The sequence below is a fragment of the Pteropus alecto genome, unplaced genomic scaffold (genome assembly GCF_000325575.1).
Source record: "Pteropus alecto unplaced genomic scaffold, ASM32557v1 scaffold185, whole genome shotgun sequence".
In the NCBI taxonomy this organism is placed as follows: Eukaryota; Metazoa; Chordata; class Mammalia; order Chiroptera; family Pteropodidae; genus Pteropus; species Pteropus alecto.
The window spans coordinates 6,868,666-6,940,754 of NW_006438088.1; positions in this window are offsets into that span (position 1 = coordinate 6,868,666).

Genomic DNA, 72,089 nt, shown 5'->3' on the forward strand with positions numbered 1-72,089 from the left:
TTTTGTTTTTACTTCAATAGTCCATCTTCCTATACTCCTCTGGGGGCATGTCATCCTCTGAGGGACACAATATTCCATCTCAACTGCCCCTTTCTTTTCTTATATGTTTCTTCAAGGACCCTTGATTTTAAGTACCTTCTTTGTGGCAGTAACTCTCAAAGCTGGATCTCCAGTATCAAATTCTCTGATTTCAGATGCATATTGAAATATCTTTGGCTGAATACTGGCATCTCAATCTTAACATAGTCAAAAAATATTGATTTTATATCCAAACTTGCCCCTTTTCTAGTCTTCCCCACCCCATTAAGTGGTGACTATTTCCAATAAGCTAAAATCTAAAAGTAATCTCTGAATCCTCCCTCTCCCTCACAATATTTCATTCAAGCCTTAAGTCTTGCCAATTTGCTCTCAAGAAATATGAATTTATCACATTTTGCCTCCATGTGAATGAAACAATTTCAACATACCCTCATATTATACTATTATACTATTGTATTATACTATCAGAATATTCTTCTAGCAGACCTTCCTGCTTCCTCAACAAATTTCTCTAAAAAGCAGCTAAAGTGACACTTTTAATAAAAAAGTAACTCAGGTATGATACTCTTTTGCTTAAAAAGTTTCTAATTGCTTCCTAGCAAAAAGAATAAAACCCAAGTTTTTACATTTAATGCTTTTTAGCTAGTCTGGATTTCTCAAGAAACAGATCCTGAGACTTCTAAATGATGGCATGAAACATGCTTCAGAGTACAAACTACTATGACCTGTATATTTGTATCCCATCAAAATTCATATGTTGCAGTCTTAATCCTAACATGATGGGATTTGGAGGGCAGACCTTTGGAAGGTAAATATGTCATGAGGGTGGAGCTGTCAAGATGAGTTAAGTAATCTTATAAGAAGAAACACACTGACACAAAAAATGATTTCTCTCTTCAATATGGGAGGATACAGCAAGAAGGGCAGCCTTCTGCAAACCAGGAAGAGGGTTCTCACCAGACACCAGATCTGCCAGCACCCTGATCTTGGACTGCCCGCCTCCAGATCTGTGAGAAATGTTTGTTCTTTAAGTACCTAGTCTATGCTATTTTCTTATAGCAGCCCTAACTGATTAAGACACTCCTATCATTCCTTATAATATATATAATTCATATATAATTCATATAACATATATCAGTGATATATATTATATATCATTCCTTAGAATATATATATGTATATATATATTCTGACTCCCATGATTCATTGGAATATATATATTCCTTAGAATATATATATATTCTGACTCCCATGATTCATTGGTCAAAGGCTGCACTCAGGTGTTTCTGGATTGCCCAGCTCTCAGACAGGAAAATCTCTCAGCAAGGAAAAATCTTAAGTGTAGGACAATGTGTACCTCTAGGGGGACTATGAGTGCGAAGGAGACATGACATTTGTTATTGTCTGCTACACCTGGTTTACAAAGAACAGCATGCCCTGCCTCTGACTCTATAACCTCAAATTTCTTACATGTCCCCTTTTTTCCTGTTATCCTGATTTTTTTCTGTTAATAAACAAATGAGCTGGTTTCTGCATCTAGCCTAAGCATTAGCTTGTCTCTCTGAGACTTTATCTTTTCTTCCTATAGATTTCTGATTAAGTGTCTGGTTCTGAGGGAACCCTTCTCACAATAGCTAATTAGTTACTCCCTGTTAATTCTTCCCTTAATATCCTGGGTCCTTTGTTTATTTATCTTTATTTCTTTACTGAAATAAAAATTCCCTGATAGTAAGGGCTTGGGTCACTATTATTTCAGAGCAAATGTTAAATTTAGAGATGAATGTTTGTAGAATGAATAAAAATTCTTATCTTACAATGTAAAAAAATTAAGAGATGTTATTGATTAAGAGATGATGGCAATAAGAGAAGGCTCTATTAATCAACATCCCTGGCCCCACAATCTGCTGGCTGTTGATATTCAGCAGATCATTAACCTCTCTATACTTCAGTCACTTTGATGGGATAATAATAGTGCCCACCTAATGGGGCTGTTTGTTATGTGTAATTGATATGTATACAGTGCTTAGAATAACCTTATTCATAACACACACTTTAAAAAGAGATAAAAGCACCTATATTTGGTAATTGGGTTGAATGCAGAGAATGTTATATTCTCAAGTATCAAAATAAAAAATTAGATAATTTCAAAAATTGAAATATTGAGATATAAACATTATTTTAGAAATATAGAACTAACTAGCAAAAGAAAAAGATTGGATAAAATTCTCCAAGGAAGAAAATTAGAAATGGGAAGCCATGATGCAGAAATTAGATGATTTATTTAACATTATTCAGGTATTATTTAATTATGTACTTTTGTAAAAGTGTAAATATTTTAAAATAAACTAAATACTATGAATAAAAGCCATAGACTGGGAGGAAACATTTGCAAAAACTCATTTGATAACGGTCTGTTTTCCAAAGTACACAAAGAACTCTTAAGACTCAATGATAACAACCTAATTTTTAAAAAATTGGCCAAAGGCCTCAACAGACACCTCGCCAAAGAAAATATACAGATGTCAAACAAGCATGTGAAAAGATGCTCCACATCATATGTCATCGGAGAAATGCCAACTAAAACGAGATACCACTACACATTTTTTAGAATAGCCAATATCCAGAATGCTGACAACAGCAAATGCTGACTAGGATGGGGAGCAACAGGAACCCCTTAATTGCTGGTGGGAATGCAAAATGGTACAGCTATTTTGGAAGACAGTTTGGCAGTTTCCTACAAAGATAAACATACTCTTACCATATGATCCTGCAAACATATTCCTTTGTATTTACCCAAAGAGTCGAATACTTATGTTCATACAAAAACATGTACATGGATGTTTATAGCAGCTCATTTATAATTACCAAATATTAGAAGCAATCACGATGTCCTTCGGTAGGTGAATGAATAAATAAACTATGGCATATCCAGACCATGAAATATTATTTAATACTAAAAAGAAATTATCTCTCAAAATATGAAAAGACATGGAGGAAACTTAAATACATATTACTAAATGAATAAATCAATCTGAAAAAGCTACATACTGTATGATTTAACTATGTAACATTCTGAAAAAGGCAAAACTATGGAGATAATGAAAAGATCATGTTTGCCAGGGGTTAGGGAAAAGGGAGGAATAAATAGGCAGGACACAGAGGATTTTTTAAAGCAGTGAAAATACTCTGTGTGATAGCATAATGAGGAATATATGTAATGATGTATCGATGTTAAGTTCATTAAATGGAACAAATGTACTCATTCTGAGTGGAGATAGTAATAATGGGAGATGCTATGCATGTGTGGGCAGAAAGTACATGAGAACTTGTACTTTCTGCTAAGTTTTGCTGTAAACTTAAAACTGCTCTGAAAATAAATTCTATAGATAGGTAGGTAAGTAGGTAGATAGATAGATGGTAGGTAGATGATAGGGGATAGATTAGATAGATGATGATAGATAGATGATGATGATGGATGGATGGATGGATAGATAGATAGATAGATAGATGATAGATGATAGATAGATAGATAGATAGATAGATAGATAGATAGATAGATGATAGATAGAATTACAAATATTACCCAAAGAGAGAGCAGAAAAAGTATTAGACAAAAACCTAGAAGTTTTTAGAAATTTCCTAAATAATAGACTCATTTCTTGATTTTGAATTTTTAAGTCCTCATTTGCCTGAATAACATCTATGAATAAAGTATCAGCTCAACTCTTAGATTTATTTTAACTCTACTATTTAAAGATGAACATTCTAGAAATTTACTAGATAAAAATTCTTAAACTGATTTTATTCTCCTCTGACATTATTATTATTTGCTCTTACAAATTTCTCATAAATATTCTTGGTTTGAACAAAATGAAACTTCAGTCATAAGATATTTTTTTCATCATGGATTAACAATGCATAAGTCAGGGTAAACATTTATGATTAATAAACTAGCTTACTGCAAAACAAATGCATACATGTTGAAATTTTACAATAATGAAATGCACACTATAGAAAATGATTCCCTAGTATAATCAATGTTTTATATGAATTGTTAATATGTATCATTTATATGTTTTCTATGCCTATACTTCATTCATTTAGCAAATATTGAGTTTTCTCTACCTCAGACACTATGCTATACACTTGACATAAAACAATTAGACAGTAGTTATTTCTCCTACTCACATGGAACATCCTGTATAAGAAATATGTTAACCTAATAATAATATTTACAATTGTGATACAAAATTTGATACTTATCGGTAAAGAAAGGTACATCTCACTATAAGGCGAATAATTACAGATATTTTCCATAATTTAGTAGGATTCAAGAAAGCTATTATTATAACTACTCGAAATTGTGTTTAGATACTATTCAACAAATAAACATTTTTCACTTATTAAAATAATTTAGATATATGTGCTGCAAGTACATGTAAATCTACCTCATTCTGTTTTGTCCGTGACTTCTGTTTTTCATATCCTTTGTAGGTGCGTATTTTGCATATTAACAAACTTTCACGATGTGATCCTTCATTACTCCATAATTACAAGAATCTACCTCATTTGACATTTAGTACCTGTACTTCCTGACTCCTACCTATTTCTTGATTTTGGTAATGTGCTTAATTATTCTTGATTCCTAGTTATGCTTAACCATTGTCTAACCGGATTTTTCCATGAGACACTACTATTGCTAGCACATGTTTTTGGCTTTTTGTTTTGTTTTCATTTTTTAACAATCTTGTTTTATCTTTTAAGGTCCTGTCTGTTTTTCAGTTGACCACTAATCAAGGTTCAAGGTCCATGCAAATGAAAAAAGCTAAAAGCAGAGGAATTTAAGGAAAAAACAATTTCTCCTTTACTATGAAAAAGCTCTCCCCCTTTTATAAGATAAACAATAGTTCCGCAACTCCATTGGCCTTCAATCAAGGATTGACCACCTTTCTTTGTAACTGTCCAATGAGTTTGATTCCTCTTCTGTGTGGCTAGCCCTTCCACACAGCAACTTGTGAAAAATGCTTGCAATTAATTTTAATTGTCCTTTTAAAAAGTTAATACTTATTTAAACCCCTGTCCCTATAGCTGCTGAGTTCAAAAAGTCCAGTGAAAATATTTTATAGACATAGCACAATGTCAGCTGAAGTACCAGGATACACCACCTTCTGACATATAAAATCATATCAAGATTTTTTTCTAAAAACTTTCAGAGATCTGAGATCCTCAAATTGATTAAGAAAGTGCTGAATTATTTCTCAACAGTTCAATAGTTTAACAAAACATTTAAGTGCCCACTATGAGTCATACACTGTGCTTGGTTCTAGTTTTGCAAAGACAAACATAAAATAAATCCAACCCGGAAGGTACAGTTTTACTAGATAAAGAAATAAATACATCGTATGACACCTTTAATGATACAAAGAAAGGGACAATTAACTTTATCAGACCTAGATCAGGAAAGGCTCAATATAATACCAACCCTCACATTTTACATTTTCACAAAACTCAGCTGTACACACCATGCCACTTCGTATAGTGAAATCACTATATTCCACTCATGTTGTAGCTTCTGCTTGGAATGCTTATTCTTGCTTGGCCTTTCTGGAAAATGATTATTTAATTTCCGAAACCACAAATGGATTTGAAATATTCTGTGTGGAGATGTAAGAGGGAAAGAAATAGAATGAAGCAAGGAAGACTATTGACAACACAGGAGCCAGAACACAAAAGGTTTTATATGCCATATTGGATAGAGGTCTTAAAGGTCTTTTTTGAGACTATTAGAGAGCTATTGAATATTTGTAGCCAGATGTGATAGTTACCAATGATAAGTCTGACATCAGTTTGGACAATATAGGAGGTTAAAATAAGAATAGAGGAAGTCTCATTGTAGTCTTTTAGCAGTGGAAAAACGATGACCAATTTAGTAGAATTAAAGGAATGATAAGTGAAGGATTGAAGGGAATATTCAAGAGACATTCTACACTGATATTTTCATATCTTGGATGTGTTTCATGTGATTGAGGAAGGCTTCAAATAAGTGTGACATGGGAAATTATAATTAACAAATAATATGGCATTTGAGTGTCAAATATATTATGTTTACTATGTTCCTATTAGGTAGATATAAACACAAAATAACTCAAATTCAAAATGGAATTCTGAGAGACAGTTCTGCAAAAGAAATTAAAATATTATGACAAAAAGGAAAAATAGTTAGAAGGCATTTCCACTTAGGGATATTAAATGTCATTTTCTTAACAACAACAACAACAACAAAATGACTTTTATTGGGCTTTCAAGGGTAAGTGAGCTTTCAGGATCAAGGGAATATGGTCAGAAGTACACCGAGACCAAGAACTCGGACATGTGTCTGAGTAACAGGGAATCATTCTCATCACAATTAATGAAATAATATTGACGGGGCATACCATTAAATTTATGGGGCATAGATTTTGGAGTAACATAGATTGAGGTACAAATTATAATTCTCACTTCCTATTAAAAATTTTGAACAATATTCTTAAAGTCTTAAAATTTCAACTTCGTAATATACTCACAAGATAATAATGCATGTCTTATACATGATAAATGGTAAGCACTGAATAAATACTATAATTATATAAAAGCACTATAAACTGTAAAGATCTAACAGCATTATTGTTATGAACACATTAAAAGTATTTGGTTCTCATAAAGGACTATAGATTTTTTTAAAAATCTCGTTGCTCTTTAATTTCAAGAAATACCAGAATTGACATTTCTAAGTGACTATAATGGCCTATACAGTTAATGGAAATGCTTTCCCCACTTTTTCTTTATTATTATACAGGTGCTACAAAACAGGTAAATAAAAGACTGTTAAACTGTTGTTGAAACATAAATGCAAATATTTCAATCCTCCATTCAGTCTATTTCAAGATATATTTAAAATATTTCAAGTCACTAAAAATATAACTCATCTAAAAGTATGCAAAACTATCTCTTTACCGTTTTTGAAAATATATTTTGGTTAAAATAAATGAATGTTTATTTATGAACTAATATAGGTGGACTATGTAACATGTTTTTCCTTGCTACAAATTTAACCCGAGCTTGACAGCTGCAGAGTTATTGATTAGATATCATCAGTGCTGACATATACAGAGAGAACATAATTTCATTTTATGGGCTGCTATGCTGTTAGACAGAATTCACTTTATGAAATGGCTATTGCTAGGTTTTTTATTATAACTACTTTGAAGAATTTTGTTTTACATTAGAATAATATTTTCTTATACTGCATTGATTTTCTAATGGCTTATTATTTGTAAATAATTTAATAATGACCTGTTTTATGTACTGTAGCACGGGACACTTGGCAGAATTTATCAGGTCCATCCAGGTATGTATTTAATTTCTATACTTGAAAGATAGTTCATCTTATCTGTGTGTGTGTGTGTATAAACGATACATAGATGACAGATAGATAGATAGATAGATAGATAGATAGATAGATAGATAGACAGACAGATAGATGATAGATAGATAGATAATATATAGATGTATATGAATACTCTTAAAACCAGGAGTCACTACTTTGGGACTTTATATTTGGCATTATTTTTAATTGATCCCAACATGTAGTGTTGCTGCCTGTTCCCACTGAGGTTTTGAAGTAGAATAGTATGTCCCAGGCAATTTCACATTCATTATATTTTATATATATATAAAGATAAAAAAGACCTGGTCTCAAAGCTCCAGAAACTCATAAACCACCTACAGACCAGCAAAAATCATGGTGCTATTTGAAACAAGAAATTAAATTTTGATGTTTTAACAGAAAGAAAATACTCCAGTCATCTTGGGAAGAATATCAACACTGTCCTAGAAACTAAATGAACAACTCTGCCCAACAGTCCTCTTCAGTTGAGTCTTGACAATACAAAAACATAGTGATGATGCCCTTCGCCTTTTATAAAACTATTTTGAATTTTTCACTCAATAAAGGAAGTGATTGAGTAATACTCAACATGCCAATGACTGAACTGACTTCTTCTACCATGTAAATCTTAATTTATTTTGGAGCAATCTACATCCCAAATCCATAACACTCTCAGCTGAATGGCTTGACAAGTGAAGGCTGACACTTTCTCCAATTTATCCTGCTTTTTGTATGGGAGAAAATATTCCACTGATTTTTATTGAAGTATAATTATTATATAGAAAATTGTACATTTTTAATGTTTACATTTTGATGAGTTTGGATGTATTTATGTACCTGTGATACCATCATCACAACCAAGGCACTAAACATATCCATCACTTCCAAATTTTTTCTTGTGTTCTTTTGTGTTTTGGGAGGGGATGTGTGTGATTGTTTTTGGTTTTGGTTTTGGTAAGAACATTTGAGATTTATCCTCTTAACATGTTTAAAACTGTATGTCTTTAATCCAAAACATTCACCTTTTCTCTTCTCCTCTTCTACACTTTCTTCTTCCTTTTCCATTCTCTTGATAAGAACACACACACACACACCCACGTTTTCTTGCTTATTGTTGAGACTAACATGATGATTACTAATGTAGCCACCAATTAATTATCTGAATGTAAATGCTCTAAAATGTATGTTTGCACACATTAAAAAGAGCAAGATGTAAAAAAACAAAAAAGTGGGTGATTTTGCTGATTAAAAAAGGTATTAATTTTACATGTAGCAATAAACTTGATGATATCTAATGGTATACATATATATTTTTAAAGTATTATTTCTTTCTAATGTCTATATGACTCCAATCTTATAGTACTAGAAATAAAACACACATTCTAGAATTTCTTTCTTCTGTTTATGTTGAGTTCTTTACAGAAAAACTAAGCCAAGAACATAATGTTCTCTTTTTTTTGATGAATAGTTCATTCCATTTTAAAAGGAAAATCCTTCCTTTCAAAAAGCAGTAAAATAGAATTATTTAAAAAATAACTCCATCTGGCTCATTGGGGAACATCATTTAAAGCTGTATGCTCAGTCTAAAGTATTTTACTTGCTCATGAAATAAATATATGTACATATACTACATATTTCAATTTCAGTTTCGGTGTCTGATATTGAGCTTGAGATTTGATGGTTACATATTGATAATGATATGATGGTTACACAATGATATTGAGAGTGCTCCCAGGAGCATCAATATTGAATCTACCTTATCTGTTTAGAGCCAGAAAATAATGACCAGCTAAAGGTGGTCTTGTTCTTGATGTTACAGATTAAGTCTTGATTATGTATAATTAACATTTCACATTAATTTTTTTCTTTTTTTGGCATCGATTTAGCCCTGTTTGCTACAGCCTTGCAACCTTGTCTTTTTATTTTAAGCCATTGTCTAGGGGAAATAAACTTGAACAATATTAGAGCCTTCTGGTGATGTTCCACTGCCTCTCACTCACTGCTACTTGTGTATATGGTAACATCACCAGGAATTCCCAATCCAGTAGCATGCACAATACATGCTTAACCTTGGAGCTCTTGTCATTGATGAAGGTCTGGGATCAAGTGGTACATTCTTTGACATGGTTATCTGTTGGAGATAATAAATCAATAAAAATATACTGTAATTCCTCTGTCTGGAATCCTTCTTGGTCTGAGCATAGGCTATTAAGAACTCAGTTTTCTGTCTCTTTATTTCTCATTACTTGACATAATAAAGAAAATGAAATATATTGAAGGGATCCCTGTCTGTCTCTCCCGCTCCCTTTATTTTTCATTTTCTTCTGTGAAAGGGGGAAAACTGAGAGCCCAATAAATATAGCTGAGGGAATGAAGCCTGTGTTGTTGCTGTACTGCACATATTCTTATAGCCTTCTAAATCGTAAAATGTTAACAGCAAAACTAAATCTTGACATGTTGATAGCTAAAACCATACTGCAATATGGCACATCAATTGCCTGTTACATTTTTGAGAATGAAAAAATATTCTCTTCTGTACCATTAACATAAATCATACTGGTTAAAACACTTTAATACTCCAGGTGTTTTTCTTTTGTTGTTGTGGTTGTTATTGTTTTAGTCTGTTTTCAGATGGCACATTTGCTGATGTCAGTTTGCGAGGGGAAAGGAAGATCAGATAAACTATAGATTTGCTATGGGGTTATGCACACAAATCAAACTCAATAAGCTTGTCAGATGAACAGTTCACATTAACCAAAATAATAACCTGTCATATGACTTTAAACAGTTTCTCTTTTTCCCATGATGCAGAAGAACAATGTAGTGTTGTAAGTAGTACAGATGCACGTTTGGATTTTTTTTTTTAAAAAACAAGTAATTTCTGAAGACTTCCACTATCCTATAGCTCTCCAGATGAGTTCTTGCATTGTTGTGAGCAAGGAAAAGTACTAGGTTTAACAGACTTTAAGAAATAATCCATTGGAGATGATTTTTTGAAATATTGAATAACTGGAAAAATACTGGAAGTAATATTTAATCCCAGGAGGCAAATATTAATTAATTTTTTAAATACACATAAAATTGGCAATTATCCTGTTTTTAATATTTGGAAGGTTAAATGAACATGGTACCTGAGGCAAACAGGGTCAAGACCTCAGCATCCTCTCTGCTAACCACAAGTGGTTGATTTTGTTCAAAGCTGCTCTATCCTCTCACTGGCATGAATATTTTAATCCCTAAAGGTGGCAGCAGCCTATGTTTAAAACTCTTTCATTTTGAAAATGAACAGCGCTCTAAAAACACCTCATGAGTTCAAATAGGGTAATCTGCTTCTCATGTGATCACTTTCATATGTTGTATCAGTTCACTGGTGACATGTTTATTTTCTTAGTGCCCATTTTCCCCACACCTGCACCCCCGGGTACTCTTGTGTTCCTACAGTTGTCTCCTTCTACGTGCTCTGTTTTCTCTTGTATCAAAACATTTTATTGCAGAATATTGATATAGCTCAAGGTGTTAATGCATAGTTAAATTCAAGAGTTATATGTAATCTCTCTCGATGGTAGTTCACTGAGACTCTTGATTTAATATCTTGAATCCCTTCTTTATGCAACTTTAGGTTTTAGAGATATAAATAAAGATACAGTTAATTAAATTAAAGGGCTTGTGATCTTTAGTTATATAGAAAAAGCTACCTGAATATGCAGAACCCAAGGCCAACTAACATCAGTGCCAAATGAAAATGCAAATAAAACAAGATTCAAAGGCGGAATGTTGGCTGGTTAAGAAAACACAATATGACAGAAATATAATCAATAGTGCATCTCGAAGGATTAGTTGATTATGATATGGAAAGTGAGAGACAGAGGTAATTCCAGGTAGAGAGAACATGAATAAAAGACGTAGGAGTTTATCAGAGTCCTGTTTGAAGCAGCAAAAGTAACATAATTTTGAAACATGGCGAGACAACATCAAGCAACAGGAGATGTTTGGGAAGGAATGTTAGAACAATAGTACAGTAGAAAAATGGCAGGTCACAGAATTTATTACTATTCACAATTATTTAGATAACTAATAAAATTTGAATGAAGGTTTTAAGGAAGGGGTGAATATAATTCCATGTGGACTTTAAGGAGTATAATATGACATAAAAGATTAGCAGATACAGATACGGGACATATGACTCTTACTGTTTTAGCCTCATAGAATGGAATTTTAAGAATCACCCTAACCTAAAAAGTAAGATTTTCCAGTCTTAGACTGTGTCACTAAGAAGTTGCATGATAGTGTTGACCAAGTATCATGTCGATATTTATCCGCTCAGTACAACTAGTCATACTCACTGACAAATTTCTAGAACTTTATCGAGACATACTTTTCACACTGTATTCTTATGTGAATGAAACTTGAAAACTATTATTATGTATATATTATATATATGTATATATTATATATACTTATATGTTACATTAATCCACACTGATAGTGTAGTGGTATCATGCAAAATTCCCACATATATTGTAATATATATGTACATTATAATATTTACATTATATAACATAGGTATTATATATATTATATAATATTTTTATATAACAAAATTATACATATTTCATATATTTTTATGGCACCTAATGAATAGTCAAAGATACATATGCATGGATTGTTCATTGATTATTTAAAAATGTGTTTGTGCATATTTGTAAATTTCCCAAATTTATTTCTGTTGATGCCTAATTTCATATTATTGTGGCCAGAGAGCATACTTATATGATTTCAATCTTTTTTATATTTATTGAGGTTTATTTTATGATTTAGAATATGATCCATCTGGAAAAAACATTTCATGTGTACTTCAGAAAAGTATGTATTGTATTTCTGTTGTTTGGTTGAGTGTTCTACTGATGGCTGTTAGATGTTTAAGTTTTTTAATTTTATCATTTTGTTCAAATGTTCTATACTAATGTTCATCTTCTGCCTACTTCTTCATTATTAAAAGTGAAGTATCAAGGTCTCCAACAATTATTGTTAAATTATTAATTTTCCCTTCAAATGTTTCAGTTTTACTTCTTATAATGTAGGGCTCTGTCGTTAGCCGCATAGATCTTTAGAACTTATATACCTTTTTGATGAAATAAACACTTTTATCATCATAATTCCTCATTGTCTCTAGCTGTATATTTTTGTTTTAAAGTATAGTTTGTCTATTAGTATAGCCATTCTAGCTTTCTTATGAGTGTAATTTGCATGATATATCTTTTCTCATGCTTTTACTTTCAAACTGTTTGTATATTTGAATCTAAAGTGTGTATCCTCTATATTGCATATAATGAGATCATGGTTTTCTTGGTTTGTTTAGATTCAGTCTGAATTCTACTTTTTATTAAATTAATTCGTTTTTCTTTAACATTATTATTGGTAGAGCTAGATTTATGTTTTCCATTTTACTTTTGTTTTCTATGTCTATTGTCCCATGTTCCTCTATACCTCTTTTATTATTTCCTTTTGCATTAAAGTATATTTCTACTATAACATTTTAATTATTTAAAAAATTTTACTCACTGTATTTTTGAGATTTTTTTTTAGTTTTTCTTGAAATTATTATGTTTCCTAACTTTTCAAAATCTGTTTCAGATTTATACTGTGCTAATTCTTGTAAGATTTAAAAAATTATTTTTATAGAGCTCTATCCTTTCATCTTTTTTTATGATATTATTGTTATGCTTATCTATGTATATGTTAAAAAGCCATTAATGCATTAATTAATATAATTTTACATCCTCTAAAGAAGGTGAAAGAAGAAAGGAGAGCAAGTATTTATTTATAGAGCTTGTTATATTAACCTTCTTATCTGCCACACCTGGTTATCTTTATTTGTTCTGTGGATTTGAGTTACCAGCTGGTATCATTTCTTTAATCCAATATAGCTTTACTCATCTTCTTTATCACCTATTTTTTTTATTCTTTTGTTGTCAAATATACATTTCTATACTGCTATAGGCCCAGCAGTACAGTTACATGAATATTGTTTTATAGAATTTCTTAATGGACCAGTAGGAAGGAAACAAGGAGAACAAATATGCATTTATATTTCTTTTATAATTATAATATAATTGTATTTGATAATTATAATTATTTTTTATGTGAATTTAAAATACTGTTTGGGACTATTTCATTTAAGTCTGAAGACGTTACTTTAGTACTTTTCCTTAAGGCAAGAAGGCAGGTCTGCTAATAACAAATCTCCTATATTTCTCTATTTTGTTTATCTAGCAAAGTCTTTTTCAGTTTAATTTTTGAAATGTAATTTTCCTGGACATAAAATATTTGGTTGACATTTTTTTCTTTAACACAAATATGCCATCCTAATGTTTTCTTTAACACTTAAATATGTCATCCTACTTCTTCTTGCCTTCATTGGTTTTGATCAGAAGTCAGTTGTTAATACTACTCTACTGGAGGTCCTTGTACTTATTGAATTACTTGCACTGTGCTGCTTTGAAGATATTTTCTTTGTTTTTTTCTTTGAACCTTTTTACTATAGTGTCTGGGTATGGAACTTTTGCATTTATTCTGTTTAAAGTTTGTTGAGATTCTTGTGTAGATGAAAATTTTTATCAAATTTGAAAAGATTTCATCCATTATTTCTTCAATATTTTTTCTGCTGCTTTCTCTGTCTCCTCTCCTCCTGATGTTCCATTATTATTTAACGGTGTCCCACACTTTACTGAGGTTCTTTTATTTCTCTTCAATTTGTTTTCTGTCTGATCTTTATATTGCTTAATTGTTGTCAATCTATCTTCAAGTTTATTGACTCCTTTTTTAGCTCAAATATACTCCTGGTATCTTCTAATACATTTTTTATTTACATTACTGTACTTTTCAACTCTTGAATTTACTTTTGGTTATTTTTTATAATTTCCACATTTTTATTCAAATTCTTTATTTGATGACACATTGTCATCATACTTTTCCTTATTTCTTTAAACATGTTTTCTTTTATTTTTCTAAATATATTTTTAATGTTTGCTTTGAAGTCTTATCTTGTGACACCATCTTCTAGGCCTTCTCATAGGTGGCCTCTTCTACCTGCTCTTGTTCCAGTACACGATTCACACTTTTTGCTTTCTCTAGGACTTGTTATTGTCTGCTTGTTATTTATTCAGTGATTCAGCTGGACTATTTTAATAAAGTCCATTTTTTCCTAAGTGTAGAATTTCTAATGTCACCCTGGAATGACAATAGTTTTAGCAGGGCTTTCTTTGACTGTCTCATTCCCCTTTCTCTATTTCAATCTATCGTAAACCTTTATTTTGTTATCATACCTAACTGTTAGCCTCTACTAACTGCCAATTGTTGCTTTATAGTTTTTGACAATGCCCTGGAACATAAATTGTAGGGTATATTTCAATGCCAGTATTTGAGGTTTGTTATACCTCCAGGGTGACTCTTAGCTGTTTTTTCCCTTGTTCTCTCAGTTAAACTAGCTGGCCTAAAGTTTGGACCATTGCTCATAGAAATGCTGGCCCTTTCTTAATTGTTTACCCCCAGAATCTCCCTTTTGGAGGAGCAACCTTAGACTTGAAGTTCCCCACACTCTGTCCAAATAAAATCATTTACTTGGGGAGAGCTTTGTGGGTCTCTGTGTAACCTGCCTTTCTCTTTATGTAAATGTAAACTGGTCCATAGGTATTGTGACCCCACTGTTCTCAGTCCATCATCCCTGGGGTAGAGTCTGAGGGTTGAATAGAAAAGAGACCCCATGTATTTGCCTACAATTTAGCTTCTGTAACACAGCACTGGGAAGAATGAGAAATGCTCACAGCCTGCCTCTGTTGGAGAGATACTGTAGTGCATGACTGGAGCTGGGTGGAGAGGGTGCCCCATCTTCCTGATCACATGCTCCCAAAGTAGAGCTTCTATTATGAAGAACTGGGTATTGGCAACTGAGGAATCTTACTGTGGCCCAAGTGCCACAGACTCTTACTCTTCTTACAGATGTATTTGATTCTCTTGAATAAATAATTTAAAAAATATATTTGCAGCATCCCCTTCAAAAACTTCCAGATACATTTAATGGCTAAGGCTTTTTAAAGAAATAATTATCATGTTTAGGTTGTTTTGCCTGAAAATGCATCTGCTGAACTTCTCATGACACTGTTTCAGAAATTGTCCTTTTTCTGGGGAGTTTTTAAAAATATGTTGATTCTGATTTTATTATTGTCTTCCCATCCTTCTTCATTTTATTTAGAATGTGAGTGTAGAATAGATATGAAGCAGCCATCTTGTAACCAGTGGGCAACCAGAATGAGGGAGGAAAAAAGAACAAGATAATGAAAGAAATGTGGGTTCTGACATTATTTGGCAGCAGAGTAATACCGGCCACTTCTCATCTTTGGATTTACTGTTATATGAGCAAATAAACCAGTGTGGTTGAGCCACAGGTTGTGGGTTTTCTGTTAAATGATGACAAATAGTATATTAACTTATACAGATCCATATTTCTTATTTTCTTCAGAATATCAATTATATATCTTAAAGGCATTCCAAACTTAGCATAAATAAACCCAAACTCTTCTTCCTTCATTTTTTTTTTCTTTTTACTATTGCTTCTCTATAAGCCTCAACAACCACAGGGTCTCCCTAATCCAAAATGAAGATATCATCTAATACTCCTCTACCTCCTTCATCTAATGGGTCACTAAATCTTAGTTTTACCTCTTAAAAAATCCTTTAAGTCTTTCTATTCTTTGCTTTCCTATCAGCACTATCTCAATGTGAACCTTCATCAAACTTCACCTGAAACATTGTAGGAATTCCTTGTCATTTCTTTAGTTTTCATACCATGCTACAGATAAAGTAATTGTTTTTAAAGGTTCCTATTAATATGTTTGCAATGACTTCCTTTTCCTGTAAACTGTATCAAGCTCTAATCTTTCTCAGTATAGCAACAAAGGTCACTATAAACTCACCTATGATAAACTTTTTTGCCTCATGAGCTACCCCATCCCCACATAAGCTCTGTACTTTATAATAGTTTCCATATTGCAATTCTTTTCCCTTTCTTAGACTATAAACCCCCAGAGTCCAGTTCCTGTGTGTGTGTATGTGTGTATGTATAATTATCAATTTCCTGATACAGTGAGTGGCTGAGATGATGCTTAATAAAAATTTTAAGTGAAAAAAAAATTCATGAAGATAGTATGAGCTTATGATCATAAGGAAAAACATGTGAGAAATAAATTTTGTTGCAAAATACAATAGGTCCTTGTAAGTACATGGTAGTAGCCAAAGAGACTTTAGCTCTCTTATTATATTAGCATCTAATAAAGGAATTTTTAAAGTTTTCACATGAAAAACAGCCCTTTTCCTAACCTGAGCTAGGACAACTCTAAATTTATCCCAAGTTTTACAATGCCAGATCATTGAAATAAATAATGTAGAAACACTAATTCTTCAAACAATTGGATACACATCTTCATGTATTTTTTAGTGCTTTTTTCATATTCTGATATTAAAATCACATATTATTTTCTCTCTATATACAAAAAATGCAGTCAAGAAAATATTTAAAAAACATGGTGTCTTTAAAAGCTGTCAATAAATTAGAGAGTAGTTTACCTTTACAAAGGATAATCTCATGAATTTTATATCCAGTGTCAAACATATCAGTTCTAAGCCTCAAAGAGTTGAGAATAAAAATAAAATTGGGACAAATGCATTTATAATAATTATATACAGCCATAAAATAAGTGCTATGACATGAGCATAAAGCAGTGGGCACAACAGAATAATCAATTCTACTTTTAAGAGGTAATGTGGAATAAGGAAAAGAGCAAGGATGCCCCTTGAGTTGAATAATGCTCAAGATAACTCTGAAAGGAAAGAGTTCATTAGAATAACCCAGAGAGTGAAAGTAGCTTGAACAAAGATGTCAAGATTTACTCTTCAGAAAAGTGCCTTCAGAAAAGTGTAAAGCAATGTATTCAGAACAAAAACAAGGTCAAGGTGATTGAGTACAGGTCTAATATTGTGATGAGAACTGAGGCTAGAAAGAGTCAGAGGGAAGATTAAAAATGAAGAGCCTTGAATAGCATGTTAAGCATTCAGGTGGAACTACTCAACTATTTTAAATAGGATAGTGTCATCATTAGCTTTCTGTTTTAGAAAGTTTTCTCGAGCGGCATGGCAAAGAGATACTGGCGATCAGCAACACTAAGTAAGCAGAGGAAAGGCAGGTAAAAGACTGTTCAAGTAGTGTAGGCAGTTGGTGAAGGTCTATATCAATTAACAGGGAACCGAGAGATGATTACATGTAGAAAATTGCTAAAGGGAGCAGCATTGATAGTTCCTAGTCATATATTGGATTTGGCACTTAGAATGAATCCCAGTTTCCTAAATTTGATGTCTGAGAATCTGTCCTAGGTGATAAAGAATGACTTGATTTTAGATCTAGACTAGCATGTATCATTTTGTTCAGCCTCTCTATTTTTGAAGTGTTAAAGGTATATAGATGTTAAGTGATTTGTCCAAGTTTTTGCAGCTGTTTGTCTAGCCCTGGAAAGACGAGAACATGACTCTCCTAATTAGTATTTTAGCAGTCTTTCCAACATAGAGTACTATATTCAGATATTCAGTGCTCTTTCAATTTCTATGCCAAGCAAGATGACATAATGGAAAATAAAATAGATGATGTTCCAGCTTTCTAATTGTCCCATAATAGGATTTGAGGGCTATGTATCAGACAATGACAGATTTGCCATTTGAGGATGTTATCTAAAATTTATGAGACAATTATTATAATCTAATCATTTTATTTTTAGGAATAAAAATTCAAATTTCATCCTATTTTGTAATGATAAAAAAATTCATGACACTTTCTCTCAGTGATATATCATTTATCATCTGATGTAAAGAAATAGTGAAGTTTTATGTTTAATAATAAGGCAGCTCTCCTCATGTAATGTCAGATAAGAAAATTTAAAAATCAAATTGGTTTCAGTTAATTGCCTTGGCAACTTTGCATATATCAAAATGAGTGTGGGTCAAATTTTAAAATAGGAAGAAGTGTTCAGTGTAGGTCTTTGGGAGAATATCCAGATAGATTTGTGTGTGAATGCACGCGTGTGCTTTTTTCTGCCCCTAGAGAATTTTACAGACCACAAAACTAAGGAAAATTGACATATGTCACCAATGTATCCGAACCAGTAACAAATACGACACTACGCATCAAAATAACACAATCTGGGTTAAGTCTTGATTACTCTCTGCAGTTACCCAACTTGATAGAGTTTGGAGGTAAGCACCAACTTCCTGACTAGTAAACCGCCTCAACAGGTTTGCTGATGGAGTAGAATGGAACTGGAAGAAGGAGACATTTTCTATATTTTCATATTTAAAAGTTAAACCCATCTTTGTAATAAAAAATTTATTAAAAGTGCTCACTGTATTTCATAAACCTTCCACAAATCCTTTTCCTACTTCTCAGACAAAACTGCTTAGTCTTCCTATGCTTACTCTTCCTATGACTGCAAAAGTGATGTGTTCATTCAGCTGAACTTAACCACAGGCCTTGCACTTGGACAATATTTGTCTTTAGAGCTCCTTTTCCATGCTCCAAACAAGTAGCTCCTTTTAAGTCAGTCTCTTTCCAAAAGCTTCTGTCAGCAAACATATCTTCCCGGCTTGAAGTTAGTCCTATTTCTTTTTTAAATTAACCACCACACGGACACCAGCTGACTAGAAAATACTCAAGGTCTGCAGCTACCCTATGTATCTTGATTCCTCTATCTTGTGACTCCTTAACCTATTAAACATTGAATAATCAGATATTAATTTCAGATGAGACAAAAATTACTTCTAAAGGTAATGAATTCTCTTCATTTTGCTCTTCCATCCCACTTTAATTCCTTTTAGGACCATGCCCCATCTAACTCTGGCATTTCTTAGTGTAAGATTTAGTAGAAAAGCACGATGCATCACAGGCTTCTTGTTAGACCCTATTGGCCCTAAATATCACAGAAACGGGTTAGTTTTGTCCTTTGCAGATGGAGTCATTTGGCTGAAAATATGTTCTTAACTTGGATAGAGACTATGAGAGAAATAATTAACAAGCCTCAATCCTGTAGGAATACAGATAAATAAGTACCATAACGTGACTTGTAACGAAATTTCAAACCTCACAGGAGCCCCTCCGGAGGTAACCTGGCATGCATAGAAATAGATGTTTCTAAAATGCCCTCTTTCCTGCACTGTCGAGATTAACTGGCCTAGAATTACTTCTAAACAATCTTTAGCTCTATCACCATATGACTTCTACAAAGCACATTTTATATTTAAATTTAACCCAGTTATACTCACTACCATACTCATACTAATAAATAGCATTGAAATTCCTTTTGCGTGTAGAACCATTAATGAATTAATTATTCTATCAATTCCCTCCACAAATATGTGCCATATGTCTAATACATGGCAGATATGTGCACAATAATTTCCATGAGATTTTACAGATTAAACAAAAACAAAGCTCAAAAAATTAAATAACTTGCCCAAGGTCACATAGCCAGTAGTTAAACACATGATGAAATCATACCAAAGTCCATGTGTTTTTCATTCCATTCCACTGACCTCAAGGAGCTCCTGGTTTAGGGAGGAAATATACAACCAAATAAATAATTTAAAATACAGCACATGAAGGCGTTTTGGTATAAAGTCCCTTAGAATATCCTCTTTCTCTGAGATCCTTATAAATCTAAAAATATCACTTAAATGTCTTCTAAAGTAGATGAAGTTTGAGTAGCTCATAAAACTCACTTGTAATATAGATTGGATGTAGATTTCTTTGCTGATGATTTAAAATATAAAGATGCTTTGGCTTTAATTTTGACCTTTAAAAAAATTGGTATTTTTACTTGGTGAGTCACAATATGTAAATTTCTGGACACCCCATTGGCCACACTTGAAGCACTTTCAATTAAGAGTCAGACTCCATGAGGGGAAAGAAGGTTAGTTAAAGATTTTTTTCCAGGGCAGCCTAAAAAACCAGGACTGATCCGTGGCCATGTTGCTGCTATTGTGCATTGTGAGCTCTATGGATAGACATTCCCACACTTGATTTGCTTGATGAAAAGATTCCCTCTTTCTCCAGAAAGGTTGTTATCAGGACAACTTATTCTGCCCTTGCTCAGATGTTCTTGTTCCCCTACTGTGCATGTAGTGGTTCGAAATTGAAATCTTAACTCTCTTCTTTGGCTTGAAAGCTTCTCATTTTCATCCCACTGGTTTGCAGAGGAAAAACAAAAAGGTATTAAGATTTATCTATTTTTATTTTGTTCTATATGTGTTTTTGCATCTGTATAAAGTTTACTCACTGAGAAGAAAAAAAATAGCCTGCACGAGTTTTACTTCTAAAAGTAAAAAAGCAAAGATCATTCACCAGACTACGTGAAGGCTATAACTTAGCTAAATATAAAAGGCAAAAAAGCATGAAAAAGAGAGAAATGAGTCATGGTTAAGAGTAGGGGAGTTTTAAAGATGTCATAGAGAAGCCGACATGGCATGAGGGATCAAAAAAAGAAAAGAAAAGAAAAGAAATTTTCAATCTAAGAAGGACAGGAAAGAGAATTCCTGGTCCATTAAAAGATATAGGTCTAGGTTATAGGGGTTTTGAGTCCCTGTTGAAAAATGGGAACTCCAGGAAGGAGGAAGTGAGGTAGCTGAAGATTGAGTAGGTTGAGCCTAATTATAAGTACCATTCTAAGGAGACTAAAACTTTACAACGAGGGTAATTTTCATAGATTTCTTTTTCTGATTTTGATCATTCAGGAAGAAAACATGAATGAAGTGTAGTCTCAGCAGTAACAAAAGAGTGTTGCTGGTTTTATGACTAAAAGCATTGATCTTTATTTATTCATTCACACAAGCCTTTGCTTGCCTCCTTAAATATTCGCTTCCTGAAAAAAAAATCTTTTCAATTATTTACAAGTTAGATAGTTTATCCCAAAGGTATTTTGGTACATAGCTTCATACTGTCACATTTTTTTCCCATGCAACTTACTCATAAAATTAGAGGCATACTGCAAAAACAGCAAAGCACCCAAAACAGAAAACAGGAAATTCTTCTTAAGCCAATGTGTCATTAACTCATGAAATTCACCACCGCCAGAGAACACTGAAGTGGCTTAGAATATTTTTAAATGAGGTCATAAATTCATATAAAGTAAATTAGATTTTAAACTTATAACTTTATAACAACTCAAACAAAACATAAATCCTTAGGCAGCAATATTCAAGTTGATCAGCAAATATATCAGGAACTAAATTGCCTTCTGAAATTATACTATAATTTAATAGCTTTTGCATAAAAATTGGAAAAAAACATCTTTGAAAGTTGCTTATTTATGATTTCTGATTATCTTCCTATTACTTTATTAAAATAACTGGCATTTATGCAGTAGTGTTTATAGTCTTTCATGTGATTTGTTTACATATATTATAAGATGTAACCTTAATAATAAAACTGATTTTTACAATAGCACTGATAAATTATCATCATTTCTATTTTACAAATGATGAAACTAAGACTAAATATGTTAATGATTTACTAGATGTATATGCTAGTATAAGTGAAATTTGGGAAACAACCTTAAAATCTAACTTTTTGTTAAAAGAAATTGCAAGTCATTTTATGAAAAGAATGTACAACCTAGATAGAGGTCACATATTGTTAGCTAATTCCGTAAATCCAGAAGATTATGTATGGGAAACAAATTTTTAAAATTATTTACAAAATGTTACCTTAACTAATATCAATAGATAAAATTTGAACTTGAAAAACAGATTGGGAATACAGATGACAGTTAAGGATTTATATCTATAATAGAAATGAGAACTAAAAAGAAAAAGTTTAACACCTACATTAATTACACCCATTAAAGTAGCAACATTAAAAACAAGAGCAATAACACCTATTGCTGGCTGGGATGTGAAGATGTTTTGAGATGTGATATGTTTAAGCCTCTATCAGAGTTCATTAAAATAATTAATATGTATGCTTTTAACCCTGCACTTGTGCCCCTTTTTTTTAAGGATTCCAAAATTATTATGGGTTCATTCCATAATAATAAAACCACAGTATGTAAAACTGTGTATACAAAGATGCCTATTGTAATATTGTTTCTGAGGGGAAGGAGAAAGGGGCAAAATGAGTGTCAATGAGTGGGGAATCATTGACTAAATAATGGAACATGCATAAAATAGAATATTATGCAGCCATTAAAATATACTAGCTAGATCTATATACATCAGATGACTCAATGTTTCTACATAGTCTTGTTGAGTAAGAAATCCAAGATGCAGAAAAGTATGACTAAATGTTCTATTTTAAAAAAATAAGGAAGAAAACCGTATTTGTATATATAAAAGTATGTTTATATATATCTGTATATATATCAAAATAGGGGAACATATGAACACATACTGATAAGGATTACAACGTGGGTTGTGAGGAGGAAGGGAGTGATTTGAGTAGAAAGAGCAAATGTTCAAGGAAGTGTTCAAGTAAGACAGGAAAATGTAAAATGATCTACTAAAAAAGAGTATTTATATGTAAAATTACAAACAAAAATTAATTTTGATAATCATTGCTACTTTTGCTATTGTTTTTAACAATAATTTAGCATTTAATATTCAATATTTAACATAATGAACAAATTTAATTTAACTCATAATGATTCTTTAATGCCAATATATGGCTGGACTTCATAATAGGAACAATATAAGTATGGGAAAAAGAGGTGAAAATACAGTTTAAAATTTTTATAATACTTCAGTCATTTGACATCAGTTTTGTCATTTTGTTATTTTAAGCAAATATTAGAACATCATATAATTTTATTCATCACAAAATTAATATCCCTTCCTATGTATCTATATATGTTCTACAAGTAATTATTTCCTTTGTTTTGTTTCTTATGCAACTTTGCTGTCTTCACATTTGCTTTAAGGAAATATTCTAGTTTGCATATTACAAGTTAAGATTTAAATTTTTTTACAATTCTCTCCAGCCAAATGGATCTTTTTCTTATTTTTGCTTCATGGGTTTGAAAAGAACATTTCTTCTTCAAATCTTTAGCACATACTTTAATTTTACCCTTATATTTCCTTATGGCGGGACCTTTTGGACAGATCCCTAGGTTTTAAATTATTTTTTTCATCTATTTTACTAATTTTCATCCCCACTTCCTGACTCCTACATACATATCATAAAGATGTCTTCCATCTTTTAATCTTCAATAAAATTTGCCTATTTACAATATTAAAATAGGGTAGCTTATCTGATTTAGTCAGTGTTTTCTGTTTTATTTTGTGTTTTGTTGTTTTTATTTGTTTTGTTTTGTTTTTTAATTTCATGCAATCTGATATATTTCCTCAAGGGACTTTAAGACTTTGAGGGTTGAAAATGTTTGGCGTGGTTTGGTTTTGGGAGGGAGAAGGTGTGTTAAGCTTTTGCCATATGTTCTGACTTGAAAGGCTACAGTAGTATTACTTTTATGTCTTTAAACTTTAGTGAAATAATAAAAATGATCCATAAGAATTTAGAAGAAGTATATACAAAAAGCCCTTACTAAAGAAATGGGTAATGACTAAGGAATCTATATATGACTAAGAATAACTATATATCCTCTGAAATAAATTAAAATGGATTAGAATGTATCTCCAGAATAATAAATAATATCACTCTTACTCACATATGTTTACTTGGGTTAAAGAAAACTGAGATGGAATTATAACAACAGAAATAAATTTCCTTCATCCACTGTATTAGCAACTCAGATTATCAATGATTAAGATGTTATGAGTTTTAATTTTGTTCTTACTTTCATTTTAGAGAATGGCTACTACGGATAATATGTAAATAAGAAAAGAAGAAAATGATAGCTATGTTCCCCAAATTTATATGTTGAAACCTATTCTCCAGTGTGATAGTATTAGGAAGTGGGGGTCTTTTGGTCATGATTGGATCATGAGGGTAGAGCCTTATAAAAGAGACTTCTCTCACCCCTTCTGTCATGTGCGGACACCCAGAGAAGACAGCTATCTACGAACCTGGAACAGACTTTCACCAGACAGTAAATCTGCCAGCACCTTGATCTTGGATTTATCAGCCTGCCGAACTGTGAGAAATGAATTTCTGTTGTTTATAAGCTATCCAGTCTATGCTGGCCAAACTGACTAAGTCTACGGCAGCTCAGATGAACTAAGATACCACCCCTTTTACTTCTTGGAATTAATAAAGGCAATGCTATGTCAAATCGGGCCATGTTTTCTTCTCTATTATTCAATCTGCATATTTACTCACTTATTCTACACAACTCAGTTATAAAGCAGACTTCTTACAAATGAAATCTGCAAAGTTTACCCAGAATATACACTAAAGACTTTGTTGCTATATTTTCACAATGTAGAAAACAATTTTGACCGGAAGAGTGAAGGTATAATGAAAGGAGCAAATGTTCTAGCAATGGAAATAAGATTCTCATTTGATTCTCAAATTCAAAAATATATGTTCTACTGCATCTCAAATATATTGATTAAATTGCAGTTGTGAATTAAAAGAAAAATATTATTTTGATTAAAAGGAATGAAGTCACTACACTGAAGAACTTCTAGTTATAAAATAAATTAGTAGAGGTCTCCAGGTGAAAGAACTTTGAAGTCTCTAGATATATGGTTAAAGTGAACAGCACTCAGTTAATTTGTTTATTACACTAATATGTTTGCATGAGTCTTAATATAGGGAAACAAAAGTGACCAAGAGGTCCATTACACTTTTCAAGTCAATGATTAATGTTTAGAATGGAAAGAATAATTTACATCATAATAATTGCTTTCTATTTCTGTTTCTTCTCCTTACAAAATATTTAGATATATTTTGTCTTGTTTTATGCCATACAGTGAATCTATGAAAACCATGGAAGAATAGAAAAAACTATCACTTTAATTTCTACAGAATAGTGACATATAACAGACACTTTAGATCCATGAATCTTAAAATATCTGGGCAGAAAACCTATTAAATGGTTTTCTTATAAAATAGTAAAATAATTGTTTCTGCAAATGTGTGTAAGTGTAGGGGGATGAATATAGATGGGAGATGCATGGTAATTTTGAGATTCAACTGCTTCCTAGTGTGCTGGTTGGACCAGTGGATGCAGATGTTAAAAACTGAACTCATCATGTGCACTTTTATAGGTATTAAGTGGGTGACAGACGCTCTGGCGCTTTTACCACGTGAGATTTTGGGCTGTTATCAAGTTATCACCGAGTTTGTAGTGATTGTTATCATTCATATGAGAAATATGTAAGTCCATGTCACAGACAGAAAATTAGGAACAAAGACTAAGGAACGCTAGTGCGTCTGAATGATGTCATCCTATTTCTCAATCGTCTCTTTCATCTCTAGCCAGACACTCTTCTCAGTGAAGTCATTAGCATTTTACCTACAACCAACAAATGATGCTTGGTTTAAAAACTCATATCACATGGTTAAAGCTAATTTCTCCAAATATATGATTTGTTAGAAATAATTATGTTTCCTTTCATAGGAACAACCAACTTTTAAGAAGAAAATTCATGATAGAGTATCATTTAATCTATCTTAAAAGCCATAGTCATTGTAGCTTTTGAAAAAATGAATAATCTTCCTGATTCATTTGCTAAAATGTCTTTTTTCTTCCTATACTTTCCTTAACCTATTCCTATATTTTCTGTAATATACTTTAGAAAATACAGAATTGTTATGATAACACAGACATACTTTTAAACAACATTAAAAGGAATTTTAGAAAAATCCCATGATTTCACAACAGACATTAATTGTATGAAAGAAAAACCACCCCACATAATGTCAAATGATTTACTTAGCTCAGATCATTTTACTGCAAAACAAAAAAACTTTCCTAAAGCATAGTAAAATCCCAAAGATGTGACTAAACTATTTCCTAAAAACAGAAGTGGCTCCAATTAAATTATCAGTGAGGTAATAAGTCAGAACATTCTTAGAGTTCACGAACATCATATGATATATGTGTACAAAGATTTTAAAAATAGAAATTCGGTTCAGGAGAGACAAGCTGTTTCCAGAGCTTTTGTTTGTGAGCATAGTGTTGAGGGAGAATAATCTCCTTACTCTTCTCCACTACAAATTTTGTGCCTTGAGTATGTGTGCATGTGCGTACATGCATGCACACATGCAAGTGTGTGTGTGTGCTTATCTTGTAGGTTTTGCTTCAGTTTGCACAGATCAGAGATGAAGAGTTACTGAGAAATTTAACAGAGATATTTTCTTTTACGAGAGCCACAAAATTACATTAAGGAGTAATGACCATCTTCTTTATACAGTTGACTGCAACAGAACCCTTTGCAAATGACTGAAATAGCTATCACTCTTATGATAAAACATCTGAAAGCATTTCTATCTTTGAGACTTGCATCTTACTGTAACATCTGCAACATTGCAGCATATTAACTATTAGGCAAGTTACCATGAACTTATTTTCATATCTATTGGTGGAATACATTTTATGTGTAGAAATAGAATGAGATTAATTCATTTTAAAAGTGATAAAATATAATCCAGGTAGGATTTTGGTCATTAGCTATTATATTTCCATTAAAAATGGGAAATAAGATTCTTCTGAATAATGGTAGTAAATATTACATAATTCATAGACAAATCCATTAAATTAAAAAAATCAGTTGATGATTTTTCACTGTTGTTCAGTTTTCCTTGTGTGTTTATTTTTATAATTAATTTGATTTACTCAAATGCATGTTCAGTGTAACTTGAGAATTAGAGCCACACATTTTTGTTTCTGACAGTGTTAAGTCCTGGAAATTACATTAGTGTAACTATATCAAACATTACTTATGAAGGAACATCTTGGGAAGATTTTGTTTTCTGGGAGGAGTAGAATGTTAAGAATACTGCAACTTTTCCTGTGAATTTAGAGAAAAAATGAAAATATGTTGCAGACTTACAACAAAACCATTAATATAGCATTTTGAAAACTAAACATATGCTCAACAAACTTTGCATGTCACATACTAGAGAGGACTATCTTAGAGATTCTCTCTGAGATGAGTCTAAGAGTCAGTACTATTAAAGTTACATTTATTTACAACACTTTCCATGAGCATTTATCAGCAAAGAAACATATTAAGCTATCATTATTTATTTGTAAAACTCCTATAATACAATTTGCAGAGACTAAATTTCTAAATGAGAAATAGTTCTGAAAAACTGGATTTCGATTTAACTATATTAGAAAATATCTCCTCAGTTTTTACTCTTCTTGATTATAATATATGCTACTTCCAAAGAAAGGCGTTTATAATACTTTCTCTAGAAAATTGTATAAAGTTCTAAAAAGCCATATGTAGCTTCAACACATTGACATTAACATCTTAAATAGGAAGCAGACCAAAGATTTGCCTTTATTTGTTTTTATACATTAGAAACTAGTTAAGGTGCTCAAGGTCTCTGCATATTCTCCTTTAAAATATGAGGATACCTCTATGGAATTATTATTAAGCCAAGGGTATTTTTACTTTTTATACCTTGACTTATTCATCTCTTTGAAGCATCCTTCCTAGTACCTTTGGACTATATTTTGCTGGGATTAATAGAACTACTAAATTAAATCTATTTCTTTGGTATTATGCAAATTCCATCATTTGAGATTTAAGATATTTTGAAAGTTTAAAAAAGACAACAAATATTTTATTGCTTTATACCTCAATGTATTTAAAAAATCTCACTGAAAATTATTTAGAAACTGATTTTGTTAACTCATAAGTTAAACATTGAAATAGAATAAGCTCTTTATAAATGCTGGCAGTAAGATATTATTACATAATAAAGAATTTGACTGGCCTTTGTCTCTGGTTCTTAGGAGAGTGACTTCTAAAACTCATGGCATTTACTAAGTGATAGGAGTATTTTTTTTAATTCATGAGTCCTTTAGATCACATCTGAGTTTATGTTAATGAGATGACAGAAGGTGGACCTCTGGATAGCTTCTAGATGGGGGCTGGTCACCAGAAAGACCAACCATATGACTGGTTGGGATTTTGAGCTAGCTCAACCTACAGGTAGGGGAGATAATTTGGAAATTTAGTTCTATCACAAAATTAATGATTTAATCAATCATGCCTACATAATGAAATGCCAGTTACAACTTTGAACATTGACACTCAGAGGAGCTTCCTGGTTGATGAGAACATCTATGTCCCAGGAGGGTGTTATGCCCTGACTCTACAGCGAAGGATATGGAAGCTCTGTGTTCAGGACCTTCCTGTATCTTGCTTTACCTGTCTTTTTATTCAGTCGTTCCTAATTTGTATCCTTTGTAGAAATGTAATCATGAGTGTAATGCCTTCCAGAGATCTGAGCAAATTTTCAAACATGAGGGATCTTGGGAATTCTCAGCATTTATAGCCAGTTGGTCAGAAGTATGGGTGGGTTCCTCATTTGCATCTGGCATCTAAAGTGAGGACGGTCTTGTTGGATACCATGTTCATTAACTTGTGGTGCCTGTACTACCTCTCAATGGTTAGTGCCAGAATTGGATTGTATGTGGTACACTAGCTGGTGTTGAAATAGGTATAATATACAGGGACAAACAAATAAACTATAAACTTCTGGTGAGGCAAAGTTTATTTTATTTTATAGAAACATTTTAATTACACTGAAAGAAGAAATTTTAGTGGAAGATAAGAAAGAATAACTGAAGAAGTGTTTTAAAGTGCTAAGGAGGCATTTTCCAGGCAGTACTCAAATGAGAACCATGAAAAAAAATTTTACCTTTTTCTTCTAGTGATGCAAAAGACATTCAGAGACAGTCTTTTCATCAAATGATGATGGTACAATTGGAAACTCATGTGCAAATAAATGGATCATCACCATTCCTCATTCTACATGCAAAAATTAACACAAAATTAATCTTGGACCTAAATGTAGAATTTTAAACTATAGAACTTAGAAAAGAAAACAAAGGAAAAAATTTGTAACCATGATTTAGGCAATACTGAGATATAACCCCAAAATATGGTGTATATAAAAACAACAACAACAACAAAAAAACTAAGAACTCCTACCCTGGAATATACTGGTAAGAGAATTAGCAGACAAGCCACAGTCTGGGAGAATATTAGCAAATTAGACTGGTAACAGTTCAATATTTAGAATATATATAAAAACACTCTCAAAACTCAATAATAGGAAACAAACAGTTCCATTTAAAAATGAGTAAAATTAAACTTCACCAAAGAAGATAGGTACATAAAATGGCAAATATACACATGGAAAAGTATGTAACATCTTCATTTCCTTAGACTAATTCAAATTAAAATCATAATAAGATACCATCACACAATTGTTAGAATGGCTAAAATCAAAGAAACTGTCAATAATAAGGATAAAGAATGACCAAAACCTCAGACTTTGCTGATGGAAATGCAAAATGATAGTCATTTAGGAAAATATTTCAGCTATTTCTTATGAAATTAAATATATGCTTACCATATAATTCAACAATCTGACTCTTAGGCATTATCCAAGTGAAATGAAACCTCATATGCACTAAAAAACCTATACGCAAATGTTTCTAATGACTTTATTTTTAACCGCAAAAGGTGAACACAATCTAATTATTCTTCAGCTGGCAAATGAATAAATTGTGGTATATCCAAACAATGGACTACTACTTGGCAATTATAAAGAATAAACAAGTAATTCATACACCACCACCTAGGATAAATCTCAAATGCATCATTCTAAGTAAAAGAAGCCAGTCTCAGAAAGATACATATCCTATGACTTCTTTTATTATATTATTTTCTTTAAAATTCAGACTATTTTTAGAGCAATTTAAATTCATAACAATATAGAGAGGAAGCTACAGTAATTTTCCCTATCTCCCTGCCCACATACGTATGTGGCCTCCCTCACTATCACATTCCTACTAGGATGATACATTTGTTGCAAATAATGAACCGCCTTGACACATCATAATCACTCAAAGTCCATAGTTTAGATAAATGTTCACAGGTGGTGTTGTACATTCTTTGGGTTTTGAAAATTGTATAATTACATATATCCATCATTATGGTATCATACAGAGTATTTTCGCTGCCCTAAAAATCCTCTGTTCTCCGCCTATTCATCTCTCCCTCGCCTACGATTTCTTTTATATGACATTCTGGAAAAGGCAAAAGAAAACTTACACATATTAACTGTATTTCAGAGACATGATTTAATAAGGTGAAACCAAAATAATAATGAAAGCAAATAATAATAATGATAATAATGCTACTTTATGTTCGTGTAATGTATGACTTTAAAAGTCATTTATTTTTATCTCATTTTCTCCTCAAATATATGGGAATTTGTGTGTATAGCTAAATCATTTGTGCTTTATCAAAATTCTGCTATCATTCAACAGGTTGCCCCTATTGCTTCATTTCCATTGTATATCTCTGCAATCAATCAGCCAGTAGAATCTCACATAATCTACAATAATTTACGGTAATAACAATAAGGATGAAAGTAATTGATAATATCAATATGTCTTATTTTCTTACTGCGCAACAACTAAGGGAAAAGTGCCCAAACTTTAAGAACAAAGCTATCTTTGCACTTGACTAAAATATAGAGTCACACACACAAACACCCAACTTAGTAATGCTGTCCTAAGAAAGTATTAAAACTTGGGAAATAATGCCATGACAAAAGCTAGGTGGAAAATAAAGAACCATATGTTTTTTAAAGTCTGTACATATGAGCTAACCTCTGACTAACCTATTCCCTGAAGCCATATGCATTGTAATATATTTTCACAATGTCAGCTTTTCAATATCATATGGATTATTAGAATTTATGTCTGCAGCAACCCAAACATTTGAGAACATACTAAAGGAAATAATTTAAGGAGAGAGTGAAGAAAAGAAAGGTCTTTATCATTTATAGTCCTGTTTTCAGCTATGCTCAGCTACTTTGGTTGCAAGATGTTAACCTTGCCACTGATTTTTTTTTGTCTATATTTTTGGAATATAGTTGTCACCAAAAAAAAATTAAGATTAATATATATGCATATGTCTTTCATTTCTTCAAATAAATTTCATGAATGATCTCTAGCAAAAGCTAGAAAATTGCATGAATACATACATATACATAAATGACACTGGTATACTGGTACATTTATGTTGCATAGCTTTACATCTATTTTTTTCCATGGACATCTATAGGATTTCCAGAATGATGTTAAGGATAATAGGAAGCAAACACTTTCTAACAATGCAATTAAATCACTAAGCATGATGACACCTAAACATACCATTTGACAACACAGCATTGCTATGAGGTAACTATTCCAACATCTGCAGCTCTGAAGATAATAGTGACTTCGGCAAGAACATCCTCCTAATATGCTGCACGAGAGAGGCACTAATTAATCATTAAGTGGCCTTACATCAGACAGGCTGCCGCTTCTGTTTCAAATCAACTGGAGTGGTGCAGAGCGGCACTAGCAGCAGCAACAGCTGCAAACATTGAACATGACAGAGAAGGTATGGATTACTGAAATTCCAAGAGGACTGCAGTTTGGAGCTGATACTTGAACTGTTTAATAAATAAGCACCCAAACTCACTCTGCTGATTGATGGGCTGTAATGGCCACTTGCCAAAAAGTAGCTTCCAATTTGCACTAATGGGAGCTAAATTTTCCTTGGTTGTGGAGGTGTGTTTTTGAAACTCTTGCTTGCAACATTATGGAATCTGATAGGCTAAGATTAGTACTTTCCAACAACCTCACCTTTACAATGAAGGACATGATCCAGTATTAGAGAGGTTACCACTAATCATGCCACAAAACATTTGACCTCAGAAGTATTTAACTAGGTCAAACAGACTATCATGATGATGATGTACTCCCTTAAATATATTGACACTGACTCATTTTATGTGCCCATCATAAGAGATTTGAAAAACGTAGAAGAGATCACAGATGAAAATAAGAATTTTCAATAGCCACAAACTAAAGAAATCAGAGTTAAATCTTTACATATATATACATGATGGTTTTTTTATTTTTTCATCTTATAGGAATATTTAAATTTTACTAGGGCTATAGTATGCCAGACGCTTTCTATGCACTTCACATGTGTTATCTTACTTAGTTCTTACAACGACCCTATAAGACCAGTATTGTTGTTAAACTAGGGCATAGAGATGTTTGATAATTTTCCCACGGTCGTATGATTATCACACAGCAGAACTTATATTTAAAACCCCATAGGAATATCTTGCTATAGAACCTCGCATATATCCATGTGTAGCTGATATAACTACCTTGAGTAAGGCCAAGGCCAACATGGCATGAAACCTAGCATTTCCCAGAATTATTCTATCCAAGAATTCCCAGGACTGTTGTAACTGCTTAAAATGGCTCATTTAATCAGTCTTCCTAGATGAGCGCTGCTTCTACTTGCTGGGTAAGAGCAAGAACTCGGCTCTGTTTATTTGTCACTGCTAACTGCTGGACTGATAGCTCTATACTTCTGGTTTCTTTCAGCAATACCTTTGGTTACCCTGTAAGTAGATCCACAGTCTTGCTGTTGGAAATTCTGAGATCAGCCATAACACTTTGGCTGCTACAAGAATTGCTGTGGAGCCTGAGGAAATCAGAGTTACCTTCCAGTTCTTTATAAGACCCTTTCCATGATGCTGCACGTGATGCAGTTGTCTCTTGGGAAATGAGAGAAGATAATCATTTCTTCAGGTGATGGCCACTCACTTGTGTTCCTCACAAACTTTGTATGGTCCCCAATATTGCATTTCTTGGTGGTATGTTAGTTAAGATTTGACAGAAACAGTTGAAAGCAGAATTGGTAAATGACAGCCTGTTTGCCAAATAGCCTCAGGCTTACTTTTATATGGTTCACTATCTAAAAATAGTTTTTACATTTCTAAAAGGTTAAAAAATAAAAAAAGCAAACAAGGAAAAATATGTGACAGAGACACCATACAACATTAAACCCTCGACAGATCCTTTTACAGAAAATATTTGCCAACGCCTGGTCTACAGGACTTGCAGTATGGAAGGGATTTATCATCAGTCACAAATTGTGCCACAGCCAGGTCTCCTCCACAGTTGTTTCACTTCTAGTGTTGCTGCTCTGTCGCCAGTCCCATCTTCCCTTCATTTAAGATGAGATTGCACTTGGAAAAAGCATCACTGTCTTTTTCAGAAGTTCTTCAGTCTGGGTTGACTGAGTCCATCAGACATATAGTAACAGCTTTGAACATCAAAAAGGAAGAGTTCAAGACCCCCTGGAAAGGATCTTTGGGCCTTAAGAAAATAGTGATATAAATGAATACATGGAGGCACTAATGTTATTAAACAGTTTTACTCATCTGATAGGACCTCAGTCCGGTATGATTTTGTCTATAAAGTCTTCCAGGGTAGCTTTCAAGAACACTGTGAGCATTCCTTAGCAGTGTTCTATGTGGCCTCCATATCATCCAAACAACTCATTTTTTTTCCATGTTTGTTTATATTCTTCTTATAGCATATAAGACTATAGGTGATCTTTTTCTGAGGACATTACAGATATCACTGTATAGGTAGTAGGCTTCATGAGAGCAAAAACATTTAGGAATTAAATCTGATAAAGATCCTATATTCAGAATATAGAAAAAACTCACAAAACTCAACAATAAAAAAAATAAAAATAAGCTGAAAATTTGAACAGATATTTCACCAGAAACACATATGGATATCAAGTAAGTACATCAAAAGGAGTTTAATATTGTTTGTTATTAAGAAAATGAAAAATGAAACCACAATATAATACCACTAAACCCAATTAGAATAGCTAAAATTAAAAAGACTGAGAATATAAAGTGACAGTATGAATTTGGACCATCTAGAACTCACATACACTATTTCTGGGAATGTAGAAGTATACAGTCACTTTGAAAAACAGTTTGAAAGTTTCTTAAAAGGTTAAACATACATCAACAATGGGTCTTAGCCATTCCATTTCTAAGTATTTACATAAGAGAAATGAAAGCCATTCCTGTATCCTCAGCTGCCCCTTCTCAATACACTCATGAAGCAAGAAGGAAGACCCTATCCCCTTCCCAGTGTAGCTGAAACTGACTGTTTTAGTTATTCTAATTTGAATTATTAGTCTTGATTAGCTAGTCTATCAACAGAGGACTATTAAATCATTTTAGTATATTTTATAAAGTAATTTTTTATTGAAGCATAACATGTATAGATATAAGTGCATAAATTATATGCAGCCTGGGCAATTCTCACAAAGTGAATAGAACCATGTAACCAAATCAAGAAATAAAATGTTTGCTGCACCCAAGAAATTCTCCTCATGTTCTCTGTGTCCCTACCCACCATGGTAACAACCGTCCTAAAATTAAATTATTATAGATTAGTTTTTGAAATTTTTAGCTCAGGACAAAATATGATTAAGAGAAAGCCTGACACATTCAAGGTAACGCTATATCAAGAGAGGCACAAAGGCAGAAAGGCAAAAGAATAGAACTGATCTGAGAATTACGGCTAGGAAAATACTGTAGTGTTGTTATTAGCACTTGGAATGGACTGAGATCATAAAAATAAGAAACCTATTATATATTTGAAAGGATTGACCTGCCAAACAAAACACAAGTCTGGACTAAAAAGTCCTGTAACTGTTCAAACTTAACCTTCATACAAAAAGTAGAGAGTTGAAAAAGCTGCTTAGCTCCCAGGTAGCTCATTTTCTCCATTGCTCACTTTAGAGGAGGCAAGGAAACAAAACACTATCCCTGTCACAGAAACAGAGATCATTAAGAAAAGTGGATAAATTAGCAAGATTATGTCCTCTTTAAGGAATATTTCCTACCCGAAGAGTAAGAAGTCTTCATAATATCTATCCAATGGGATTTTGGAAGTATTATGCACCAGTGACTACTTTGTGGTACTCATTCTGAGTTTACCTATGTTTATTTTGTACCTTATCCTTGTATTATCATTCTGTAGTATCCACTATACTATATTGGGAAGATAACTTGTCTTCAATGTTCATTAGTCTCCAGGCCTAGAGACACCACTTCCAAAGGTGATATAGAACAATACACAACTCACAGTGATCCTGGACTTTGAGCTCAGAATGTTGACTGGATTGACTTTGGGTTGACCAGATTCCTTTGGAGAAGGATGGTTGTGTTATAAGTGTAGAAGGAAACAAAGCAAAGGAATAATGCATGACCAGAAGAGTGTACTGTGGCAAAGACAATGGTTCTCACCAAATTTGCCATCTGATATCCCAGTTTCTTTACCTTTTTTGAAAGTTTGGCCAATGGCATCTGGGTGGGAGTGGCATGTTAATTCTAAGATGAAAATATAAAAGAGTTTGATTTCTTCTTCCTTGCTGAATGAACCAGTAAATTCTGTGCCATATGGTGCAGTTACATAATGGTGAGGCCACAAGCAGCCTGGGTCCCTGAAGAAATATATAAAGCACAACTTTTTATTTTGTTAAGACACCAGGATTTGGGCGTTAGGTGTGATCACAGTACTACTTAGCCTATTATTTAAAATACAAATGGAGTACAAAATGTGTTTCTCATGGTACCTAGAATTTTATTTGAGTTTTTTAGATATTTCCAAGAAAGCATTTTTCCAAGATGTTTGTAACCCAATCCTCATACAGGTCGTAGGGTGCCTGAGATGAGATGAAGGCAAAGTAGATTTACCATAGATTTTTTTTATAGAAAAACCCTTATTCATAAAGTTTACATATCCTGAGAAATCGGTCAATGTAATATGATATAAAACAGAGAGAGATAAAATATACTCATCTCCAGTCAGCCAGAACTTCCTCTTTTAAGGGTCTGCAGGGTCATCAAATTATAGGAAACATTCTGAGATCATCTGGTTTTTCTTCTGTACTTAAAGTTTGGGGGGTTTCTCCCCCAAAAAATGATCATTGCTTTTGCTAGTTCTAATGATTTACAATGTTAAAAATATTGTAAAGGATCAGAATTAGGAGCTTTTCTTTCAAACATCTATTTTTCTTCTTCACTTATATTCTCATTTATTGTCATTACTGTACTAGAATGTAAGCTCCATCATGCTCACACTGAGAGATAACATGGTATAATAAAGAGCATAGACTACCAGCTCTATTAGGGTTTAAATCTAGCCTTCATACTTCTATAGCTCTGGGAGAAAATATGTAACCACTTGCTGCCTTTGTTCCATCATCTGTAAAATAAGTAATTTTAATACCTACTTCATAGGATTGTGTTGAGAATGGCATAAGGTAACACATTTAATGCATTTAGGTTAATGTCGGGCATGTGTTAAATGCTCTACAAATGTAGCTGACTCCATCTGAGCTTGGATCTTAACTATACTGTTCACTAAAGTATCCCCAGTGACTTACATATGGTCTTGTGTGTGGCTCCAGAAAACAGTCTAGGGACAAAAAGAATACATGTACTTATAACTATAAGAGTAACTGTCTTTGTCTACAAACCTGAAAATGACTTCAAATATATGTGGAGTCCTGAAAAACAAATTTATTCATAGAGATTTTACAGTAACTGCCTCAGTAGCCTTTAATAACATACTATAAATCAGCTATTTCAGGATAATTTTCCTGGCTCATCTTTGCAAATGTTCTGCTATTAAGACAGAAAAACCAATGCAATATACCACCTATTGCCTTATGATGTAAATAGTACAGTATAAATATTTGTTTGGAAGGCTATGAATGAGGCATTAAAACAACTCATCATCCTGATGAGTAATAACTGATATGATTCTTTCCATCTATAATGGAATTGAAATGTCATTGCATTGTTTGGATCAGACTCTTGAAGCTAAGTACACAATGTTCACTAGCCACTTTGTGTTCTACCCTCTTTTTCTCTGACCAGACAAAATGCTGAAAGCAAAGCATGTGTACCCATACACACACACGCACACACGCAAGCATGCACATACACACGAGTATTACTGATCAGTGGACTAAACAATATAAAAGATTTAAAAACTGTTTTTTGTTGACATAAGTTAAATAAAGAAATCTCCATTATGCAGTACTGAATTACCCGCTGCATGAAACAAGTGTACCTTGGATCACCTACTTCTTTCTACCACTTTGTTATGACTCTCAACTCAACATGAGGATGAGGAAAACAAGGAAGACAGAGAGGGCCAATTGAGCTGAATTCTGCTGCTCATTTTAAACTGTTGCGATCTAGCCAGAGGAAAGGAAAAAAAAAGATGAGAAAATTAGAGTTAAAATCAAATGCTAAGTGAAGCTTCAGGTTTTCCCTGGCTTCAATTTATCTGGGCTATGTGAACCTCCATTAGTACAGACGATTAAGAATTTCTAAATGAGGATTCTGTTTATTTGGTGTAGCATTTAAGATTTCTTAGGCTTTAAATTCTTAGATCTAAATGTGCTACTCATAGAGGGAAGAGAACGCAGTGTATTCTGTGGTAACAATTTAGGACTTTGCTGGAAGACAAATTTCAAATGAAGGAATCATTTTTTCAATACTGCTAATGGCTTCAAGGAACAGTGCAATTACAAGAATGGGGTTGAATGTAAATATTGTATAAAGCTTCTGGGCTGCAAATAAGAGCAATCTGCAGAAAACATCATATTCTAATGGACACTTATCCTTATTGGAGGAAGAGGTTAATGTTAATGTAAAACAACTTCTAAACTCCAGTGTGAATTATAATTATTGGCATCTGCTACAGTGACATCTACAAGCTTCGGAAAGACTACGTGTCTGTCTTGCTCTTATTTACTGAGCTTTTATAAGAGCTACGTTAAAGTTGGCCTTAGGCTACACTTTGTCACAAAAAGAAAGTCATCTTGTGATCATACCTGGAGGAATCTCGTGATCATACCTGGAGGAATGAGACAGCACTTTCTTTCCATCTAGGGAGCTTCCACTCATGTGCCTCTAGTGTTCTAACAGCTCCCCTCTTGGACAGACCTGATTACTCCAAGTAATTGAAAACAGTAATTAATGCCTTTCCCTGCCCTACTCTACACCAGCACCTATTATGTTGCATTTTAAAACAAAAGGACAAATCTAACAAAAGTAACCAGATGTCAGGTTTTAAAGAGAAAAATTGTACTAACCTCTAGGTTATAACCCAGGATGTGTTCAGGCAAGACTCAATCGTATACAGGGATTATATGTGCAAACGTTTGATAACTAATGTTCGAATGATAAACAAATTTTCACCCCAAGGAAAAACAATCAGAGTCATGAAAAAAATATATTTAACAAAAACAAATTTATAAAATAAAAAAGTGCTATTGTAAGCCCTTTAGTTAAAGAGAGTATTAAGTTTAGTGGATCATTTCTTTTTCATTGACTTGTTGGTTAAAATGTTTTGCTGTAATACCACTCAATCCTATTTTTGATTAATAAAATGTTATCTTGAGTTTCAGAAGTATCTTTCTGTTGCTTATTTGACTTTAATTCAGTAACTCATTCATTCATTCACACATGCATTCGATAAATAATAATCACCCAGATGCAGGAAATACTCTATAGGGAACTAATCTAGTCTACATTCTTACTTAGTTTTTATTATTATAATAAAAGTTTTTATGCATTCTGAGTAGCATAATGAGTAGCATAATGAAAAAATATATAACCATAAGTGAATTTCCATAGCAGCTAATATTTTGCCATATTTTCTGTATCAAAAATTATTTTGCAGAAGTAATCCAAAGTAAATAATAAATGTGCATTTTTGACTCTAAATATTTTCAAATATATTACCATAAAAAAATTTAAAAATTTTTTGATTCACAATACCATTTTTTGATTCACATAACAAAATTAATAGTCATTTCTTAGTATCATTGAATATAAAACTCTGTATTCAAATTCCTCCTATAGTAATCAAAATGCTTTTGTAGCTCCTTTTTTTCAAAACAGGGCTAAATCAATACACATAACATCAATGTGTAATGTCTCAATTTAATTTTTTTTATTTTAAATATAACATATATGCAGGATAGCATACAAATTTTAAGTGTAGAGCCAATGAATTGCCACTCATTAAACTTATAAAAATTATGTAACCACCTTTCTTGTCAAGAAATAGATTGGCATTTCAGAAGTGCCAGTATCCCTGCCTGTTTCTCAATCAATATCTCAACCCTCCAACTCTCCTCCCAAGATGTAACTACTATCCTTTCTTCTAACACCATGTTAAGAGTTTCATCCTTTGTCTTCAAAATATCTTGGCTTTCCTTAGTCCTTTGAATAACCATGTACATTTCAGAAACAGCTCTTTCTTTGTCTTTCACACACACACACACACACACACACACACACACACGCAAAGTTTGTGGAAATATCTACAGATACTGTATTGTACAAATCGATCAACCTGAGGAAAACAAACTTTTTAAAAAATTTTATAACATTCCCCTTTCAACGAACATACTGTATCCTTCCATTTACTTGGGCCTTTCTAACAACTTATTTAAATAAGGTTTTGAAGTTTTAGTGTAAAAGTCATAGATATATTTTGTTAGACTTATCCCTATATATTTGATTATTTTTGTTATTTAAAATGTTAGCATAGTTTCATTTTCTAATTGCGTTTGGTGTATAAAAAAATACAGATTATTTTTGTATAATTACCTGAAATTTAGACGCCCTGCTCTATTAACTTCTTGACCCAAATAATGTATTTATAGATAGTTTATTTATTTATATATTGTAAAAAATTCAAAAAAATTATTTTTCACAATTTTTCACAATATAGAAATAACTTACCATTAAGTGAGTGTTTTACATCTCCCTTTTTAAACCTTAGATTTTTCATTTCATTCCTTGTCTTTTTGCACTGGCTATGGCCATCTTACAATGTTAAAGGAATGTAGTCATCTTTTTTCCTTCCTGATCTCAGATAAAATATTTCAAATTCATCATTAATTGCAATATTAGCTGTAATGTTTCATAGTTATCTATTATACTAAAGTTTTATTCCTGGTTTGTTAAAAGATTTTATAGATGTGGAATTTTAGCAAATACTTTTTCTGCAACTATTGTGATGATCATACTATTTTGTCTTTTTTATTCCATTAATACAGTGAATTGCTATTTTTAAGTATTTTCAAATATTAAAATTACTTCCAATTCTGGAATAGACTTGCTTTTCTTGATATATGTTATCCTTAATCTACATTTCTGGGTTCAATGTGCTAATATTCTATTTAGTATTTTTATTGATGCTCATGGATAAATACTAAAGAATGAGGTTATTCTTCCTTTTTTCTTTCTTGTGGATTTCATGCCATATTTTGTTATTAAGGTGGCATCAGACTCACAGTAAGGTGGGAATTCTTTTTTTCATTCTCTAAAAGCGTTCATGGAAGATTGAAATTATTTTTTTCTTAGCCAATAAACATCTGGACCAAGAGAAGGCATCTGGATCTGAAGATTTCCTTGTAGGAAGATTTGTAATTGCAGATTAAGTTTAATTAACAGATAGGGAACTACTAACTTTTAAATTTCATACATAAATTTTGGTAAGGAATTTGTTCACTTTATCTAATTTTCAAACTGTTGGCTAAAGTTGTTCATGATCTTCTCATTATATGTTTGTAGCATCTGTAGTTATAATCTTTTATTTACAAAAATAATTATTTAGTTATTCTTTCTCTCTTATTTTTTCTTGCTGAGTCCTTTTAGGACTTATGAAGGAAACAACATTTGACTTTGATGGTCATCTCTATAGTCTGCACTTTTACTAATTTCAGTTCTTGCATTTGCCATTTTCTTTCTTTCTATTTTTTTCTACCTTTTTGAAATGGTTTCATAGATAATTGTATTTTAGCTTGTCTGCTTTATTAACGTTTGCATTTAAACTATAAATTTTCATCTAAGTATGACATTAGCTTCATTACATAAATTTGATAGTGATTTCATTATCATTAAGGTAAAATATTTTTCTATTTTTTCTTATTGATTTATTCATTAACCCCCAGGCTATTTAAAAACATACTGTTTAATTTTCCAAAATATTTGTAGTTTCTCATCTCTTTTATTGTGTGTCTAATTTATTTCAATTGTGTTAAGAGAATACATTATGTAATTTTTTAATTATACAACGTTTTTGAAACTTGTTATATTACCCAGCATGGGGTCAATTTTAGAATATCTTCCATATACCCTGGAGAAAAACATATAATGTCCAGGTTTGAGACACAGTAATAGATAAATCAGCTAAAATGTATTAACTGTGTTGTTCAAATCTTCCATCTCCTTCTGATTTTTGTGTGCTTATTCTATCAATTACTAAAGAAAATGTGTTCCAATTTTCAACCACAACTATTGATTTTCTATGCCTATTTTTCATTCTGTAGGTTTTGCTTTACATATATTTTTCTAAAAAAATTTACAATAATTTTATTCTCTGAATCTTTAGCACAAAATCCCTCTTTATCTCTAATAATGCTTTATATTAATACATCTATAGAAGCTTTCACTTGGTTAGAACATATATTTTCCATTTTTTATTTCACCTTAAATTTAATGTTTGTTTCTTATAAGTGGCATAATAAAAGTAAACACTTAATATAATGTCTTGTATTCATTTAATTCATTTACGTTTAAAGACAATACTGATATATTAGGTTTAAAAATTGCCTACAGTTTCATTACATTTTCCTTTATATTAGAGTTTACTTACACATTTTACTTTATTAGTTTAGATGTTCAGTCAACATATGTCTTCAAGTTACTACATTCTAATATAAATTATTACTTTGCATATTCACTTCTTAGATCCACAAAGACTTTGGAACATTTTAACTCCTTTTACTCCTCAACTTATGTGTTATTTTTGCTGCGTAATATAATTTTATATGTATATTTTAAACCCCACAAGACATTATTATTATTTTGTACAATCAATAATCATTCAGATTTATTCACATAAACATTATTTCCTTAATTATTTACTACCTCTTAAGTCTTCAAATTTCCTTTTAGGGTTATTCACTTTTGGCCTGAAAACTTATTTTGGTAATTCATCCAGAGAAGCTCTGTTTGTAGCAAATGTTCTGTTGTGTTTGTCTGAGAAAATGCCTTAGCATTAATTTATTTTATAAGGTATTTTCTTGATGATAGAATCCTAGATAGTCATTTATATATATATATTTTTGCCACTTGGAAAATATCATTCTATATCTTTTGTTTCCATTGTTTCTATTAAAAGTTCAGCTTTCAGTTTTATTGTTGTTCCTTTGATGATAATATGTCTTTTTTATACTCTATCTTCAATATCTTTGCTATTTAGCAGTCTTACTGTAGTATATACAGGTGTGATTTGCTTTGTATTGTTCTTCATGAGTTCATAGAGATTCTTAAATCAATGGCTTGAGGGACAATTATCAGTCATTATGTCTTCAAATACTGTTTCTGCCCCCTTATCTATTATTTCTTCTTCATGCATTTCAATAATACTTTTCTGTTTTACAGTTTTGCTGTGCCTTTTCTAAGATTTCTCTCATTTTGCCCTTTTCTATGGTGCTTTGCAAATTTTCTTCTGACCTAGATTTCAATGCACCATTTTTATCTGCTGTGTTAAATATGTTACAAAGCTTATTTGTTCAGCTATTAATTTTAGATATTGGAGTTTCATCATAATAATTATTATTCGATTCTTTTTACAGCTTCTATTTCTTTACTGAAAGTTTAAATATTGTGTTCTAATTCTTTGAAAATATAATCATAGTCTTTAAAAGCCTCTTATGATAACTTAATTACCTATATCCACTAGTGGTGTGCCTGCATTAGGTTTTGTTTATTTTTTACATGTCCTTATTGAATTTTTGGGAATGATTGGTTATTTGATTGAATATTAGAAATTATACATAAAAATATATACAGATATTTAATCTTCCTCTAGAAAGATTATGATTTTCATTTTACTTTTTAAAACCAGATTAATGAAATGCACAATCTCAGTTTATAATAATCTATTGAGAGATTGAGAGTTTCTGTCCTATCTTCAATTACCATTCTGCCTGGTCTTTTAGTTCATTCTTACTCTCAGGATTCTTACTTCCTAGAAATGTAAGGTATTTACTAAGGCCTTTCCTCATTAGTGAGCCATGAACTTCAATTTTTCAGAAATCTACTAAAAAGCTATACTCAGTTTCTCAGCCTCTGAGTTGTGAGACTTCCTTCTTCCTCATGGCCCTGCAATTTCTCATCATCTTAGTAGCTCTGTGATATCTACAACAATCTTTTTTGTATGTTGTCTATATTTTCTAGTTGTTCTTTGTGTCTGGTTTAATCTGAATCATGTACTGGCAAAGCTAAATAAATAAACCAGACAGATAGATCAATGGAACAAAATAGAAAGCCCAGAAAAATCTCTTGCTTATATGATCAATTAACCTATGACAAAGTAATCAAGAACATACAATGAAAAAAACGACAGTCTCTTCAAAATATGTCGGGAAAACAGAATGGATATATGCAAAAATAAAACTGAACCACTTTCTTATACCAAGTAATATATAAAACTAAACTCAAAATGGATTAAAGATTCAAATATAAGACCTAAAATCATAAAATTCCTGAAAGAAAATATAAGCAGTAAACTCTTTGACATTGGTCTTAGCAATATTTTTTGGAATACATCTCCCCAGGCAAGGGCAACAAAAACAAAAATAAACACAAACTAAAAAGCTTTTATACAATTAAGGAAATGATCAATTAAAAAAAAAAAAGACAACCTACTAAATTGGAGAAGATATTTGCAAATGATATATCTGATAAGGTTATAAAAAACTCATTCAACTGATTAACAAATGGCCAGAGGATCCGAATAGACATTTCTCCAAATAAGACATCCATATGGCAACAGACACATACAAAGATGCTTAACATCACTAATCATCAGGGAAATGTAAATCAAAACCACAATGAGATATTGCCTCACATCTATCAGAAAGGCTATTATCAAAAATCAACAAACAACAAATGTGGCAAGGATATGGATAAAAGGGGGACCTTTATGCACTGCTGGTGGCATTGTAAATTAGTGCAGCCACTATGGAAAACTGTATGGAGGTTCCTAAAAAAATTAAAAATAGAACTACCGTACCATCTGAAATTCCACTTCTGGGTATTTATCCAAAGAAAATGAACACACTAATTCAAAAAGATATATGCACTCCTGTGTTCATTGAAGTATCATTTATAGTAGCCAAAATATGGAAGCAAACTTGGAAGCTTGGTGTCCATTGATTGATGAATGAATAAAAAATTAATATTGCTCTGCAATAAGAAAAGAAATCTTATCATTTTTGACAACATGGATGGACCTAGACCTAGAAGATATCAAGGTAAATGAAATATGTAAGACAGAGAAAGACAAAACTGTATGACTTCACTTATAAGTGGAATCCAAAATGAAAAAAACAAATTAATGAGCAAAACAAAACAGAAACAGAAGTATAGATACAGAGAACTGATGGTCTCTAGAAAAGTGGGGAGTGGAGGGATAGGTTAAAAAAGGTGAAGAGGAATAAGAGATGCAAACTTCCAGTTTATATCCAGTAAGTCACAGAAATGTACTGTACAGCACAGGAAATATAGTCAATAATATTACAATAACCTTGTACAGTGACAGATGGGAAAACCGAACAGATGCATGCAAAAAAATGAAAGTAGACTTGTGGTGGTGATCACATCATAGGTATATAAATGTCAAGTTATTATGCTGTACACCTAAAACAATATTAGTATGTAAATATAATTTAAAAAATTATAAACCATAGGTCTGATTGATACAAGTGGAGCCCTGTCTTAATTATGTTTTCGTCTAAAATAGTTACATTTTTTTTGTCATAGGATTGCCTTAGAGAAGACACTAGAGGGTTGTCCTATAGGATGTCCTTATTTCTGGATTTGTTATTGTTTTCTTTAGGACTTATCCAATTATTTACTTCTGATGGCATTTATTCAGTTAATTCATCTAATATATTTCATATAAAGTTAGATCTAAAGGCTTTATCAAAATTAGATGAAATATTTTGGCAGGAAAACTTCATAGGCAATTTTATATTCCTCACAATTTATTACATTGAGAGGCAAATAAAGGTAATTTTGGTCAAAGGGTTAAAATAGTACGAGCTTGATATTTTTTTTATAAAATTGCACACAACTCCTTTCTTATCAGCAAGTAATCTGCTAGTCGATACTCTGATATCATTACATATATTGGTAAGTTTCCTATCAACTTTTTATTTAATGGTTTGACACAAATCAATGGTCTTTGCATGAATTGATTTTTCCCTAAGATTATATAATGGAGATTTTGTGATACCATAATTCCCTCTATATTTATCTCCTGAAAATAACTTTTCATCATAAATTGAAGATATATTGTTATCCCGAAATACATTTCCTGGTAGAATATCAGTAAAAATGTTTCAGATTTTATTTTTATTTTCAATTTTGGAAAAAAGAAGTTGAAGAGTAAGCACTTGCAATAAAGATAACTCAAGTTTTATTTCATGTATTGATTGTGGACTCATGGATTTTTATCTATTTAGAATGTTTTAATCCCAATGCTTTAGTTGCTGCCTTTATGAAGCTTACATGTTTAGGGAGAATGTAAAGACTAATATTTAAACAGCAGAAAACAAAAAGAATAAACTCAGATAATAATTAGTAATATAAAATAAGTTCTATTTTGAATTGTGCATTATATTTGTAGGATAATTGCAGAAAATAGACCCCAAATAGGTTAATGGAAACCCTAACAAGTATAATTTCTCAAATACAATAAAAATGCATTTCTTACTCATAATAGTACTGTGTAAGTAAATGGTTAAGTAGGATGAATTCCTCCATGTTATCAGAGTTCAAGGCTGGCTAGGCTCTTTCATCTTCAATGTATCTTTCAAATTTACCATAAGGGTATCTTAATTTCTGGTGGCTAGAAAGTGAAAAGACTGTGAAGAACCTCACATGGGAGTATTTAATGGGAAATGGTGGTAACCACTTCTTCTATTTATGATCCATTGGCCTGAAATCATGACCCTATTAAGTCAGGAAAGTCTTGAGTCCAACAAGAAGAGAAGAACATGAATTTTGAGGAGTTGATCTCACAGGTTCAGAGGAGGAAGTGACATAGGAAATAATAAGCACATGAAGGAAGAAGCCATGGAAACTCTGAGGAAAACTATCAAAGAGAACAGCACTGATTCTAAGAAATCCACAAGCTTAACTTGTTCTAGAAATAGTAAGAAGGCAAGTGGTAACTAAAACAGAGCAAGCAAGGAGAAAGATTAGATAAAAGGTCAGAGGATAGGCAGATAGATATTTGCCCTTTTTCACCTTAAACTTCATGTGATGAATGTTATAATTTTTAGTATGTATAAAATAATTCAATGCAGATTTTTAGTAATTTATGTTTTGAAAAGATATCTCTTGATGCTGTAGTAAGAATAAAATGTAGCGATGTAGGAGCAGATGTAGGATGACCAGAGAGCAGGCTTTTCAGCATTCTTAGTAACATGATCTAGGTAAAATGATCTATCTAAGATGGCTGCTGAGAGTCACTGAGAAGTAGACACATCTGGTATCCATTGATTTTACACTTTCTCTTGCACTTCATATCCTATGTGTCAGGAAATCCTCCTAATTCTACTTTAAAATAGTTCCAGAAAAAAAATTTAAAAATTAAAAAAAAAATAGTTCCAGAATAGTACCATTTTTTACCACTTTGAATATTAATACCCTTGTCTAAATCTCATGTCTCTTCTGGAGTTCACAGCGCCCTCCTCATAGCTCTCTTGCATCTCCCTTGTTTCACTAGAACCAATTCTCCAAGAGCAGCCAGAACAAACCTTTTAATCTAAGTTAGAGTATGAACCTCTCTGCTCAAAACGTTCTAATGGTTCTCCATCCCTTTCAGATCAAAAGCCAAAGTCAGAACAGTAACTTACAAGGGTGTTCATGAGTTTGTTTCCTTCATTTCATGCTTTTCCTTTCTTTTTTTTTTTTTTCCCTAACTCTTATACCTGACCCATTCCATCTGGCTTTTTAGCTACTCCTGTGATATGCCAATCATGCTCCCAACTTAGAGTTTTTACTCTATGCTGTCTGCCTTTTCTCTCTTATTAGTTCTACTTCCCTGCCTTTTTCTTGTCTTTTCTACAATCTCACATTTTCACTGAGGCTTGTGTAAGTCAAAGTATTGAATGCAGTAGCATGCATCACCTCACCACACGTCCTCATTCTCCCCTTGCTTGAACCTTTTTCATTGTATATTTTACTTTATGACATTCTCTATGCTTATTTAAAATGTTTATGTTATATTATTTATTTCTTACATAATCCCATCTGGAGTATAAGCTCCACAAGGGCAGTTGTCTTAGTCTGTTTTGTTCACTGATGTCTTCAAGTGTCTAAAATAGAGCCCAGCACAAAGAAGGCACTCAATAAATGAAAGTGACTGATTTAACAAATGAATAATGAATGAGTAAAGGCAGGAAGCTAGCAGACAGTGTGAGTAGACATAATTTTCTCTTTGAGAATGTAGCATTTTATCACAGATGTGAAAGCTATTAAGTAGAGAAGGATGCTCCAGAAGGGGCCTTTCCTATTACATATTATTGGCCAAGGTGCTCATCAGTATCCACACTGAAGTGTTAGCATAAACAATTCATGTTTAGTTTATTTTTGTTTTTGCAAGCTGCTCAGTTTAATCTGGTCTAATTGTAAGCTTTAAGTTTCTACACTTAACATAAAATAAGACAAGGTCAAATATATATACAGAAACTAAATCTCTCATTTCTAAGAATCCACATCATGTACCATTAATCTCAGGGTATGTTTTAGAGGTTGTAATAAAAGGCATATGACCTGTATTCAATGTGAGAATTACTCCCACGTAAAGAGAAAGCAACAATAATCATGCTCATTGTTCATGTCTAATTCTGCCAACTAGTGTTATCAATCCATGGAAGATGAAAGTGAAAAAGATGTTTATCAAAATGACTGAACCAGAAAGGAACTGAGAACAAAGAGACGGGGCCTAGATTAAATATCACTGCATGAACCTAACTCATTCTGTGGCTATGGGCTTTTCAGAATCAAGCCTCTTTCTGTTATTTTGTTCGTTTTTTGGACATCTTTCTCACTCTACTGCTATTCTCTCTCTTCTTTTTTTTTTTTTCTTTTGGTTTCCATTTTCATCAATACTTTAACCCAAGTGCAAAAATAGCATGAATGTTAGATCCTTACGTGGAGTACAATGGGCTATACATCCTTAGAGTATTCACTCTGGAAATTTTTCTGCTCTAAAAGGTCTTAAGTTTGGCACCTATATTTTATACCTGCAGGACATTTCATTCAACAAAAAAAGGATATCTTTTTTTCCTACCTAGCATTGTAATCAAATACAATGGAAAAAATGACAATGGCCACTATGACCAAGATATACTCATATTTTATTTGAGGTTTAGAATAGTTGAAATGACTGAAAATTTATCTCTATAGCACAATTTATCTTCAACTATTTATTCCTGAATATTTATCATTGTCCAATCGGTAAAGTCAATTTGCTAATAGGAAATATGCATATATATAAATATCTACAATTATATTCCAATCTCCAAAAATGCAGAAAACATCTATAACTATGTTCAAATTTCAGTTAAAATTTACATAAGGTATATAATCTATGCCAAGTTTAATTCTGTTAAGAATACATTTTTTCTAATAGGAAAAATAATTTGAGTATAGCAATTTTTACTCCCTGTGAAATACTAATCACTTATACCATTTTTTTCACATGCAAATCTACAAAGAATAACCCAGAAATGATCAATACAATGTTTATCATTTCAATGCTTTTTAAAAAAACTCTTTATTGATTCTTTCTGTTGTTTTGTAATAGTATAATGCTTATCTAAGGGAAGAGAATGTTGATAAGAAGTTCAGAGCAGCCATAGAGTTCAATCAGCTCTTAGAAACATATTAATCAAGAGTCCTATCTAAGCTATAATGAGGGAAGCTAAAGAAAGTTTTATATAATGATTTTGAATATACCTTATGTCAACTTGAAGGCAGTAAAAATGAGCAGAACAAAAAAGAAATGCAAGATAACGTATAGCAGGTAATTTTTCTCTTTGGTAATAACCTCTCCATTTCTCAAAGATGACCCCTAAAACTGGGTTGCCCTTCCTTCTCAAAATAAATGGCATTCAATCTACATATGTAAGTGATGGAGAGAAGCAAATCTTTCCTAGTTTCCGCTTGCTCGCCCAAATACTCATGGTTCATTGAGACACTCCTCCACATTCTCTCTCTGTGGTAGATATGATACAAAATTACCTGTCTGGGAAAGATTTAACTTCATCAACTTTTCTAAAAATTATGTAGTCTCAAGAACCCTAATGAGTTCTAGCTGTGTATTTTCTCCTAAATAGTTTTTTTACTTCTATTTTTATGACATTACAATGACATTAATTTTAAAGACAGAGAGTACATGAATAACATGATTATATATTCCCCAATCTGGTTAATGAAATACATTTTGGAGAGACTGAATGACTTTTTTCAAGGTCATGTAGACTACAAAGCCATGATTAAAATGAGAGAAACCCCTTCACTGGAGATACTTAAAAAATGTACTTTGACAATTAATTACTTTTTATTTTTTCACAGATTCATTATGGTAGAAAGAGAGAAAGACAGAGACAGAGAGAGAGAGAAAAGAAAAAGAAAAGAGAGAGATAAATTACAACCCAACTATTAGATATAAATAGTTCCCACTCACTTTTTAGCACAGTGCAAAGCATTGCTATTGCTAGGTTTTTAATTTTAATCTATTTCCAAAAAAAATGAGAAAATAGATACGGCAAGACCATAATGACAATAAATCACTAACCCACAACCTCATCACAAACCAAACGACGATCCAGATTGGTTAGGACTTGGTTACTGACTGACAGATTTCTATTTTTTGCCTAGCTCCTAACTCAGTACCAACCAGAGAAAGCAAAATATGCTCCTCAAATAATTACATAGATGCCCTTCTTCTAAATGGCCTACTTGCAGCTTGCCCATGCCAATATCCAGCAATCAGAACATACCTAAAGCCTTTTCTTTTTATCACTATCAAGCTTTCATATTCCCCACCGCAGACTGTCTTTGAGTCTCTGCCAAATCCAAGTGATGGTGGTTGATTCACTTGAAATAGCAAACTCTGAATAACTAGCCTTTGTTTAGTTTAGGTGGTCTTTATTTATTTCCATAAGGTAAAACATTTGAGAAATGACTGAACTTAAGTGCCTATGATAAAATTTGAAATAATAATTTTACTAAGAAAAACTTGCCCTATTTTCAAGGGCCGATATAATTAAAATTTCAAAGGCAAAATCTTCTCAGCTCTAATCTGACTAAAGCACCGAGCTAAGTGTTCTTGTTCTATCTGTACACATGCACTATCTATATGAATGTATCTCAGTAGATGAATTTGTCTCAGTAGACTGAGGTTAGACCAATACTAAAAGAAAAAAAGATGAAAAAAGCTCTTGAGAACCAAATGGGCTTTTTAAAAGTACTCAAATTATAGCTAATACAACTGGAATTGAAATGAACCAAGAATATCTTTAAGTATGGAACAAAGGCCAATAAGAAAGAAGATCTCAGCTACTGAAGAAATAAAGGTATCTAACTCTAATGTGGCAGATGTTGGTGAAATATTCAACTCCTGGAGCAATACAAAGCAAAGAAAGAATCATTTTTAGATAAGAGGACAAAACTAATGGATATTTTCAGCAAACCTAAAAGCCATGTTGCCACAATAGTGCAAAGATAATGGTTTCTACCTCTACAATTCCTTTCAAAGATTGTTTTGCCAATATACAGTGTACAGGAAACAAAGACTAATAATTGCTTGTCAGCATTGAGGAAGCATGACTGGCATTGTAAAGGGGAAGAGCTGGGGGCAGGTGGATGCCACTTCACAGCTATAGCAGATACTAATGTTCTGTGCTTATTCACACCAAAGAAATGAGAAAGAAAGAAACATTTGAAGGTCAAGTTAAATGAGCTGTTTACTTGTTTTCAGTTAACAAAACACATTTCAAAGACCAAAGAATTTTAGTCATTGAGGAAATTTAAAAAGGTGCAAAATAATGCAAGACATCATATTAAAAGTTAGAACTCTGTGTGCTAGGCCCAATTATACATGGGTGAGAAAAAACAGAGTTTGACTAGAGTCTTATAAAGAAAAATCGCAAGCCATCTTATCTTTTACTATAAGAAAAAAAGCCCTATACTACTCTGAAGTCCAACTCCTCAGTGATGTAATATGAAGTCAGATTTGAGTAACTAAAAGTGTTTTCCAAGATTCTGCAATAAAAGGAAAATATAGTAGATAAAAATTAACTTGCTAACTTTCAAATAAAGTAGGCTTAAGAAAGCTGTTATTAAAGAACCCACTATCTTTAAATATGTATTGAATTCTTGCTATAGATATAGATGATATAGGTGACATAGATAGATCAGTAGATATAGATACAGACATAGATATAGAAGACACAGATATAGATGAGATAGAGATAGAGATGATATAGAGATGATAGAGATTAGAGACAGAAACAGAGATAGAAACAGAGCTAGAGATACAGAGTAGATATATAGATATACGTATAAAGACAGTCTAGAACTGGAAGAACTTACAATATATGAGAAGTAAAATAAGACAATCATGAGTGTTAAATGTGTAACTATGGCATTTAGTAGAAGAGCATTTTATCCAGCGAGACCTCACAACACAAATGAAAAACTTATAACAAGAGGCAAAGATAAGGATAGAGTGTGCATAAAAGTATTAGCAGATACCCACCTGTTTCATTGACTTCTCTAAGGATTTAAAAACTATTTTTATATCTTCCCTTGGCAAATAATATAAAATTCCAGTAGTATCTTAATTGAAAAGCTTTACTTTTTCTCACTAGGGTTTATCTAGGTATGTGTTTGTACTGACAATGCCCAAATATCTTGAATATGAAAAATAATTAATAACATTTAATTATGTCATGGTCAGGCTTGTCAAACATTAGCTTTGTCATTATCCACCTGAATTTCAACAGTAAAGCTTGTTTAACAGGTATTTTTCTCATAGCTCAGCCTAGTCCCAGCTTACTCATGGATAATGAGTTAGTTGAGTTAGCAAACCTCATTCTTAGTGAGCAAATTTAAGGTTATATAAATTCATGTTTTGTATGTATGCCTTACTTTGTGCTTAAGCATCCCTCCTATTCAATAATCATCCAGATACAGGGAAGGTGGGAGTCAACTCCTGCAGGATTTTCTGCCTGTACAAAAATTCAACAGTAAAACAAAATAAGATTTCATACTCCAGAAAATGGTCCTCTGATGTTAACTAGAAAGTCCTCTCTGCTAAAGTTTGAAATATAAACATTCGCTTTATTTGGTGGCCTCCTAAAAGTTTCAGAAAGCAGTCCAAAAAGTGACATCATCCACCTCATGCCTAAACTTTACATCAGCCACATGATTACATAGCAGATGAAATAGAAAGTAAAGCCTTCTTTGGACCAGCAAGCTTCTTAATGCAAATGAACACATAAAAGAATCTTCTAATGCTCTTCATCCCTTTTGCTTAAATTAGTTCTCTATTTTTTTCTTTTCTTTATCATCGATTTTATTCATCACTTGTATTTATTTGGTATATTTTTTTCTAATTGCATCTACACTAAAGAATCAAAATCTATATTCTACTCTCTGTCTTTCAATAGGGAATGTTCTCCGTAACTATCAATGAAGACCCCTTTTGCCTGTAGACCCCTTTCTGTAACCTTCCTTGCCACCCTCACCCCAAGATTTAACTGAGTTCCTCATTATATCTCACTGGGGCTTTCACAACTGCCTTCAAAACTGGCCTTCTTGTTATTGTCTCTTTCCACCCCAAACACTGCTACCCAAATTATCTTTCAAAGCTCAACACCTGATCATGTTACTTTCTGCTCAGAAGGCTCTTATTGACTCTTTATTACCTACAGAATAAAATCAAAATTTCTTACATTCACAAAGGATATCTCCAAGATGCCACTTGCATCATTTTCCTTCCTTTCTGACATACAGACACCGAATTCCAGCCAATGTAACTTTACATTGCCTGTCATTAAACAACTTAGAGATGATATAAAATAGCATGGTATGCCCTGCTTGAAATACCTCTCATTTCTCTTTCACATGGTAAGTCTATATTCACTTTTAGGATGAGCTCTAATTTTACCTTTTGAGAGGCCTGGATCTCTTAGGAAGAATAATTTTTCCCTTCTAATTTTTGAAAGATCTTTGTTTATATAACTACTATAACATCTATTTCCTGTAACTTTAATTTATATATGTATGTTCATATTTATTTTACTGATTATGACATTCTTAAAGGAAAGACTTATCCACTTTTGAATTTCTAAGAGCATGTTTAGAATATCTAACACAAAGTTGTCAATAAGTATTCATTAATCTATTGAAATGAATGAGCACATGAATGTTAATATTATTTTATAACTACACACTATGTGCTAAGCTTTACACAGTCTTTTAACGATTACAGAAAACACTGACTAGTTAATGCAAATAGAGCAATATAAGTACATTGATATTTTAGAATAAAAAATTAAAGATGACACCTGAATATGTGTGAGATATACATACAGAATATATAGGAATTCCTACACTAAGGGAAGACTAACTTTAATAACCTCTTATATCCTTTGAATGGTCTCACCCTTGTAAGCAGCTATCCTACATAATATATGTCAACTTTTTTAATTGCAAATATAAAAGATTTTTATAAAATTGACTTTCTCCATGGGAGTACATATATTAGAAATGGTTTCCTGACTTTAAAAACAGAAGACATTCTTAACCTGAAAATATATATTGTGACATGAATATAGTCTAGAAAAAATACTAACAACTTTAAAATTCTGATTTTAGGAAATTATTAATAGAAGATGAAAGTTCTATCAACAGGTTTTGACTTGTTTTAGTTTAGAGTTGATTATTTCCATATCATATGAAATTTTGTTACTCAATTTTTTGTCTCTCATAATTCCTTTATTACTGATTCAATTAAGTTATAATTTTTGAAGTTAGTAAAATAAAGTAAAAGAGATATTTGTAACTTTTTGTATATGCAGTTTAAAAAAAAAATCACTTGAGTCAGTGGTTTTCCAGATAATTACCAAAGAATAGCAATTCCTCTTAATAACAATAAAAACAAAACCATGATAATTTTTTAAACATACACTTATTTACAAGCTCTTTTAGACAGCCATGAAGAAATAGAATACATAGGAAATATGGCTGTCAGGTAAAAGGAAGACTAAGTGAAAGATGGTAATCACTACTTATTTACCAGGAGTATGAAGAGGGGAAGAAAAGAAAATATAAACTCTCCAAGATGTTAAGATCAAAATGAAAGGTTTGCCCCAGGACCCTAGGAGGTCCCCGTCCCCCTCATGTGCTTTTCTATATTTTGAACATAGAATCTGATAAAGGCGTTTGCTGAGTCTAACAAAAACTTGGCTTCAATTTTACTTGCTGAAAGTTTCAATTTGTCATTTCTACTTTCATTGCTTTTTATTTTTTCTCATATTTCATACTCTCGTTTCTTCTATCCAACATCATGATGTGAAAGATATCAAGATTAAAGTTCTTTGTAGGTCCTTATAATTATTTAAAGGAAATATTCATTTAGCTTCCTATACAAACTTGTTTTGGATGATGAGTTAATCTAATGGTAAAGGTTTACAAAGAGGAGAAGCATTATTTGAAAATATAAACCTAAGAATTCAAAACTGTCTTCTCTTCATAATACTGCAATATTGTTTTAACTCGTCATTAATATCATATCACTAGCATTGTGGTATTATCTCCCAAAGAGTCTGAGAAAGTGGCTACATGAACAATTTGATGATGACAAATTAGCATTATTCTAGTTGGAAGGCACTATACAGGAGAGATTTGCTAATCACAAAATGCCTCTGCTATAACACAAGTAATGAGTCACAGCCATGTTCACATGTGTCCTTATAACCTCAGGATTAAACTCCACCAATAGAGACAAATACACTAATTAAAACATTTTCTTTGTGGAATGAAAAAATTATACCTATACCCCCAGATCTTTCAAATAAATGTGGCTTTAAAAAAAAATTGAGAAAGGGAAACACAGATACACTTGTAAGAATGAAATGAGCAATACCATAATTAAACTGTAAAGTTGGCCATGAAGAAGAGGTCCTCAAAACTTCTGCACAAGACCTAGTATGGAGAATTCTAAGTTTTACTGAAAGGCATGAAATATTTGAATAAAAACAGGCAAATTATATATGATCAATGCTGTAAAAATATCAGTTCTTCCCAAATTACTATATTGATAGAACACAATTACACTATATAATTGGAATGCAAAAAAAAATGAGCATCTAATAGAATAAAAGATTACAAAACTAAATGTACAATTTGACTCTTCCTTTGGAAGACATATATTTGATAGCATACATAGAGGCAAATATAGTTTAATAATGGTGATTTTCCCTTAATGGGAAGATCATTGTCGATTTGTTATTTGTATCATGTAGTACATTTAAGAGAAGTAGTTAACTCAGAGAGTTCTTGTGAAGTTTATTGTTATTGTGACGCTCAAATGAAATGTAGATGGAAATGGTTTATAAAGTATGAAATATCATACAAATATGAAAAATTTTAAATTGTATCAGATTGTATAATAAACATTAATGATTTGGCTTTTCAATATTTTTATTGATTTAATAACTGTATGGTACATCCCCTTTCTCTCAATTTTTTTTTCCTAGTATTTTCTAGAGTACTTAAAAAGGTCCCGCTACTTAGACAATATCTCATCAATCATTCTCAGCAGGTGGCTTTCTCTTTTGCTTTACAGAGAAAAGAAATCGCTCAGACAGGTACTCTCTACACCACACATCATATCCTGTTAGCTTACGTTCATGGACACTTATTTATTCTTTCATCCTTCTTCCTTTATATTATAGGGGATGCTCTTCCTTCATAAAGCTACCTCTCTCCCCTTTTTTAATAGATTCTGTTCTCGCCTATCTTCTCAGGAGATATTATTTTTCTCACATTCCTCTTAAAAAGACATTCCCCTTTAGCTTTAAAAATACTCAATTCTTCCCATTCAAAAAACAATCTTTATTCTCACTTTTCTATATTTCTCCTCCTATTCTTTTTTGAAAATATGTTTCCTTAACTCCCATTGTTCATCACAACCAACCTATGCTTTCTTCTTCCACCTATCATGGCTCTTGTTAAGATCACTTATAGCCTCCAGGTCCTTAAAACAATGAGTGTTTTTCCTTCTACTTATATAATACTATGTTGTTGGCATACACTTCCTTTTACTTTCGTACTATCACATTTGGCTTCTTTCACCATCGGTATGCCAGATATTTATTTCTCCAAATTTCTCCTTTTAATTATGGAGCCATATTAAATTACTTACTCTCTTTGGATGCTCAAAGGGCACCACAAACTCTACATGTTCAAATTAATGATTTTTTGAAAAAAAAAATCCTACCTCACTCCATTACCACATTCATTTAAAAAAAATTTTTTTGATTTATTAAACGCTATAGCATAGTGTTTAAGAACATGGCACTTAGTCAAATATCTGTGTTTAAGTGCTACTTCTACCACTTAAAAGATGAAAATCTTGGACAATTTTCTTAATTTCTGCCTGATTCTCTCATCTAAAAAAAAAAAAAAAACAGATCCATTCTGAGAATTAATTGACTTAGACTAAATAGAATTTAGAATGTTACCCAGCATAGTAAACATTTAATAAATATTAACTTCATTATTTCCTATTTCACGTTTCTCACAACCACTTAGTTAGTTATATGAAGCATAAATCTTCTAGGCATGTTTAAATGTATCCATCATTTACCTACATACCAATTCTAACCACCAAATCTCAGTGTTTAATCTCCTATAAAGCTCTCAAAAGTGTCTACTTCACTCTCTATTAGTCCTACTATAGTACAAATAACCATTATAAACCACTTTATTCCCCTCCTACTATTGTTAAAGCAGAGTTCTCATTTTACTTACTAGAATATTTTTATAGGAAATAAAATCTGTTTAGTCTCCATTTCACTGTGAAACCAACTGAAGAATTCAATTTCAAAACCATATTTAGTGGTTTTAATTTATTTATAATATGTCATTTACCTTTAAAGAGCACCAACAAAGAAAAACAAGAGCTTTATAATAAAATAGCTTTGGAAAACAATGTATACATTCCCTTTCTTAGAGCTTTATCATCAATTAGTTCTAGAGAGGAAACTACTTATCTTTTTGTAACCTAACATTTCTCAATGTACTTGGCCATCATACTTTAATGTGAAGTAATATTATCAGTACATTTTGGGAAATGAATTTCATATAATGAGATTCCATGAATAATTTAGCAGGGAAGGGACAGTAATAAAGTTGTATTTCAGAAAGACACAGTAACATCAAGAATGGACCTGATATTATATGAAATAATGTATATATCCTTAAGGGCTATATTCTATAATTTTCCTTAAGTACTCTTAGAAAAAAAAAATTACGTATTTATCCTTTTCAAATGCTAACCTAAAACATCCTCTCAGTTGATATTTACTTCTAGATTCTCCTGCAAGCTCTAGATACTTCTAACCCTGCTGTTTTATGTCCTTGAAGGCCCTATTATCTTTTAAAAAGAAATAATTAAAATAATATCTCAATTTCAATTTCCATCTATATTGCACATCTGAGTTAGACTACCTTTATTAAAGCAAGTATTGAACAGGTAAAAAAAGTCACAAATGGCTTTTCAAATTTCGGCTGTGGGTGGAAGGCAGGAGTAGGCTTTAGATGAGAAGTACTGTCACATTTGAAAGGAGCAAAGTGTAAGAGGAAATAAAGAACCCACTTAAACAAATTCAGCACAGGCTAGGGAAATGTCAGAAAAGAGAGTTGTGAATATTGATATCCTAGAGGAAATTCTGTCAAATGTCTATATCCAATAACATTCGCCCATCTTCAACACTACCATCACTACAAATGATAGTGCTTCCATCCTCAGGATGTTATAATGTTACCAAGATCATCTTCTAAGACTCAAAAACAGATAGACTTCATTGCCTATAAGATCAAGTAAAAATCTCTTTACCCAACAATTAAAATCCACCACAATCTAGGCACAGTCAATCTTTTTGGTTTAAATTTCCACAATGATATAGCACAGACTCCTCTCTCTAGTCAGTTGTATATGTCTGCAGAATACTTATGACAGAAAATTCTAGAACACAAGTTGTGGCCAGTGGTCTGTAGTGATATATATCACTGCTAGACCAAGCACTTCATTTCCAGGGCAGTACCTTTCCAGTTCTCTCTCTCTCTCTCTCTCTTTCTCTGTCTCTCTGTCTCTCTCTGTCTCTCTGTCTCTCTGTCTCTCTCTGTCTCTCTCTGTCTCTCTCTGTCTCTCTCTCTCTCTCTCTCTCTCTCTCTCTCTCTCTCTCTCTCTCTCTCTCACACACACACACACACACACACACACACAGCGGAGACTGAGAAAGACACCTATTCTATAGTGTTCAGTTTCAAGATAGTGGAACCTTTGCTAGCCTGCATCCATGAGCAACTTTGTGGAGCAAAGTCTCCCATCTGACTTTTGTGAGTCATGTAAGATTAGGGAGAAATACATTTTGTCCTGTTCAGCCACTGAAATATTGGGGTAGTTTGTTATCTCAGTGGAACCCAGCCTACCCTGACTAACAAAAGAACTTTATTGATATCGCCTCTGAATTTTTACAAGAACTGTGGCTACAAATTATTTGCATACTTTCTCTGGTAAAACAGGGTTATTTTATTTGGAGTGAGGAGATATAAGACATTTTAATTCAGAAAAGAAAATATAACGTCATATTCAAGGAATCTTATAATTATTCTAGGAAGCATCCTCTACTAAAGGCCAGTAAGTCATCAGCAGAAAAAACTGTATGTTATTTTTCCTTCTCTTTCTGTCTTTTTTGGTCATCATACTATACGACCTCAGAGAAGACATCAATCTTAAGAATATCAGTCTTCTAAGCAATCAATTCTGCACACTTTATTAGTTATTTCATTTAAAGAAAATAAGTTAGTTCTCATAATAAAAATTTCTAAAAGAAAGAACTTACACAAGAGACACATTAGAAAAATATCAAAGATGCAGACAAATGAAGAAAAAAGAATTCTCTCTGTGCTTATAGGAATAAATCTTGCACATCCTTTTCTGAGCTTTATGACTGTTTAAAGTCAGTACATTATTGTTATCAAGGACAGAAGCCTTGATCATTTTCCTCTGGTGATTTTGGTAGTGTGTCTGACATAAAAGATTTTCTTTCATCATTTTATTTGTATTTACCCTCTTAGAGATTCTTTTTGTATTTAGTTATTTAAAGTATTTCGGGACAGAGTGAAGTCAAAGACATTACTACTCACTATTTCTTCCTCCTGTCTTACTTCTCGGAGTTCTCTAGTAACAAAATAGCTTCATGCCATTTGAGTATGGATAATTCTCAGCCTATATAATAATTTAAAAAAGTCTTTCCTTTTCTTGATTAGAAACACTATTTCCCAATTGTACTGTTGTCATAGCATTACATTTCACTACTTGAGAAAACCAGGTGGGCCATGGCATGGATGAGGTAAAGAGACCACTGCATGCTTCCATGGCTTCTCATTTAAGGATACAGAAATATAGTAAATCAATAGGAACAACATAGCAGAAGAGGTAGGAAAATCTCCTTTTCTGCTGCAGCATCTCCACTTTCTCCTCTCTATTCTGATATTTTTAATTTATAAAAATCTAGAGTATCCCTCTTCACTTTCATCCAGGGAAGAACTGGGTTGAATTATTCAAAAGATAAATTGTCCTCACATATGACTATTGAAACAAAATTGGATCATTTTCCAAATTTCATTTTACTTGAATAGCCTTAGGTTAACAATGAAAATTTAAAATATGGCCTTGGCCTGACCTTTGCTTTCTTATTTCAGATGGTCATTGTGGAAGGTTTTAAATAAAAGATGATCATATTAACTGAGCTTTCTTCAAAGGTCAGCTAGTCTATTTGTCTGAATAGTTTTGTTATTTTAAGAGACAGTCATGTTTTCATTTTGGGGTCATCCACATGCATGGTTAAATAGTATTTATTATTTTAAAATCTTGAGTCTACAGTTTTGTTTAAAAATACAAAACATTAGTTAGAAAACTCCGACATGAATTTCCTGCATTCTTCGCTGTTATAGGAAGAAACTTAGGAAATGCAGAGTGGACCCAAAATGAGACTTTGCTTATTTTTAAATTTTTTCTAGGAATATATCTACCCACATTAATAGCACTTCTTCATATACACTTACATGTAAGTTGAGACTCACACAATAAAGAACTGTTGCAACAAAACCCAACCTGAAAATTAACTTCATATTAAAGGAAATAGTGCTGTGAATGGTGCTGGAGAGAAACAAGTTGACTTTAAAATACTTGGTTTGTGACTATTGACCAGAAATATTTATTCAGTGTCCCTGTGAGCATGAATCTGTGGTAAGTTAAATATTGTGTGGGGGAAGAGGTAGGGAAGAACATATTTAGCATGGTTTTCTGAAGAATTTCCTTGAAAAGAGAAAACATTACATAATTCTGCATTTTAATCAAAGGAAAAAAGCAAAATTATATAACTATAGTAATACTCTCTTAACTTGAGAATATTAAAATGTTGGTTTTATACATTTATTTCCAGGTAGGAAACATTCGCCAATGCTGTTGTTTAACACAGAGATACACAGAGATGGTCCCTGCTCTCAAAGAACTTAAAGGTAAACAATACTGACAGCAATGCCACATCAACATCACAGGACTGTTATTTTCAGGTACATGAGCTCATCATCCATGTTTAAGGCTTGTATAACTGTGCTGTGAACCCTGGTATGCATCTTTCTAAAAGTGTAGTGATCCAATCATTCTAAACCTATCTTACTTGATTTGAAAGAGCCTGACATTGCAAGGTGGAAATAAAAAAGAAATGTAATTATAAACTGTTTCGAACTGCTTTCTGTGACTGCAAAAGTAGCCAGCATTTACAACTGATTTACAAATGACTTTATATCATATTCTTGTGTTCACATATATTCTGGGTCACTGGAAGGGAAACAAAATTTGTCAATTTTTTAAAAAATATATCTGTCTGTATTGAGATTTAACTGCCTTTAAGTGAAATAAATTCTACGCCATTTTCAGGCAGCTATCCATTTATGATATATGTAAATATCTGTAATTAAAAGTAAAAAATATTTTAATATTAAACTAAAAATAAAATAATTTCTTGCTTGCTATTCTCAAATTTTATATATGGTGGTTTTTCTTCATTTTCTTTTTTTTATGCCTAAAAAACAGGGCTCAGAGTAAGTAATCTGAGTTTTCTAATTTACACTAGAACAATATAAATGTTTGGTCCAAATTTTATTTCAATGCCATTATATTTTCATGTTACGTGTTTGTATTAAACTCTATCCACTTATATACATTTATAAAATCGTTCAGTGTGAGTAACTCCATAATAAATTGCCATTCTGAAGAACAGTACTGTTAATCGGTTCAGAAAAGGTCATACTTTATTTGCTTGTTCTATAAATCATACACACATTTCTTTTAAGTGGCTTAAAGATGTGCAATCTCGATTCCACCAAGCAAAGTAAATGCATATTTTTGAATGAAAATTTTCAACAGCTACGATGAAAGAAATGACACGGTTTGCATTCTCCATAAATACAACTAATACTACCTTCAAGGACAAAAGTCAGCCTGCTAAAATGAAAACCAAAATGACTGGAAACAGAAGGCATACACTAAGTTAGTCATTGATTGATTTTTTGGGGAAGGTCCCAGGAAAAAGCTGACATTGATTTATCTTTTAATCTAACAGAATAACAACAAATCTTAAAGCAATCAGTTTTAACGGTCTTAATAACTCCAATCAAATTATTCACCTTCCACATTAATATAGGAGGTTGGCTTCATATTTATTCATTGGATTTGTGAAATAAATATCACTGTTTGCCAAACTAACCCCTAGTCCTTCAGTTCTAATAGATGCTATTAGCATTTCATTTTTAATTGCCCTCCCCTCATAATTAAGGTGACAAGAAGTCCTAGTTTTCCAGGCATGGTCATTGTCCTGGTTTATGCTTTTTGTACCGGCCTAATTTTTAAGAAAGTTTCTCCATCTTCTAAAGTGTCCTGGTTTGAAAGATCAGGCATGTGGCCAGCATGCCCATAACTGCTTTTATTATTCCCTGTTTCTTTAGGGCCTGTTAAAGCTAAAAGTCTTCTTTAAGATAAGTCAGTATGAACAAATATATGAAAGGACCATGACTTAAATCTATCTGATATTTTCTCACCTACCCAAAGAAAGATATTTTCTTCAGCTACATCACATGTCTGAGCTCTCAAAAATAGTAGCCTAGCAAGATAAAACTTTGCTGACAGGCTGCTCTATAAGCTTTTCTTTTCAAGGACTCTTCGAAAAAAAAATCTTTTTTTTTTTGTCCTGACAATAGCAGAAACTGAGATGGTCCTTGTGAGTGACTTTACAATGAAAAGCTGCTTGATTTGGTTTATTTGACCTGAATGTTCTTAATATAAACTTTAAATGTGTAAAGTGGTGTTGTGATAAAAACTTATCACTGTTTATTAATACTGACTACATTTTGCATTGGTTTAATGTTCCATAACCACAGGAATTCTACTGGTGATGAAAATGGTGATAACACAGGAATTTTCAGGACACAAATGGAGTCACACTGAGGCTTTAACCATCAAGGTAATGTTTCTACATGGAAATGTGCTACAAGGGCCACCTGAAGCTCTCCATGGGGTGATGACAGATGACTAAAATGGACAGATAGACAGGAGAGTGTGCTCAATGGATACAAGGCAAGGTTGCTACTTAGAGAAATCAATGCCACAGCAAAACTACGGAGTGTCCAACCGAATGGATTTCTCTTAGCTAGACTGTAAATTTGATCTGTGCAACATTTACTTTCTTTATTTAGCTCAGGATTAAAAACGGAACACCTAAAAAGGCCACATAGGATAAAGAGACTGTGAGATGCCTTCAAAGGGATGAACTTTTCCCAGTGGATATAAATAGATTGTTGTTTTGATTCATTTAAAAGGTCATTAGTCAAATGTTTTGTTTCTTTTTCTCTCGCTCTCACTTCTCTCCATCTTTTTCTCAAACGTTGAGGCATATGTGAGAAAAATAAATTAAATCAACAATCCAACCCAGCCTTGGCTCTAACAACAAAACACAAATTGAGAATTAAATTTTTGAGGTTTTAAAATGCAAGTACCACATGCATTTTAGATAAAGCAAGTCATTTTCATTTAACTAAAATGTACTTAAAATAATTTCAAAATTAAGGAGATGATGAATTCAAAAGCCTTCTCTCACCATAAAAATTTGAAAAATTACGTTGGCAACTTTCGCCCTCTAAGATCATACACACATAAAACCTTTAACTTGAAGTATTATGCTCCTCTAGTTAAACTGTATATGAAATCTCTAACATATTACTAATAGCTGATAATCATCAGGTTTTACCAGGTTCGCAGAGCCAATTTTGAGGTGCTAATAGACTCTAGTGGGGAAATCAGTCCTCAGTTAAATAAATCAATCATTAGGTTTGAAGTTGAATATTTAAAATAGACACAGTTTAAAATGGATAATCTCATTTATAGCCTAAAATATTGTTCAAGTGAATAATATAAAAATTATCTGAACATTATGTTGGGCAAGATGACCAATGCCAAAAAAGAAAAATATATAGTCTGCAAACTTGAGTTGCAGACACATGCATAAAGCAACAAATAATGATTCCAAGCATATCTAGACTAACATCTGATAAACCCCCAATATCATGACATGACCTATGTCTTAAATAAACCATTTAATATTTAACAAGTTTTTAATAAATACCGATTATCAGGCACTATATTGGGCACTGGGATTATGCCAGCAGCAAAGATGTCATCCTTCTTATTGACGGATCTACTGAATCTTAGCAGGTAGGATAATGAATCAAAGTGAGTCATCCCTATGGAGATGACACCCACACTGAGGCCCAAGGTAAGGAAGAGAGTCATATCATAAAAGAGTGTTCATGATAAGGCAAATGAAGTGTACAATTTCCCAAAAGCGTGACAGACCATTATAGTTACAGAAAACAATCTATGCCTTGCTTCTACTGACGCTCGGACCAAAGACTGTAACATAAAATAGGTCCCAAACAAACTGAGTTTGAATTAAATTTTGAGGGTTTTTTTTTTTTTTTTTAAAGTACGAGTACCCTCTAAGTTATACAGGCATTTTTAAATCATCACTATTCTATTCTGTCCTGGAGAGTGACATGTCCTGAAGTTCTCCTCTCATTTGCTTGCCCCTCTCTGAAGCTACTTTGTTTCCTTGGATACCTCTGCAAACCACAAATAGCCTTCTGAATGTCTCATAGAAGTCTCAAACTTGACAGATCTAAAAACTGGGCTCTAGATCTATTACTCCAAACTTGGTCCTTCCCTTGCATCCTGTATGCTTGTGAAGGCAAATTGTATTCACCCCGAATCCAAGCAGAGCCAAGTGATCTTCCTACTTCCCTCTCTCCCTTACCTCGTCACATCATTGAATAATCAAATCCTCTCAATTCTACCTCCTAAATATCTCTAACTAGGTCTCATTTTCTTCATCTCCATTGACAACATTGGTTCAACCCTAGTGTCAATGATTTCTTCCTAACATTTAATGTTGGCCCGTTATCTTGCAAACTGCCCTGCCAGAATGATCTTTCTAAAATGTAAAATTGTCAAGTTACTCCCTTGGTGACAGGCTCCAGTGGCTGTGCATGATCTAGAGCATCCTCTATGATCGGGACACCCTGGGGCATTAAAACGCTGTTGTTTTGTACACCGAGATCCCTTTTCCTAGAATCTACTCCATAATGGGTGAAAGCTCTCTACATACTTCTATCATAACACTGATCACACCCCATTTTGTAATTTAAAGATTTAAAAGTGTATTGTGATATAATGCAAAAATATAAGAAAAAAGGGAGAAAAATGCTATGCTAATGAACCTAACAACCAGACCAATTTCCATATTTTGCTATATTTTGGGGGGGATTTGTATTAGTCTGAATTCACCAGAGAGGATTTCTACTGGCCTCTGTTTAATGGCAGGTTGTGTCTCCCACGTAACACCATGTTAATTTAATATCCCATCTTGCGGTTTCCCTGACTAAATGGTTAGTATAAATTTGAACACCGGACTTATACAAGAGCAGGTTAATAACTATAAATTGTCTGTAAAGAGCTTTGTTAATTACATTTTCCCCTGTAGCAACCTAGGAAATGTCAAATATCCTGATGGGATCTACTTTTTGACTGGCATTTTTTTCTTCCCTAGCCCATCCTTTCACTATAGGAATAGCCCCGTTGAGGATCCAGGGCTATCCGAGGACTCTCAGGCTCAGGTTCTCAACTTTACAGGAGTTGCAGAGCTCGGCCACCAGCTCCTCACACTTTTAAAGCCATCGGTAGATTATGGCTCTACTTTCACCTGACTCTTCATTTAGTTATCTGTGTGTTTACTTGTTTATTTGCATCTATCCTGAGTGCCAATATATTGTTCTTAGTTCAGCGATGAATTAAAATATCTATTTGTATTGTAGCATGTGAATATTTGTAAAGAACCTGGCTTGCTATGTTGCTGTCAAAAGTGGAAGTGGTCCACTGATTTGAGCTCTTCCAATGGGGAACAAATGTTTTGTTTTTGTTTTGTTTTGCTTACTAGTATTTCTAATAAAGTAGGGCACAAGGCAAAATCGAATACATAAGGAATTTTTTTTTAAAGTATCATGTTTTAAAATTCACTTTCTAAAAATGTTTATCATGTTTTAAATCCATTTTATAAAAATTCTAATAGCTTTATTGAGGTATTAAAATTGACCTATAAAAATTGTACTTATTTAAAATGTACAATTTGATAAGTCTTGATGTCTTGATAGAAGTATGTAGAGAGCTTGATGTGTGTACACATTTATGAACCCATAACCACAGTCTGTATAATAACATATCATGTCCTTTGTAATTTCTGCCTCTCACTGTCCGCCACCCATCTCTAGGCAACCCTTGATCTGTTTTCTGTGCTTATATATTAATTACATTTAAATTGAATCATCGACTATGTAATCTTTTTTTTTTTCTGGTCTGTCTTCATTCACTCATCATAATTATTTTAAGTTTCCACAACATTTTCATTTTCATTTCATTTTCGCCAAAAGTGCACAAGAGTTCTAATTACTTCACTTACTAGAGAAGTCTTGGAATGAGAGGTCTTTTTAATGTATAACCATTGTAATAACTGTGTAGTTGTCTCCTTGTAGCTTTAGTTTCTATTTCCAAATGACTAGAAACATTCTAGTCATTCCAAATAATGTTGAGCACTTTATTAAGTGCCCATTTGCCATCTGTATTTCTTCTTAAGTCAAGTGTCTGTTTAAATCTTTTCACTCATTTCTTATTAGATCATTTTCTTATTTTTGAATTTGAGAGATTCCTTTATATATGCTGGTATAAGTCATTTATCAGATTTACGATTTATAAATATTTTCTCCCAGTCTGTGGTTTCTCTGTCTATTCTTTTAACAATGTCTTTCAAAGAGCAGAAGTTTTTATAAAGTCAGGTTTAGTAATCTGTTCTTTTATGGCTCATACTTGTGGAACCATATCTAATAAATCTTTATGTAAGCCAAGATCATATTTTTACTTCTATAACTTTTATAATTTTAAGTTTTACATGTAGACTCATGATTATGTTTAATCTTTGTATGTAGTGCAAAGATTAAAATGAAGTTATTTTCTTGCATATTGGTGTGCAATTACTTAAGCATCATTTGTTGAAGAACAATAGTTAAATCTATTTCTGGTGATGTAAAACTTTTATAATGGAAATCAAGAAGAATATTGTTTGCTGTACATTCACATTACAGAAAACCTGCTAGAGGATGTCTCTTCCATTATATAAGATGTATGTAGAGCTAAGAATTGTCAAGAAAAGTTGTGCTCTTCCCAGAGAAGATTGTGGCGGAGTCTATGTTAGAGGAATTTGAATTTGCAAAAATGTCTTCTCAATCAGTGCTATATGTGTGTCTTTCATTGTAAGTTCAAAAGACTAATTCTACATCATTTTTAGAATAAAACATATTAATAAAATATAAATGATATGTCATTTCCATTTAAAATTAAAATCAAGTACTTTGCAAAACATGTGCTTTGTTTTCTGCATCTTACTCTATTTTTTATTTCCTACTATATTGATCTGAAGAAGACTGGAACTAGTATCACAGACAATTTTTTTTCTTCACACCAACATCTACACTTTACAGACCAGAGGCTATTTGGCCTACAATCAATCCATGTTAAAAAATATATATAATGTGTCTCAGAGATGTTAAACTGCCAAAGTTACACAGCCAGTTACTTATAAAATAAAGATTAAAAGCCAAGTGTCTTATTTCTACTCTTAATTTGCTTCTTTCTCCCCAGTTTTATTGAGATGTAATTGATATATAACAGTGTATAAGTTTAAAGTGTACAATATGATGATTTGATACACCTATATCAAATAATTACCACGATAAGGTTATTAACACTTACATCACTTTATATAATTGCTGTGTGGCAGGAGTGGGGGGTATGGTGAGAACATTTAAGATCTACTCTTTTAGCAACTTTCAAGTTCATAATAATGTATTGTTAACTGTAGTCAGCATGCTGTATATTAGATACCCATGCTGTCACAAATAACAGGATTTCCTTCTTTTTTCTTATGGCTGAACAATATTCCATTGTATTTATGTATCCCACATATTCTTTGCCCATTTATTCATGGATGGACACTTAGGTCGTTTCCATGTGTTGGCTATTGTAAATAATGCTGCAATGAACATGGGGATTTAGGTATCTCTTCGAGATAGTAATTTTATTTCTTTTGAACATTTCTTTTGGTGGGATTGCTGGATCCTATGTCAGTGCTATTTTTAATTTTGTGAGGAGCACCCATACTATTTTCCATAAAGGCTGCACCAATTCTATTTTCCTTATACTACTTTTATAATCTAATAAAGCGTATTTAGTTCTCTACTACTTTTTTAAGCAAAAATTCAGAGAAAGAAACAGCTGAAGATATTGGCTCATGAAGATTTTCTCAATATTCCTGAATTTTAAAATCAAATAAAATCACATTTGTTCTAAAAATTTAATTATCTGTTTATTATTATAAATCCTTTTTGGTTATCATAAATTAGGTTTACTATAAATTTTAATATATTCAATTTAAAATTTAATAATTAAGTATTAATTATGTAAAGTGTGTGTTTCAAACAAAGCATTACTTTCACTTTATTAAGAAAGATACTATCAAATTAATAAGCAAATTAAAATGTGTTTTTTAAAGATTCAGGTTATTTATTAGAAAAATGTTAAAGACTAAGTTATGGTAGATTTCCTTACACTTTAATAATTATATATATTTAAATTGATATGAATGATAACATTAACTCAATAAATTCTAATGTGTGTCTATTATGTGCAAAATTCTCCTTAAGGACCTATAAACCAATATAAATAATAATATAAAGTCTGTATACCTAAGGAATTTAGTTCAAAGGACAGAGCAAGCAATTTCACAAAACACTGATTTGCAACACAACATCGTTGGTAGCAAAAAAAAAAAAAAAAAAAAAATGGAGAGCAACCATGTTATGGAAGCTTCGAAAAGGGAAATCAATGAAGGTTTCATAATATATGGGAAATATATTTCTATTTACCCTCAAAATCTTGTAGTACATTATCTATGCCACCTTAAAGAATTATTAAAAGATCTGTGATGTGATCAAAACGCTAACAGAAACAAAACAACTACTGAAAGAAGAAATAAACTATTGCTGTAGGTATGTTTTACCTGTGCGACACTATCTCACCCACAAAATCTGTCCTGTAAATTTATTCAAATGCTCAGTCTTAGGGATCCTATCTTTAGACTGTATGCAGACTTCCTTCTGAATTTATGTATTTTTTTAATTATAAAGAAATATTTTTATATAAGTGATATCAGGAGATATTAATATAAAAAATGATATTGTAATACATTATTTTGTCCCAAATATTTCCTATGCTTTTTTACAATTTGTCATGTGGACCAGAGGTGTGACAAGCCAATAAAGGTTTAGAACAGCAATTCTAATTTGTTTTCTGTCTCAGTGCATATTAAAGACATACTCCCAGTGGTACAGTACAGCAAAGTTTATGTACAGTTCCCAAACAATTAGGTTGTAATTCCACAGATTTCTTTTCAACTCAAAAATGGTTTATTAAAACACAAATGACTGAGTGGTATTATTGTATGAGTAAACTTGGGCCTAATCTAATTTGAAAAACTAAATCATTTATAAAACTTCAACACTTTATAATTAATAACAAATTACTTACGATTTACTTCACAGTTGATAGAACATTCCAGATTCACTGCTGAGAAACAGAGGAAAAATGCCAGAAGAAACCAGGAGATTGTTGTCCAGAGTGAACTCACAGTAGTCCAATGTCTGGTACTCTGCCTTGCAAGTCTACAGATATATTTCTAATTAGTGTTCAGAGTATTGGACCTAGGAAAAAGAGCTCATGTTAGTTACCCTTATAAGAGACTGGCATATAAAGCCAAGAGCCAAATGTATTTCTTTACAGAGGACAGGCTATTAAATTATCGGAATCTTATTAACTTTTCCTCAAGGCACATTGTTTCTTCATTTTAAAGTAACTGATAAACTGACATTAATCCAAAAGCTATGTGCTGAGCATAGAATCAGAAGAAAGAGAGGTAAATCAAAAGATCAAGGAAACATTTTATTGGACATCTTTGCTCCCCTCTCAACTTTCTAGTTATCTAGCAATATTTTTATCCCTTTGACTCAATTTCTTCAACTGGTTACAAACAAGTGTTTCCATTTCTGAAGTTAGGTTTCCTACATTTCAAAGTCAACCATTCCTTTCTAAGTCAACATAATCTTATAATATTAAACTCCTCTCAAATCTGTGCTATTTTAAATAACCAAAGAACCCTCTCTAGGAATATTGGACTTTTATATAAAAGATTTTTAGAATTGGAAAAACATTTAATTACATACATTATGAGCAATAAAAACAACCCATAGATATATTTGCGTGAATGTGCCTTGTGAATAACTTACAGTGGTTTTTTAAACTACCATCTGACCTCTTCATTCCTCAATATATTCCCAGTCTGTTTACACTTGCCTGTGAGTGCTAATGAAATATGACTTATTTTTTATTATTGGTCAAAAACAGAAAATAAATCTAAGTCAAACATAAAAATAGTTTTATATTCCAAAGCCAAAAAATTTTACCTTCTGTATTTTTTTTTGCATTTACATACAGTATTCCTATTGCTTATCCTAATCAAATATTAAACTATACTTATGTAGGGGGCTTAACGATCAAAAGAGCCTTAGAAGAGTTTAAAAAGGAATCATAGAGTACGGAGCTAGGAGCTCTGGGCTCATGAATAGGCTTCCTGAGTTTAAATAAAAGTTAAGAGATTATCTAATGGCCATATACCTTGGATGAAATTAGAGAGTTACCAAATCTCTCTAACTGCAGTTTCTTTATCTGTTAAATTGAGATAATAATAACACCTCTATCACTGGAATTACTAAGATGAATAGAATAATATATATTGAGGTTTTAGAATAGTAAACAATCAATAAATGTGAGCTATGATTATTAAAAATCCATTTACACAGAATTCTAAAAATTCACTCTAAATTTCACATATTAAGCTATTTCTTTAAAGACTTAAAGACAACATATTCATATGGTTACCTATTACTAAACGCTTTAGTGTTTATAAAAAAATATGCTTCTTTCACAATACAAGACTTTAACTATAAATAAAGCAGAATCCAGATATAAATTTCTAACTGACTTTGATCATATAATCACTAACTCAAATAAAGATTAATGGTAAGCCACGGAAAGAAAATATGAATAAACAATATATCCTGAAATTGCACTAATTACTTTGTAAAAATAGAATTTATATTTGAAGTTGTAACACATATTTGTACAAATGAGGCACAAAGCATCCAAGCACCTACACCATGTTGCATATTGATGCATTACAAAATCACTATCACTATGCACAAAAGAAACAAAACATTTTGCCAAAGCCTAATACTTAATTTCTCTGGCTCCTAAAGAAATGTAATTCCCAGCATTGAGTATTTATATACATAGCTTAGTTACAGAAT